Raw genomic sequence first — 72,089 nt, 5'->3', positions numbered from 1 at the left:
ATATTTTGCCATGTGTTGGTGTCGTATTCCGGTGTGTATTTATATGTGCGAGAATACGTATCCTTATTGTATTTATTAAGTATCCTCATACTTAATTTCATATTTATCATTCCGGAGTATTATCTTTAATAAATATTCAATATATATTTCCAAAATATATATATTTTAGGGAATATTACTTAGAAAAATTATTTATAATTTTTCTCTTGGCAAAATATTTGTAGTTCCAAAATGATATATTTTCAAGTCTAACTTTAGAAAATACATATAAACTTATTTTTATCCAAAAATAATGTATTTCAAGTTTTATATATTTTTCCAAAAATAATATATTTTCTAATAATTCCAAGGAAAATATATATGTGACACTCGAGGTTTTTCCGAACGATCACCTTGTAATATTTTGTGTATATAAATATTATTAAATGAAAACGCGACCTTTGTGCATTATATGTGATGTATGTATGTATTATATATATATATATATATATATGAGAGCCGAAACCACGACCCGAGACCATGACTCGCAACCGGGCGGTTGCGAGTGGGCCACTCGGTCTCGAGTGGGCCGTTGAGCCGAAACCGGTTTGGGCCGAAACCCCCAAGCCCAACCCGAAACATCCCCTTGTATATATATCCCACCTTTCCCCCACTTCTTCCATTTTACACACACAAACACTCCTCAAACTCTCTCAACTAGAAACCCTCAACAACACACCCCAATCCCTTCCTATTTTCGGTTCAAGCAAAGATCCCGGACAAGAAACTCGGTCAAGACTATCACTCGGACATTCCATCTTCTTGGTTCTCTTTTCTTTGTTTTCGGCTCCTCCTCTCATAACCGGTTAGTGCTATCTTGTGGGTTATCTTTTGTGTATAAGATGTATGTATGTTGTATGAACTAAGAAATGGTTGGTTAGTAGTTTATGCATGATTATTAGGATGTTTTGCAAAGTTTGTGAATATGTGTTAACATGACTAAAAATGACATGATATTGGTAGTTTACAAGTGTTCATAGCCAACTACACTATGCTTCTTTGTTTCTTGCAAGAATGATGATGTTTAGCATAAGATTTTCGGCTATAATGTATGTTTTCTTGTTTAGCATCAAGATCTTGTTAAATGTGTGATTTTCGGTTCATAAATATGTGTTTATATTGGCATGAAAACCCTAGAAAAATATGAAGATAGGATGAACTTGTTTGAATATGGCTTGAAGATGTAAAAATGGCAAAGTTTGATCTATCTTTACTAGTATTCAGCTTTGGCAAAGTGTTAGTGAAACCTTATTGGTAGTTTCCTAAAATGGGCCTGAATTCTTGGTACAAAAGGGACTGATGCGCCTGCATCATCACGTGTACATGAAAGTGACAGGTTACGACTCGCAACGACAGCCTTCCGACTCGAAACCGCACCGTTGCGACTCGCAACCAAAGCATGACAAGTCGAAACCACGTGATTGCGACTCGAGACTACGTCGGTTGCGACTCGCAACCACAGCATGATGACTCGAGACCACGGTTACGACTCGCAACCACAGCGCGACAAGTCGAAACCACCTGGTTGCGACTCGAGACCAGCTGGTTGCGAGTGGGCTGTTCATTTTGGTTACTGGGCCCATATGTGTTTAACTTGGACTATCTGTTGACTGGATTATGTGTTGCTGTTGACTGCTTAATTACTTAGGCCGGCCCAGTAACCCACTGTTTACTTATATGCTTGATACGTGTTAGTTACGTGCCTATATGTGTTTTACGTGGATGCTTGTACACCGAACCTGACCTATACCGGTAACCATGTTAGGACGTGGTGACCAACGTGATTGACAAGTAACCTAAACCTACCGAGCAACCCAAGGTGAGTTCACAACTTAAAAGCATGCGTCCCGGTGGTTTGGGACACGAGACTAACAACCCTATCCCCTGGTAAAAGGGGATACCATTTACATACCTTCCCTAGTTATTGGGAACAAAACCTACTTTTTCTTCCCGGGTATTGGGAAACCTTTTGGTTAATTACTGTTTATACGGATTGCAACTAACGGCACTAAACGAAACTCTATCACTCAAGTCCCTACTACAAATACCGATTAGTCGCCGGGTTAGGCGAACGGGTTATTAGTTGATAGCGCTATTTAGGTGTTTACCAGCCTCACACCGTGCCCTGGTTTGGGACGGGCGTGAACTAATGTACTCAGATATTCGTCAATGATGATAGAACATTGACATCGGGGCATCCTGCGGATACGCAACGGTTACCTAGTGTTCGGTATTGGAAAAACAGTTTAGTCGCTAACTTTTGGGGTAGCTCCCCAGGGCATGTATAAACGGATAAATTAACCGGTGAAACAATGTTTTTGGTAATTAAAACTGGACAACTAGTGGACTCACTCAGCATTATTGTTGACCCCTTACTGCATGCTTTGCAGGTAACCAGTGACGATGGAGCTTGCAGCTTGGGAACGTGTAGTGTCTGTTCACCCTTGTGTTGGGTGTTACCTTATTTTGAACCATGAACTTTGTTTTAAACTACCTTACTTATGCTTCCGCTACTTATTACTGTTTTGAACTTAAAACTTTAAACTCTGAACTTAATATTTGCTAAGCCTATGAATAGTAAGTATTACTTTTGTTAACAACTTAAGTATTCGGTATAATTGGTGGCTGGATCCTGGTCAGTCACGCCCCCGAAGCGGGTGTTATCCGCAGGTGGATTTTGGGGGTGTGACAGATTGGTATCAGAGCCATTGGTTATAGTGAACTTGGTTTTAAAAAGGGGAAAATCTTTTTGGAGAAAACCAGACTATAACCCGTGACTCGTAACGACACTACACTCCAAGTGCAAGGCTCGACACATTTGACCTCATAGCTCGGACCAGTGTTTACTTGTTTGCTTACTTTATGTTTCCTGATTTGCTATACGTACTAGTATGCTTAAACTAGATAGATACACCTCTCTCTTCTATCTCATTCTCGCTACACTACGACATCACACTCATACTGTGTTTTCTGGTTATGAAGACAATGAGTGGACGCGGAAGAGGAAACATTAACATGACGCAGGCTCAGTTCACTAACCTGCTCAACACAGTGGCTGCGGCTTTTGCAGCTCACCCTTTAGGTAAGCTCGTTGTTTTAGGATGTTTAGGTCCTACTGCCACATCGACTTTTCGCCTCTAAACCTATACGCTTCGCTTCTCACGAACAGGTCAGCATGCACCTGCGCAACCACCAGTGTGTACTTTCAAAACTTTCATGGATTGCAAGCCTCTCCCTTTCAACGGCACTGAGGGTGCCATAGGTCTTCTGCATTGGATTGAGAAAATTGAAGCTGTTTTTGCTGTTTGCGAGTGTCCGCCTGCAAATTGGGTGAAATTTGCTACTGCTACGCTTGAAGGAAGCGCGCTTTCTTGGTGGAAGGCGCAGATTCAGATGTTTGGTTTGGAAACTGCAAATGCTACGGCATGGGAGGATTTCAAGGATATGATTAAGGATGAATACTGTCACCGGGATGACATCCACAAGCTTGAGAACGAGTACTATGAACTCAAGATGGTTGGGTCGGAAATTGAAACTTACACCAAGTTGTCCAATGACTATGCTGCTCTTTGCCCGAACATGTCTCGACCAATGTACCGAAGGATCGAACTGTACATCAAGGGTTTGGCTCCAGAGATTCGAAGCCATGTAACTTCAGCCAACCACACTACCATTCAGCCGATTGTTCGACTTGCTCACAAACTTACAGATCAGGCCGTAGAAGAGGGCCGGTTGCCCAAAAGGATTAGTGCCACTGTTGGAACTTCTAGTGACAGCAAGCGTAAGTGGGAAGGAAGTCAAAGCAAGGATGCTAACCCCACTCAGGCCCCAGCACAGCAAAGGAAAACTGAAAACAGCAAAGGCACCCAGCAACAGGGTGGCTACCGGGGAAGCTACCCAAAGTGCAACAAGTGTAACAGACACCACCATGGGACGTGTAACAAGGGCCAGTGTCAGCGATGCCACAAGATGGGGCACGAAGCCAAGGATTGTAGAAGTCAGTTCCCAGCTAGACAGAATCAGCAACAACCCCAACAGCAACAGCAGCAGGGAAACAACCGGGCATGTTTTAAGTGTGGAGCTGAGGGACACTTTAAGAAGGATTGCCCTGAGCTGAATCAGAACCGCAACAATAATCAGGGAGCTGGGAACAACAATCAGAACAACAATGCTGGGAATGGTGCTAGAGGAAGAGCTTTCGTGATTGGAGCTGGTGAAGCAAGGAATGACCCCAATGTCGTGGCGGGTAAGTTCCTACTCGATGATCGTTATGTTTCTGTGTTATTTGATTCCGGTGCCGATGCTAGTTATGTATCCCTACGTATTAGTAAGAAGCTTAAGCGTCCGCTTTCGTTACTAAGTTCTCCTCATGTCGTCGAGTTAGCTAATGGTAGAAACATCGAGGCCTCACACGTTGTCAAGGGTTGCAAACTAGAGTTGTCTGGTCAGACATTTAGTATCGACCTTTTCCCTGTTACTCTTGGAAGCTTCGACGTCGTTATTGGTATGGATTGGTTATCCAAGCATCGCGCTGAGATCCTTTGTCAAGAGAAAGCAGTTCGTATTCCTCGCCGTTCTGGCAAACCCCTCATTGTACAAGGTGGCAAAGGCGGAGAAGTCTCAGGCGTTATCTCGTTCTTGAAGGCCCAGAAGTGTTTACGAAAAGGGCACACTGCTATCTTAGCACTCGTCACCAACACGCAGGAAAAGGAAAAGAGGATTGAAGATTTTCCAGTAGTGCGAGACTATCCCGAGGTATTCCCTGAGGAATTACCTGGACTCCCTCCCCATCGTCAGGTCGAATTCCAAATCGAGCTAGCTCCCGGAGCAGCGCCTATAGCTCGTGCGCCTTATCGACTAGCCCCCGCAGAATTAAAGGAACTCTCTACTCAACTACAAGAACTTTTGGATAAAGGATTTATCCGCCCTAGTTCGTCACCCTGGGGAGCACCGGTACTCTTTGTTAAGAAGAAAGATGGCACGTTCCGAATGTGCATTGACTATCGTGAGTTGAACAAGGTCACCATCAAGAATCGTTACCCTCTCCCTCGAATCGACGATTTGTTTGATCAACTGCAAGGATCGAGCTACTACTCTAAGATTGACCTGCGATCCGGCTACCATCAGTTAAGCGTCCGTAACGAAGACATCTCCAAAACTGCATTCAGAACTCGTTATGGTCATTATGAATTCCTCGTTATGCCCTTCGGAATGACCAACGCCCCCGCAGTGTTCATGGATCTTATGAACCGAGTATGCAAACCCTACCTCGACAAATTCGTGATTGTGTTTATAGACGACATCTTGATCTACTCGAAAAGTCAGGAAGAGCATGAACAACACCTACGCCTTATCCTCGAACTCCTTCGCAATGAGCAACTGTATGCCAAGTTCTCGAAATGCGACTTCTGGCTTCGAGAAGTCCATTTCCTTGGGCACGTGGTTAACAAGGACGGAATCCACGTCGACCCTGCAAAGATCGACTCTATAAAGAATTGGCCTACCCCTAAGACTCCCACTGAAGTTCGCCAATTCTTAGGATTGGCAGGTTACTACCGCAGATTTATTCAGGGATTCTCTAAGATTGCACAACCTCTCACGACACTCACTCAGAAAGGCATCACCTACAAGTGGAATGAAGCACAGGAATCTGCTTTTCAGAGGCTTAAGGATAACCTCTGCAGTGCTCCTATTCTCTCGTTACCTGAAGGAACGGACGACTTTGTGGTTTACTGCGATGCGTCTATTCATGGGCTCGGTTGCGTGTTGATGCAACGCGAGAAAGTTATTGCTTACGCCTCTCGACAACTTAAGACACATGAAAGGAACTACACAACGCATGATTTGGAACTGGGAGCGGTAATATTTGCGCTTAAGATATGGAGACATTACCTGTACGGTACCAAGTGCACCATTTACACCGATCACAGGAGTCTCGAGCATATCTTCAAGCAGAAGGAGTTAAACATGCGACAACGTCGATGGGTCGAACTTCTGAATGATTATGAATGCGCCATCAAGTACCATCCGGGCAAGGCCAATGTCGTGGCAGACGCCCTCAGCCGAAAGGACACTATACCACGGCGCGTGCGAGCATTACAACTTACCATCCAGTCTAGTCTCCCTACCCAGATTCGAAATGCTCAGATTGAAGCTCTGAAACCGGAAAACATCAGGGCTGAGTCCCTGCGAGGATCAAGACAACAGCTAGAACAGAAAGAGGACGGCGCCTACTATGTGGCAGGGCGCATTTGGGTCCCACTTTACGGAGACCTACGAGAGCTTGTGATGGACGAAGCCCATAAGTCCCGTTATTCCGTACATCCTGGTGCAGATAAGATGTACCACGACTTGAAAACCACATACTGGTGGCCTGGCATGAAAGCCCACATAGCAACCTATGTTGGCAAATGTTTGACCTGTGCAAGAGTCAAGATCGAGTATCAGAAACCAGCAGGCCTACTACAGCAACCCGAAATCCCGAAATGGAAATGGGAACAGATTTCCATGGATTTTGTTACAGGGCTACCTAGATCTCAACGCGGGAATGATACTATTTGGGTGATAGTAGATCGTTTGACTAAGTCTGCACACTTTCTGGCCATTAAGGAAACAGACAAGTTTTCTACCTTGGCAGAAATCTATTTAAAGGAAGTAGTCTCCAGGCACGGGGTGCCAACTTCTATTATTTCCGATCGAGACGCTCGTTTTACTTCCGAATTGTGGCAAGCTATGCACAAATCCTTTGGCTCACGTTTGGACATGAGCACCGCTTATCATCCGCAAACGGATGGGCAGTCTGAACGCACCATCCAAACCCTGGAAGACATGCTTAGAGCATGTGTGATCGATTTTGGCAAGAACTGGGAGAAGCATCTACCGTTGGTGGAATTCTCCTACAACAACAGCTACCACACTAGTATTCAGGCGGCACCTTTTGAGGCATTGTACGGTCGTAAATGCCGATCACCTCTTTGCTGGGCGGAAATAGGTGACAGTCAACTCACAGGCCCAGAACTAGTGGTAGACACAACAGAAAAGATTTCCCAGATCAGTCAACGCATGGCGGCAGCTCGTGACCGTCAGAAAAGCTACGCTGACAAGCGTAAGAGACCGTTAGAATTCCAGGTCGGGGACCGGGTTCTACTTAAAGTCTCACCCTGGAAGGGTGTGGTCCGTTTCGGTAAACGGGGCAAGCTGAATCCAAGATATGTTGGACCATTCGAAATTACCGAGAAGATCGGTAAGGTTGCTTATAGATTAAACCTGCCTGCAGAGCTGAGTGCAGTGCACAACGTTTTTCACGTATCTAACCTGAAGAAGTGTTTGTCGGATGAGACACTTGTAATTCCTTTTAAGGAACTGACGATTGATGAACAGCTACACTTTACTGAGGAACCGATTGAGATCACGGATCGAGAAATCAAAACCCTCAAACGTAGCCAGATACCCCTTGTGCGAGTTCGTTGGAACTCACGACGCGGCCCAGAGTTACCTGGGAGCGGGAGGACCAGATGAAGTCCAAGTATCCCCAGTTATTCCCAAACGAAAACCCCAGCACTGAAGCTACAGCCGAATTTCGGGACGAAATTCCAAACTAACGGGGGGATGATGTGACACCCCGTTGAAACACGCTAGCTTGGCAGTGGCTGCTTCAACTTTCGGGACGAAAGTTCTTAAAACTTGGGGATAATGTGACACTCGAGGTTTTTCCGAACGATCACCTTGTAATATTTTGTGTATATAAATATTATTAAATGAAAACGCGACCTTTGTGCATTATATGTGATGTATGTATGTATTATATATATATATATATATATGAGAGCCGAAACCACGACCCGAGACCATGACTCGCAACCGGGCGGTTGCGAGTGGGCCACTCGGTCTCGAGTGGGCCGTTGAGCCGAAACCGGTTTGGGCCGAAACCCCCAAGCCCAACCCGAAACATCCCCTTGTATATATATCCCACCTTTCCCCCACTTCTTCCATTTTACACACACAAACACTCCTCAAACTCTCTCAACTAGAAACCCTCAACAACACACCCCAATCCCTTCCTATTTTCGGTTCAAGCAAAGATCCCGGACAAGAAACTCGGTCAAGACTATCACTCGGACATTCCATCTTCTTGGTTCTCTTTTCTTTGTTTTCGGCTCCTCCTCTCATAACCGGTTAGTGCTATCTTGTGGGTTATCTTTTGTGTATAAGATGTATGTATGTTGTATGAACTAAGAAATGGTTGGTTAGTAGTTTATGCATGATTATTAGGATGTTTTGCAAAGTTTGTGAATATGTGTTAACATGACTAAAAATGACATGATATTGGTAGTTTACAAGTGTTCATAGCCAACTACACTATGCTTCTTTGTTTCTTGCAAGAATGATGATGTTTAGCATAAGATTTTCGGCTATAATGTATGTTTTCTTGTTTAGCATCAAGATCTTGTTAAATGTGTGATTTTCGGTTCATAAATATGTGTTTATATTGGCATGAAAACCCTAGAAAAATATGAAGATAGGATGAACTTGTTTGAATATGGCTTGAAGATGTAAAAATGGCAAAGTTTGATCTATCTTTACTAGTATTCAGCTTTGGCAAAGTGTTAGTGAAACCTTATTGGTAGTTTCCTAAAATGGGCCTGAATTCTTGGTACAAAAGGGACTGATGCGCCTGCATCATCACGTGTACATGAAAGTGACAGGTTACGACTCGCAACGACAGCCTTCCGACTCGAAACCGCACCGTTGCGACTCGCAACCAAAGCATGACAAGTCGAAACCACGTGATTGCGACTCGAGACTACGTCGGTTGCGACTCGCAACCACAGCATGATGACTCGAGACCACGGTTACGACTCGCAACCACAGCGCGACAAGTCGAAACCACCTGGTTGCGACTCGAGACCAGCTGGTTGCGAGTGGGCTGTTCATTTTGGTTACTGGGCCCATATGTGTTTAACTTGGACTATCTGTTGACTGGATTATGTGTTGCTGTTGACTGCTTAATTACTTAGGCCGGCCCAGTAACCCACTGTTTACTTATATGCTTGATACGTGTTAGTTACGTGCCTATATGTGTTTTACGTGGATGCTTGTACACCGAACCTGACCTATACCGGTAACCATGTTAGGACGTGGTGACCAACGTGATTGACAAGTAACCTAAACCTACCGAGCAACCCAAGGTGAGTTCACAACTTAAAAGCATGCGTCCCGGTGGTTTGGGACACGAGACTAACAACCCTATCCCCTGGTAAAAGGGGATACCATTTACATACCTTCCCTAGTTATTGGGAACAAAACCTACTTTTTCTTCCCGGGTATTGGGAAACCTTTTGGTTAATTACTGTTTATACGGATTGCAACTAACGGCACTAAACGAAACTCTATCACTCAAGTCCCTACTACAAATACCGATTAGTCGCCGGGTTAGGCGAACGGGTTATTAGTTGATAGCGCTATTTAGGTGTTTACCAGCCTCACACCGTGCCCTGGTTTGGGACGGGCGTGAACTAATGTACTCAGATATTCGTCAATGATGATAGAACATTGACATCGGGGCATCCTGCGGATACGCAACGGTTACCTAGTGTTCGGTATTGGAAAAACAGTTTAGTCGCTAACTTTTGGGGTAGCTCCCCAGGGCATGTATAAACGGATAAATTAACCGGTGAAACAATGTTTTTGGTAATTAAAACTGGACAACTAGTGGACTCACTCAGCATTATTGTTGACCCCTTACTGCATGCTTTGCAGGTAACCAGTGACGATGGAGCTTGCAGCTTGGGAACGTGTAGTGTCTGTTCACCCTTGTGTTGGGTGTTACCTTATTTTGAACCATGAACTTTGTTTTAAACTACCTTACTTATGCTTCCGCTACTTATTACTGTTTTGAACTTAAAACTTTAAACTCTGAACTTAATATTTGCTAAGCCTATGAATAGTAAGTATTACTTTTGTTAACAACTTAAGTATTCGGTATAATTGGTGGCTGGATCCTGGTCAGTCACGCCCCCGAAGCGGGTGTTATCCGCAGGTGGATTTTGGGGGTGTGACAATATATGTTTATATTTGTCAAAAATGTTGTATTTTTCCTTTGTCAAAATATGATATAACTTTGTGATAATCATAGAAATCATATTTTCGTTTCCTTGCGTCCAAAATATTATTTACCAAAATATACTTGTAAATTTAGTTTCAGAATATTTGTAAGTTACATTCCTTGTTCGATTTCGCTAATATTTTGTGTATAACTTGTATATTTATTCCTTGATATTTTGGTAATATTTTGGATTGTAATCCTTGGTATTTTGATGTGTTATATTATTTCAAGTCCTAAAATAATATAACTATCATACAAAGTATACAAACATTCACACATTTTTGTCTTCAATGTATATATATTTTAAATATATCTATTTAGCCACTTTTATTTATAAAAACCAACCTCCAATATTTGTATTTTTGGTAACAAAAAATTATGGCAAAGTTTATGAAACCATCTATTGTTGAAAATACACTTGTAAGTGTGTTTATAAATATTTTTCTAAGTGTTTATATTTTTAGAAAATTTTGCCACAGTTTCCCCTAAAAATGGAGGTTTCCATTCTTTCGAGCATATCATTTTCTTTTGTAAAATCATCACAATCAACACTAAACAACTTACACCTACCAATCTTGCCAAAATCATGCTTATTCCACTACTTCATGAACTTGAAAGTTTATGAAAACTTGTAGTAACTTGATAGGGTGTTTAGTGAGTTTAGTTACCCTTTAAAGTGTGGTTGTTTATATAAAAACATCATTCTTGAAAGACTTAGATGTTTACAACTTGTAATGATGTTTTACAAAAATGTTTCTTTGTGAAATTTTCTTGTTACCCAAGTGTTTCTACACTTGTTTATCCACCAAAAATAGTGTTTGTTCATGTAAGAACCAAGTTTTAACGAAACTTATATTTTTAACCCGGTTTCTTTAAAAATCATCCATAAAATTTCTAGATCTACAAGTATCACAACTTACTTTGGTCATCATTTTACAAGAAAAACAATTTGTATTTCAAGTTCATGACTACATAAGGATGATCTATTGATTTCTTAACATAATCATCCTATCATCCTATCATCTTGCCATATCATGTTTTTAATCATGATCTAGCAAGATCATATGATGGTCTACATCATTTACACAAGCTAACAACAATCATCAAGTATAACAACACATAAATAACATGATTTCTTCATGATTTCTTATAGTTTTAAGCTTATGTTCATGTTTCTTTCTTGTGATTCTTTAGTGTTCTTGTTATTTTTTATGATGATTCATTATTAACCACTAAAAATAGATGTAAAATAGAGTGTACAAGGATCTTATCACTAGCTCAAGGCTAGGGATGAATCAAGTGAAGAAATTGAGTGGATAAAAGCAAATAGAGAAGGTCCTTCAAGATCCAAAGCCACCAACCTTCCTTGTATGGACTCTAACACTCTTGTATGTATGTGAAATGAATGAAGATGAAGGAATGAAAGTGATGGTGGTGGTGCCTATGTTCGGCCGAGAGGGAGAAAGATGAGTGTGTGTTAGTGTGTGAGAATTATGAACTCTAGATCTTCCATACCATACTTATAACCATCATAATGTTAATCCCTTGTGTAATATGTTGCAAAAAGTAAAAAACAAGATCTAATTTAATAAAGAAATAAAATCTTGGAGGTATGGGGTGAGGCATGGTCGTCCATAGGTGGGGGGGGGGGGTATAGGTGTAGGTTTAACCCTTTAGTTGCAAATTAGTTCAAATCCAAGTTTTCGTTACATGTTTCAGTTATTAGATATTTTTAGGAGGTGTTATGATGTTCGGGGATCATAACTAGCTTGGAAATATTAAAACAGTGTTTCTAGTGTAAATTTGATGTTTCGGGTAGGGTCCGGTTGTTCGGTTAGATACTAATTCGTTAAAGTGCTAAACCTTGCACTTTAGTGTGCTTTATGTATCTTTTTGTGACACTTTTAATTCCCGACACTTAGGAAAGCATTCAGGGCCATTTAACCAAGTTTCAACCTCCGATTCAACCTCCTGTGGCTCTGATACCACTTGTTAGGCCATCTCGCAGGATCTGTTTGAGTAGAACGTGGCTGGATCGATCAGAATCAAGGTGCGGAATCCCTAGATAATGTATGAAAATCAACAACGACAAGTTCAACGTTTAACGTGTCTGAATTCTATTGAAAGATAGTGAAAATACAGAGGTTCTGGTAGAAGTTCAGACAGAGCTTCGCTACAATGATCAGCAAAAGGTTGTGGACAAATGACACAAATCCACTATTTATAGGCAAACTGGGATGAGAGGATGCCATCCGAACGGATTGCCATCTCGATCCCAGTTTGTCTTTACACAAAAATACATACATGTACATACATTTACAAAAACATACACAACACAAAATACATAAGACTCAATGCAAACGGAAGCTACATACATATGTACTAACAAAGACAATATTCCCATTGCAACTTTAAACATCCCGATTTTGTACTGTAGAAGACAATACTCCCATTGCATCTTTAAACATTTGTGACGAAAAACGATCAGTTATAGTAGTTCTGGCATATTCAGCCCATGTTACACTAGCTATTGCTCGTGTTTTTGCAAAATTATTGTGCAATTTCATCGCCCTGCCCTCCAAATTAATAACAGCATATCGTACCTTGTAATTCTCAGGAGTCTCATCAACATCAAAGAAATGTTCGCATTTACACACCCAATCTTCAACATCTTCTGATCCATTATACTTCGGAAACTCTATCTTCCCCAATCTAAACAATCTCCCAGTCCTGCTGTTGTTACTGAGTTCATGATTGTCATTATTTTTGTTATTAGAATTGGTTTGGTTATTATTGTTCACCAATTTCTCCAATAATTGTCTAAAATCAGAGAATTGTGTTATGTTTTTTCCATGAAAGCATCAAATTTGAGTAATGATGTTGCATGATCCTTCAACGTTTTTTTCAATTTCAGCTTGATTTCGAGTAGTCGCCATGTTGAATTTATCAATCGATTGATGAAGTGATAGAATCTGGAACTAGAATTGATCGAACGATGATCAATCCGGAATTGAAACGAACCAACATCAATCGAACAATTGATTGATTTCAATGAATTGAAACGAACAAAATCAACCGAACAATTGATTGATTTTAGTGAATTGAAACGCACAAAATCAATCGAACAATTGATTAATTTCAATGAATTGGAACGAACAATTCAATCAGTTATGGAGCTTCCGAAGATCAGAAAGCTCTGATACCAATTGATACGTGAATGTTAGAGAAAGAGTATGAGTTAGAGAGAGAAAGAGCAAGATATATCCAAACAACTAACTGATCATTCTGTTATTCAACTACCCTTAAGTACAATTGTCATTACAACTTTTTACAACTATCATTAACGACTAATCTAACTCTAAACATATAAGTCCCCATACTATGACAATATTACAATATTAGTCCCTGAACTATCTTTCCTGTATCAATGACCTTAACAAAAGGAGTCACATTGGGGATCCCTAAGGCAGGGCAAGAGTTTAATTAGGTCAACCACCCCAGAGGCCCGCCGCCCCGTCAACTCCCCAATAAAGCTAGGATCACGAGTAATAGCTCCACCAAGGATCTTAACCCTCCTCTCTGGTTTACCAATCCCTCCGGAAAGAGCCCGTTCTGAACTTTACGCCCGTCACATGTCGGCCAAAAAACCTATGTTTTCTTAATGTTGAGATAAAGGCCCAGAGATGGGCCCTCCTCGTAGATGATGTCTAAGGCCTTACCAACCTCAGACGTGTTGCTGATAATCGTCCCATCGTCCAAGTACCAAGCATGAAACGAGATGTTACAACGGTCCTGCACCCAGAGAATAAGGGGGTGTAAGGCAAAGGCAAAGAGAAGGGGCCCCAAGGGATCCCCTTGTTGCACTCCGGTAGTAGCCCCAATACACTCGTTACCAACATACAACCTAGCAGGCTGGGCGTAAAGGAATTGGACCAACCGATAGATTGACGACAACGTTGATGAACCTATTCGAGGAAGGCTATGCGGTCAACCGTGTTGAAAGCATTGGCGAAGTCCATAGCAAGCAAGGCCAAGGAACCATCTACAGGAAAGAAGTTGAGAAACATGTTCTGATGTGTGTAAAATGCAACATATAAATCACATCAATTAAGGCATAAAACTAACCCTTTTTAAGTACTAATGTTGGAAAAAGAGTGTTTTTGTCTTCCTTTTGTATTTTCAGGATGAAATGAGCTCAAAATCACAAAAGAAGCAAAAAGACAACTAATTCTACCATAAATACAAGAAAAGGAACAAAAGTGGACTGCCCGGACCCTCAACGGCACCTCCCAAGGCAAAGGAGAAGAAACAGAGTCTGAACACGCCCCGTGTCCAGCGAACACGGGGGCGTGCCCAGGAAGCAGCAGAAAAGACAAACCAGTAGAAGCTTCCATTGCCCACCACGGGGCCGTGTCCAGCGGGCACGGGGGCGTGGTGAAAGTACAGCAGGCGCATTAATTGTAATTCGCAATTACAATTAATGAGGTGAGAGAATGTCAGACGGGCACGGGGCCGTGTCCAGCGGACACGGGGCCGTGTCCAGCCTTCTGTTCAGCCTATAAATAGAGGAGCTTGGCTTCATTCTCTCTCATCCCTTGGCACACCACCTCTCTCACACTTCATCCACCACCCACCACCACCATAACACCATCATCCACCACCATCATCCATTGTCCATCATGGAGTGTGTGAGTCGTCTCGGGATCCAAGATTGATCGTAAGAGTTCTTGACAATCAAGGCCATGTTTGCCTAAGTCTCTTACATCACTTGGTGAAGACAAGTGTTTAGTATAATACTTTTTATTTTTAATCTTTTGCACTTTTTATTTGGTTTTGTATTAATGACTTTAATAACTAGTTACTTATGTTGAAGGTGATCTTTCCTTATCGTTTGTCCGTGGTGTCTTGGCATTATTTTACTGTCTATATAAAATAAAAGATTTTCACCATTCATATCTCCACGGTCTATATGGAGGTATGTTGGCTACCTGGTCGGGGGTTAAGGGAACGGTTTGGTAAGGGTCTTGCCCTTGTTCAGCGTTTAGAGGTCCTGCTTGGGACCTGGGTCAAATTTAGTAGGATCTCCTTCAATACCCATAGGTATTGGATGGCGGGGATCCAAACTCTTTGACCCCCTCATAAGTTAACTACTATTAATACTATAACCCGGCTATTTAGGACTGTATCCCTGCTGACTCAGACTACTTAGCCGAGGGTAACGTCACCGCCAAAAGCGGGGCCTGCCACAATTTGCATTAATAACTTAATTCATTATCTTTCAATAATCTGACCCTTTAGGATTGTATCCTTGCTGACTCAAACTACTGGGTTGAGGGTAACGTCGCCTTCAAAAGAGGGGCCTACTACAATAACTAAGATAATCTCTTAAACAAGTGCAAAAGTGCGAAAATAATCAAAGGTTATACTAATACACGTGTCGGATCCAAGTGATTCATCTTGTCTATCTGTTTTTATTTTATTTTTATTTTCAGCATTTAGTTAGTTTTTATTTTTCTTAGTTTAAAACATTTTTCTCACTTTTTGATTTGATTAGACGTTGAGGATAAACCGGTATTAAAAGCTCTTGTGTCCTTGGACGACCTCGGTATCTTACCAACACTATACTACGTCCACGATGGGTGCACTTGCCCATATGTGTGTTTAGTGTTAGTGAATATCGTGTTTTATAAATTTAAAACTTGGCTAAAAGTGTAAAAAGGGGCTTAAATACTCATCAAAAATATAACACACTTCACGCACATCAAGTTTTTGGCGCCGTTGCCGGGGACACAAGGATTTTAAGAAAGTTAGGAATCAACGGCCTAATCATATTTTTATTTTTCTTTAATTTTTTAGGATTTTTTCTTAGATTTTCAACTTCTGCAGAGCTCAGCACGGGGCCGTGCCTGATCGGACACGGGCCGTGCTCAGCATCGTTACTGGCAGTTTTTGTTTTTCAAGTTACAGAAGGCTGACCACGGGGCCGTGCCGGTGCAACACGGGGCCGTGTCCAACTTCCAGTAACTGGGATCTGAAAAACAATCACTGTAATTCCGACCACGGGGCCGTGTTCGCTCAACACGGGGCCGTGGTGAACCTTCTGACCAACATTCTTTTCTGTTTTTATTGCAGGACTTGGAACCCGACGCCATCCTCACGTAGTGTATGAGCTCCAGTTCCAATAAAGACATAAAGGAACCGCTAGAAGAACCCGAACGCTTTCTCAGAAAAAGGTTAAAAGCCAAAAACCAAGAGAAGGTTTCGGGTGATCCACCCCCAATGGCGGACCAACGTACCCTTATGGATTATCTACGGCCCACCGTAGGTAATCTAGGCGCCGCTATCAATGCTCCGAATGTCGAAGCCAATAACTTCGAACTTCGACCGCATTTGATACAAATGCTCCAAAACTCCGCAACCTTCCACGGGCTTGCGGACGAGGATCCTCATCTACATATAACTAATTTCTTAGAAATATGTGATACCTTTCGGATCAATGGAGCATCAAACGACGCCATCCGCCTCCGTATGTTTCCATTTTCACTAAAAGACCGAGCGAAAGCTTGGCTCAACACCCTCCCAGCTGGATCGGTAAACACCTGGGATGAACTAGCCCAAAAATTTCTATATAAGTATTTCCCTCCTGCTAAAACTGCTAAATTAATGGCTGAAATTAATACATACTCACAAGAGGACGGGGAATCCTTATATGAAACTTGGGAAAGGTTCAAGGAGCTATTACGCAAGTGTCCCCATCACGGCCTCGCAATATGGCAACAAGTATCCACTTTCTACAATGGATTGTTGCCACACACTAGGCAGACACTTGATTCTAGCTCCGGGGGACTTTTAGGTAATCGACGCCCACACGAAATATATAATCAGATTGAGGAAATTGCTCAAACCAATTTTCAATGGCACACTCCCCGGGGAAATAAGTCTATCGCCCCGGGCGCCCATAAGGTCGACGAAAGCACTTCTTTACAAGCCCAAATCGAGGCCCTTTTTTCAAAAATAAAAAAATTTGAAATGACAAAAACAGTCTCGGTTATGGCTTGTGAAGGGTGTGGTGGGTCACATGAAAATTGGAGTTGCATGAAAGAAACGGACGATCAACAAGAAATGGTAAACTACATTGATAATAGACCTAGGCCGTCGGGTCCTCCAACGGGAACTTACAACCAAGGATGGCGAAACCACCCAAACCTTGGTTGGAGGGAAACCGGCAATAGTAGTAACCAACAAACCCAACGAACAAACTTTCAGCAATCAAGAAATGAGTCACAAAATTTCACTCAACAACAAGGTGGACGAGAAAGGCTCGAAGATACTATATCTCGCCTCGTCTCTGACACTGATAAGAAAAACTCGGAAAGATTTCTACAATTAGAATCTAATTTTAGGAATCAACAAGCTAGCATTCAAAACATAGAAAAACAAATAAATCAACTAGCACAAAATTTTTCCGAGAGACCGCAAGGCGCATTACCTAGCAATACCGAAACAAACCCAAAGGCGCAAGTTCACCTCATCACACTACGAAACCGCACCGGCCTGCAGAAGTACCTCCACCTGCGGAAGAAACAATGCCAACACATCTGCAGGAAAAGAACTCTCCCCCATCACCAGAGCCTACTAAGGCTCCTCGAGTTCCGTACCCCGGTAGGTTAATTCGTCAAAAGACCAATGAGCAGTTCGCAAAATTCGAAAGTCTGTTAAAACAATTGCATGTCAATATTCCTTTTATCGAAGTCCTAACCCAAATGCCCAAATACTCTAAATTTATGAGGGACTTCCTTACACATAAAAAGAAAATTGAAAATTTGCAATTAGTTAATTTAGGCGAAGAATGCTCTGCCCTGACTCAAACTACTGGGTTGAGGGTAACGTCGCCTTCAAAAGAGGGGCCTACTACAATAACTAAGATAATCTCTTAAACAAGTGCAAAAGTGCGAAAATAATCAAAGGTTATACTAATACACGTGTCGGATCCAAGTGATTTATCTTGTCTATCTGTTTTTATTTTATTTTTATTTTCAGCATTTAGTTAGTTTTTATTTTTCTTAGTTTAAAACATTTTTCTCACTTTTTGATTTGATTAGACGTTGAGGATAAACCGGTATTAAAAGCTCTTGTGTCCTTGGACGACCTCGGTATCTTACCAACACTATACTACGTCCACGATGGGTGCACTTGCCCATATGTGTGTTTAGTGTTAGTGAATATCGTGTTTTATAAATTTAAAACTTGGCTAAAAGTGTAAAAATGGGCTTAAATACTCATAAAAAATATAACACACTTCACGCACATCATGTTCGCACTATGAAGCACTACCTCTGCCCCATTTGGCATCCCCACTCCAAATTGAAAGTCCCTCAAGTATTGGGCCATGTCTTTCCCGACCTTCTTAATCGCCACCTTGGAAACCAGCCTTCGCTAAATACCCCCACAACAATAGGCCGAATTCCTTTATCCGGGTTTCAATAAGGGGGTAAGGAGGGGCGAGGCAACAAACTCGGGAAGCACCTTAGAACAGGATCCCCCAAGCCATAAGTTGACAATTTCAGTAATGCTCGTAAGCAAACCCGAGGAAGTCACTGAGCCCTCACCCCCAATAGCATCTAACAGGTGTTGGGCCCCAACCCATCCCTACCACAAGATGTCCCTTTAGGAAAGGATCGGGTACATTTGAGCACACACTTCTCGTCAACAACAAGAGTGGGTTGCGCCAAAGGGTTGGAAGGCAGGACGGAGGCGACACCACTGGGTGTTTATCGATGAGAGCTTTCAAGGTCCAATCACCTAGAGGAGCAACTCCACTAGAACATAAGACCTTAACCGCAGCCGTGAAATGTCCGTCATGGTTTTAAAAAAACATTTGAGGCGTGCGCCTCAGGCGCGCCTCGAGGCGAAACGGCCAAAAAACGAGTTTGAGCCTCATGGTGTTTTTAATGTATAGGCGCCTCAGAGGGGCTGAGGCGCTAAGAAAGCTGCGCCTCAAGGGATTTTGATAGTTGTTTTTGATGTTTTCGATTTTTTGTGTCAATTTCAAACATTTCATGTCGTTTTTAAGTGTGTTTTTGATGATTTTGATGAATCTGATGATGAAATTAGTTAGTATTATTATTTTTATAATATATATAATTTTTATATTTATTTATTAATACCGCCTCGGCTTTACGCCTCGTTTCGCCTTGAGACTTACGCCGCGTGCGGCGAAGGGAAAACGCCTCAAAACTCGTTTCCGTTCTTTTAAACCTTGATATCCGTCCCTGACTTTCCGAAGACATTGCTTAATATTAACCCCTACCTGTCTTCCTTGACACTTGTTGAGTTACAAACATCAATCGTGAGTTTTAATATGGTAAAATTAGCATATTGAAAGGGATATTGTTTTGGAACGTAATAATAACGAAACTTAGGGTGAACGGAGTGGGGGCGGTAAACCCACTCGGTACCGACCCCCTCCACTGCCAACCATTTTTACCGATCAAGATTACCGAATTGGGGGGTGTTTTTGGTGAAGGTTTACCGATTCGGTGAAGGGAGGGAAAGGGGGGAGAGAGAGTATGTGGTGAGGTCCATTTCTTCTCAACCAATCACACATTTTTCCTTTTTTTAAGTAGTTTACCTAAACCCCATTAGGTAAACCACTGCCGACGTTTTTTAGCATTAGGTAAACAATTGACATGGCGCTATTGTGATTGGGTGAATTGGAAGTTTACCTATTCTATTAGGCAACCACTCCCTTCACCCTTATGGTCAGAAAGCCAATTTGAATCCTTAATTTGTTGTTTGGCAGTGCTCTATACCAAAGAACATGACAAACACTTAACGTAAAGAATGATTCGTGTAGTTAATGAAAATTAAGGACAGAAACTATAATTTCCTATACTACACCAAAAAGAAATAATCATTGTAGTTTTGTCAAGTGTAGTTGGGTCGTCCTATGTACAACCAGAAATGTTTTCTAAAAGCCAAATTAACTTGATAAGCATACAATGCCAAGGCCAGGCTTCTTCACAAAAACTGAAAAAAATTGTCATGCTAATAAACAATAAACAGGATAACCGAACACATTGCTGAAACTGGTGAAGTTTTTATAGGAACAATTTTTTTTTTTTTGAAAAATAATATGTTTGTTATAATCATTCCAATCATCAGGGCAAAATTACATAAGGATAGCAGGTAGACGAGCAACAAACTGTGCCGCCATCCCTTTCTGAATAGAAAACCCTAATCTACTAAAAACAAAGCCTCGCCCCTGAGGGGTCGAAAAGTTGTTGTGGACCACACGCTGAACTCTAGACAAGGAACAATGGTTTTGAATTTTGTTTTACAGTTGCAAACCAGCCCCCTGGGCCATTAGGTATGAATATTATGGTCTAGTTTCGTGAAATGATTTGAACTTAATATTTGCCAGTTTTGATCTGATGAATGAAGTAGCTAAGGTAACTCTTCACTCCAATCTATGCACCATGGTTTAAACTTTAAACAACTATCTCTATGCAAAGAAAGAATGTTTACTCATTTTTTACCTCAATGTTTAGTCAAACTGATAGCCACCTCTTGAGCCAACGCTCGTTAGCCATAGGATCGCTAACCGTCAAAGACGAGTCGATAGAAAAACGGATCCGTTGCACAGTAGCAACATGCGAAATGACACCAACATTGGTTAGCCGGATCGGGTCGAATATCCATGGTGGCGGTTCAAGGCTCCCATGCAAATCCACACAACAGTTATTTCTATTTATGCCCATGTTTTTAATTTAGTTTTAGTTCATGCTCTTTTTAGTTGTACTTTTTGCTTTTTAGTTGGTACTTTAGTCTTTCTTTTTCCTAAGATGTAGCAACGTGGGGTAGTTATTTTGTTGAGTTTTCTTTATGTAAACACTTTGTGAGGAATGAAACATAGTGAGTTTTAGAATGATTTTTTTCTTGTGTTACTTATCTCTTGTGTGTGTGGGTTAATTAATTCGTCTATGCTAGCTCAACCGTGGCGCGTTGGGTGGTGAACTTAGACACGATTCTCTAACCGTAGTGGTGTATCTGTATCTTCGGTTAGATGTCGCAGCCCTACCGTTTCGTTTGGTGGTGAATAGAACTATCTTTTATCTTACCGTTTGATTTGAACCGGTGATCCGGGTCTTACTCCTATCACAAACGTACTTCTCAAGTTACCGACAAGTGACTGAATGAAAAATAAGAAGCCTAGGTGTATAATAGGACAGTCGATTCTTAAACTGATTGTCGAGTTGCATATCCCAATCCTACGGGTGACCATTACTCGTCTTAATCAAGCTAATTGAATTCTACTAACCTAAAGCTACAGAAAAACCTTTTTTTTTTTCATTTTCAACTGGCAGGGCGGTTGGTTACACATAGGATTCCGGAAGAGAGATACTAACTGGTTGCCATCCTGATGGGTGATGTATGATCCACTTCTTTGCACTGCTTGCCAAGTGCAAAACGTGAAGTATCTCACCCAAAGCTGTATGTTTTAGGCATTTTCTCTTTATGATAATTGCTGCCTCGTATCTATGCAAAACAAAAATTACAACACATGTCATATAAATGCTCAAGGCAAGTTATATTTACTAAATGTGTATAGGTCTGTTAACAGGTCAAAAAGAATTTTTTTGTTACTTCAAAAGGGGTGTGGATTAAACTTTTGGTCTAAACTATCCTTTAAATAATTAGTCTCGCATATGAATGAACAATTTATACTATCCAACTAAGGGGCTGTTTGTTTACCTCTTAATGATGCTTTTAATGGTTCAAACCTCTTACCAGTTCAATACTTAATGGTTCAGACTGTTTGTTTCATGAGCAGATGTCTGAATGGTTCAGACATTTGCCTCTGAATAGTTAAGATTTATACAGTCTGAATGGTTAAGACCTCTAATCTGAATTGGTCATACATTTGCCTCTAAACGGTTAAGCATTATACATGTTCTTAATGGTTCAGACATCTTACTGGTTCAGCACTTAATGGTTCAGCCCTCTTACTGGTTCAGCATTTAATCATTCAGATGTTGCCAAACAGCCCCTAAGAACCTTAAAAAAATATACATAGTGATTTTGGAGGTTTTATGCATGAAAAAAAAAAAAACACTTTGGATAACTTTCAACCAGTTTGACCTGGGCCATTTTGTTTTTAAGCTAATTTTCTCTTTACCCAGCTTGATATAATATAACCCAAAGCAACCCACTCACATGAACAGAGGTGAAAAATGTCATCTGCGACTGTGATAAAATTAACTAGAAGCAGAAGCAAATGTTACCTGCACTGGGAAGCAGTTATAGCAGAACGACCAGCAGGAGTTGATAAAAACTTCTGGAGTTCATCCCATGTTGCTTTTGAGTGATCTTTAATATTATTACTTTTAAGGTTCACACACTTCCATATTTTTTCATCTTTACCAACAAAGAATGGCGGTAATGAGCCAAGAGTCTGTTTAACTACCAGTTGCTGCTTTAAGGCACTCTTTAGAGCCTTCTTAACATCAATATTAGGTTGATTACGTTTCCCATATCGAATGCAGTTCACTATGTTGGCTTCAGTAGGCATTATCTTTTCACATTTTAGTGTTGCCAAGGCGCTTACAATTACCTTTGTAAGATCTTGGTCATTTTCTGAAGGTTTTGGGCATCCAGGTGTCTCCAACTCTGAGGAAGATGGTGGTTGAAAATCAGGATTAGTAACCAACGGTGGATATTTGTGAAACTGAGCCTTGTTAGGCATACCATGTCCTTTTTGTGGATTGTTTATGTATTCGTGATTTGAAGAGTCAACAGAATTTTGTTTCAGCTGTCCTTCACTCATCAGAGGATTGTTTACTCTACCAGAATCAGAAACGTTAAGCTTACTAACATCGTGAACAAAATCAGGCATGGGAGGTGGCATATAAAGAGGAAAGAAATCTATAGGAGCAGGTGCAGGAGTTGTTGGTTGTGGATTACCTTGGGGCATTACCGACTGTGGATGATTATGATGGTGACCTTGGTAGGTAGTCACGTTACTTTCATCACTCCACGAATAATCAGGGGCAGGGCCTACAAGAATGTGACTAGAGTTCAATCCACTTGAAGAAACATTATAAATGTGACTAGGGTGGTGCATATATCCTGGTTGATGAGAGTTTGAATTAATCTTATTTTCCAGATTGCCATCAGGTTGACTGAAGTTATTCCTTATTGACTGTCCTTTTGGTTTCGAATCTTTTGCTCTTGAGGATTTCCCGTTATCTAGCATCTGAAGTGGTTCAGAAACTGGCGCATGTACTGAATTATCAGCTAATTCGCCTTTTGTTAATGGTGGTCCTCCAGCCAAAAGACTGGTCCATAGCCAGACACTCTTTGCAGCCGCAACGAGAGTCATAGATGCTTTCTGAGGTTGTGCCAAAAGAATATTATACTTCCTCATTCTTAACTGATGCAGTGCATTTGAGAAATCTCTATCACCAGAAATCAACAGATAAGTGGCGGGGGCTGGGTTATCAACAGCCCAAAATAACATATCCACCAATATTTTCTTGTCGCTTGCATCTTTGATCCCTATTCACAACAAAAACAAATACATTGAAACCATTAACAAATCATTTTACTAAAGAACTATGCAGTTAATATCGGTGATATATCGGTTATATCGGTCATATTGGTCCCTTAGTAAAATATCGGTGCCGATATTATCGGCGATATTGACCGATATATCACCGATATTTGACCGATATATCACTGAATTATTGGTATTAAATTGCTACATATATAAATTCTGCATTATATTAAAATTACCGATATCTCACCGAGATAACTTATATTTCAAATATCGGTCCTTGACCGATATCCGATATTTTGCCGCATTAACTGCATAGCTAAAGAAAGAAATCATACATCATACATAACCTAAGAAAATAAACACCGAAGTTTGTTGTATCATCGATTTTTCAACCAAACGTAACTGGCTTATATTTAAACCAAACAGTCGATAATTTACAAACATAATTTGTCAACTTAGGCATGCAAACACAAGATCATGAGTTTAAATAAGTTTTGCAACTAATTTACACCTAGAAGATTGTATTCCAAACTTTTCTTTACTTCAGTTGCTTAAAACTCAACTTTAATAACTTGTAATAATAAATTCAACATTTGACATTTTGACTTAGTATTATGGACTGCAAGCAGTTAACGTTGACCGGTCAACACAAAGTCAAACACAGTCAACAGGTGTATCTTGACCTTTTTCATACCCTAACACAAACTCACATCTACAAGATACACACAAACAATGAACAAATCATAAAGTATACGTAGATCCACGTAAACACCATGTTAGGGTTTATATACCAGCAGGAACATGATTCAAAGCGATTCCAGTACTGTTGAGGCCTTGCTGGACGGAAGCAGGGATGCCGTTAGTGTCGCCGTAAGCCGAAATCGAGACCGGTCCACAGTAGTTCATATTAACCAAGGCGGAACTGATATTCTGTGCGATTGAATGAGGCTCAAAGCCTTTTGGTACCTGACAGTTCTCTATGTCCCACCACACTGATATCTTCGCCGTCGTGTACTGCTGTTCGATTGCTCCTCCCGCCATCTTTGCTCCGCCTTCGTCCGCCTGGTAGAGTCGCCGGAAGTACGATAGCAGAACGGTTACAAAACCAATTAACGGGGGTGTATGAAATTCCTTTTTAACTTTTATAAGTTCTTAACTTTTTAGAGTTAAATGTCATTTCAGTATTTAGTCTTTATGGTTTAAGTTATTATGTCAGTTTAGTTCAAATATTTTATTTTTCGTCTCGAGTTCAAAAAGGTTTCACCGTTGTCATTTTAGTCTACTCGGTTAACTTCATCATTATTTATGTTAACGAGAAAGGCAGTTCGCTCATTTTATATGACCGAATTATCCTTCTAGTTCACAGAATTACATATAAAATGAACGAATTGTCATTCTCGTTAACATAAAAAATGGAAGAAGTTAACCCTGTGGACTAAAATAGCAACGATGAAACCTTTTTGAACCTACAGACGAAAAATGAAACATTTGAACTAAACTGTCAAAACGATCCAAACCACAAGGACTAAAATGACATTTAACTCGACTTTCTATAAGTTATAAGTCAGAAGTTAGAAAATCTAACTTCTCATTTTTTTTCCTTTTCAAGCCCTAAACTCCTTCTTAACCTTTATCCAAATACTATCAAAGTGACTTATTAACTTTTTATAAGTCAATAAGTTAAAAGTAGTTCCAAAATAAGCTAACCCAAACACCCACAATATCCGATTATATCGTCCGTTCAATTCGCAGGTTTTCTCGCACGGGTATATCCCCTTAATATTTTATATACTAGTAGGGAACTCGCACGGGTATTCAAATCTGTAAACGTTATAAAATCGTATATACGTTGTGTGTGTGTGTGTGTGTATGTATATATATATAAGCCCCCGCGAAGCGCGACTGCAGCGTACGGGAAACCTTATGATAAACATTATATAGTATACTGCAACATTTTTTATTTAGTGGGAAATCCGCGTTTACATATAAATTTTTAACTAACTTCTCTAAAATTGCAAAACACATTACATGTTAAATTTGATTTATTTTGGTACACTAATTAGCCCTTTAGTCCAAATACACAAATACAATAAAATGTAATTTTTAATATATATGTTCTTGATGAATGTGATGAGTTTATTATCCATAAGCTTATTTTTTATTAATTTTAGACGTAAATGTCATTGATCAAGGGAAGAGGGGGCATGAATGGAAAAAAATGATAAAAAGTTAGACATTTTAACTTGACCCTTTATATGTCATCTTAAAATTTGATGGGAATTTACCAATTTATACCAATTTTACGAGTCTAAAAGTGGTTAAAAAAGAAGCAATAAATTAAAAACAATATTTTCTAAATCTTCATTTAATATACAGGTTTATAATATAATATATTAATATTGAGAGTTAAATGTGTGGTGGGTCATTTTGCCAGTTTAGTCTAAAAGTTTGAAACGTTGTTATTTTAGTCAAAATAGTTTCATACGTTGTCATTTTAGTTCACTAGGTTAACTTCACCCACTTTTTTTTGTTAACGAGAATGTCAATTCGGTCATTTTTTATGTAATTTTGTTAACTAGAAAGGCAATTCAGCATACAAAATGACTGAATGTCCCTTCTCGTTCATAGAAAGATGAATGAAATTAGCCCAGTGGACTAAAATGGCAACGTTTGAAACTATTTGGACTAAAACGACAACATTTCAAACCTTTGGACTAAACTGGAAAAATGGACAAACCACATGAACTAAAATGACATTTAACTATAATAAATATTGTTTGTTTTGATGCTGGTATCAGGTATATGATAGGCATCGGGCATAATAGCATAGTCATTTCTCAGTTGATAACCCCCCCCCCCCCCCCGGAACTTTTGTCATCGTTAAACCTTGGAGATGCGGGTCCCGTTGTCGTATTATGTGTAAAATTACATGAATAACTAATAACTGGTTTGTTGTGTGAGAAACATGATTTTCGAAATATAGTAAAAGGGAGAACCTTGTCTTTTCACTTATGTTAGTAAACATTGAGCCAGAATCATCTATATAAGAAGAGGTTAGGATCTAAAGTTAAAGACCACAAGAAGTCACCTTTGCAAACTTCTTTGTTCGAGAAGCGTTGCTCTTATTTGCATCCAAATGTTGTGACGGCCAACATCAGACTCTCGTCAAACGCTTAGAATTGGAACCACTTTGATGTATCAAACCTTTCCAAAAACATGCAAAACAAACACCGTTAGCCTCGTCACGGAGAACCTGGTGTAATATAGTACTTTTCCATTCATTGTAACCTTGTATTTTCACTTTTAAATCTTGTAATTGTTGATGTTTGGATCAATAAAATCGTTTGGAATGTTTACATATATCATTTTAATCATTTTACATACTTACATATACTTAAGTAATAAAATCAAGTTTAAAAGAAAAATCAAACTAACATAATTAAATTTTGGTTGTATAAAACTTAATATAAAACTAACAAATAAATAATTTTGGTATTCAAATATTCATAAATAAAATTAGAAGATAAGATATTTAAGGGTTTATAAAACTTAAAATTTGAATTTCATCCAATTTTGGAAAATGGTTTAAATGTTATCGATTTAAATCTTTACAAAATTTAATTATTAATTTAAGTTTCTAAAAAAACGCTTAAATTATTTAAAAAAATAATTGATGTTAAATTAGGAAAGAGGTTCAAAAATTATTAATTTAAAACTTTACAAACTTAATTGTTAGCTTAAATTTAAAAAGAAAAAAAGTTTGGATTAATTATAAAAATAGTTAAGGTTAAAACCCTCATCCCTAATTAGGTTTCAAAGATGGCGGGAGGAGCAATCGAACAGCAGTACACGACGGCGAAGATATCCGTGTGGTGGGATATAGAGAACTGTCAGGTACCAAAAGGCTTTGAGCCTCATTCAATCGCACAGAATATCAGTTCTGCCTTGGTTAATATGAACTACTGTGGACCGGTCTCGATTTCGGCTTACGGCGACACTAACGGCATCCCTGCTTCCGTCCAGCAAGGCCTCAACAGTACCGGAATCGCTTTGAATCATGTTCCCGCCGGTATATATATATACTCGTCTTACGTATACCTATTACATTGCATGCGTGTGTTTGATTTGTAGATATATCAGACTATGATTGTGTTTTTCTTGCTTTGAGTGACCGGATTGTGGTTAAAATTGAGTTTATAAACCCTAAATTCAAGTCAAAATTCAGTCAAAGGCTATCAAACTTGAGTCAAAGTCGGTCAAAATTTTTAAAGTATTTGAAAATTTTTACTTTTTAATCTGATCATATTAATATATTTGAAAAATTATATATAGAGTAAATTACGATTTTGGCCCATGTGGTTATATCACTTTTACCCTTTTAGCCCAAAAGGGAATCTTTTAGCTTCTGAGCTGCCAACGTCTTTTTTTCTAACCCTTTTTGGCCTCCAACTTCTTTTTTTCTAACCCTTTTGGCCCCTAAAAGTAAATGGATGGGGTTAGTGTTAGGGGCCAAAAGAGTTAGAAAAAAAGACATTGGGGGCACAGATGTTAAAAGATTTTTTTGGGCTAAAAGTGTAAAAGTGATATAACCATAGGGGCCAAAATCGTAATTTACTCTTATATATAAAATGTTTTGTATATAGGTGTGAAAAAATTACATATAAAGTTCCAATCCGATTAATTGGTTGGCTGACTGTTAAGCTTCTAGCGGTTTTTACAACCATGACATGCCGTATAGTGGATCTGTATGTATATACACTTTATGATTTGTTCAATGTTTATCTTATATATGTGAGTTTGCAGGAAAATATTAGTTGAGTTTTACTTTTGTGATTGAAGTGTTGACTGAACAGATTATGGTGAGTTGAGGTTATGAACACTAGAGATTGATTATGTGTGTTAAATTATAAGGTTTGACCTCTGGATGCAGTGCGGCATAGGCTTATTTGTGGATGCATTATGTAGTTTGTACCTATGTTGTCAAAGGCGAGGGCCTCATATTAGCAAGGTGCATAGCATGATCATACCTTTTTTTGAGGTTTAAGGGATGTTTTAGGCTAGTTTGGTCAGGTTTCAGGCCATTTTTGGATGTTTCAGACCGGGCCGTCTGGAATTTGTAGAGTTCGCCCTAACTTTCAGGATTTGGTCGGAATTTGACGGCCGGATTCTCGCCTGATGGTCACCGAGTGCCTGGATGGCAGTAAGGTGTTTTTCCCTGCGCCTCGCCTCGTCCAAGAACCTACGTGCATGCCCAAGGGGCTTTTGACAACATAGATCTCTACAGAACTATAGATTGCTTGTTTAAGTGTTTTTCATCTAGCTTTATGTAGAACAAGAAGCTGCATTCTCTCCTCTTTTACATATGAACCTTTTTCTCTTCATCCCTTCGGTTGTTTTACACATATAGATTAATAATTGAATTGTACTACTTTTCTTTCAAGTGAATGGTGTCTGTTGTGCAGTTATCGGTTGCTTGTCAATGTATGATTTCTTTTTCTTTTTAGTAAAATGATTTCTTAACGGTTTCAATGTATCTTGTTTTTGTTGTGAATAGGGGTCAAAGACGCAAGCGACAAGAAAATATTGGTGGATATGTTATTTTGGGCTGTTGATAACCCAGCCCCCGCCACTTATCTATTGATTTCGGGTGATAGAGATTTCTCAAACGCGCTTCATCAACTAAGAATGCGGAAATATAATATTCTTTTGGCACAACCTCAGAAAGCGACTATGCCCCTCGTTTCGGCCGCAAAGAGTGTCTGGCTATGGACCAGTCTTTTGGCTGGAGGACCACCATTAACAAAAGGCGAATTAGCTGATAATTTAGTACATGCTCCAGTTTCTGAAAACTTTAGTCAACCTGTTCGGATTCCAAAAAGTCAGATTAATTCCAACTCTCATCAACCAGGATATACACACCACCCTAGTTATAGTTATAATGCATGTTCAAGTGGATCGGACTCTAGTCACATACCTGTTCGCCCCGCCCCTGTTTATTCGTGGAACAACGGCAATAACGTGACTACCCACCATCATAATCATCCACAGTCGGTAATGCCCCAAGGTCATCTGCAACCAACAACTCCTGCACGTGCCCCAATAGATTTCTTTCCGCCGTATATTCGTCCTTCTAATATTCCACCTCGCATTCCTGATTTTGTTTACAATGTTAGTAAGCTTAGTGTTTCCGATAGCTCTGGCAGAGAACACAATCCTCTAATGACTAAACCACATAATCACGAATACACAAACGGTCCACAAAAAGGACATGGTATGCTGAAAAAGTCTCAGTTTCACAAGGAAACTTCGAACAGTTATCCACCAACTGTTACTAATCCTGATTATCAAGCATCTTCTTCTTCTTCAGATTCGGACACCGCCACAAATGGTTCTGGTGTGTCGGAAAATGACCAAGGTACGAAGGTAATTTTACGTGCCTTGAGCACACTGAAATGTGAAAAGATAATGCCTACTGAAGAAAACATAATTAACTGCGTTCGTTACGTGAAACGTAAGCAACCCGATATTGATGTTAAGAAGGCTCTAAATAGTGCTTTCAATCAGAAACTAGTAGTTAAACATATTATTGGCCCGTTATCATTCTTTACTGGCAAAGATGAAAGATTATGGAACTGTATAAACCCTGAAGGTAATAACGATCACCCTAAAGCAACATGGGACGAACTCCAGACGTTTTTATCAACTCCTGCTGGTCGTTCTGCTATAACTGCTTCCCAGTGCAGGTAACATTTGCTTCTGCTTCTAGTAAATATAACTTGCTGTGCGCATTTATTTGACACGTGTTATAATTTGTGCTTTGCGTAGATACGAGGCAGCAACTATTATAAAGAAAAATTGCCTCAAAGGTACTGCTTTGGGTGAGATACTTCAGATTCTGCACTTGGCAATCACTGCAAAGAAGTGGATCATACATCGTCCATTAGGATGGCAACCCGTTTACATCTCTTTTCCGCAGCCCAACTCGGAATCCGATCGGTAACCAACCGCCCTGCCAGTTAAAAATGAAAACAAAGGGTTTTCTATGGTTTTAGGTTAGTAGAATTCAATTAGCTTAATATAGATTAGTAATGGTCACTCATAGGATCTGGATAAGCATCAATTTAAAAATTGACTGTCCTATTATAGATCACTAGGTGCACAGCAGCACAAGAATGCCAGCTGCCTGTTTATCGTCTTATTTTTATTTAGTCACTTGTCGGTAATTCGAGAAGTACGTTTGACGAAACATCAAGGTCAAACATGATTTAACATTTTTCTTTAGGCTGCATAGAGATAAACCATGGGACATAGATTATAGATAGCAAACAGTCACAACCCTTTGGGAGATGATCTAATCATGTTTCGTTCAATCCTGACAAGAGACTGCTTGTCATATGGATGATTACAATATTGTAGTCGAGGGTTGAACCTGTACGATTAAGCACATGATGACGGGTTTAGTCGAAATATGTTAGCCGACACACATTTTTTGCTCGCGATCGGAGGGAAGATTTACCTTCTGCTACACAAATCCAGCCTAGTTGTTGCGCAACAGGGTTATTTAAATATTTTATGTTCTGAAACGGGTGAAGTTATTACAGGAACAATGGTTTCGAGTATTTTTTTTTTTTTTATAGTTGCAAACCAGCCCCCGGGGCCTAAGGTATGAATACGATCGTCTAGTTTAGTGAAATGATTTGAACTTATTATTTGCCAGGTTTATTGTTTATTAGCATGACAATTTTTTTTTCAGTTTTTGTGAAGAAGCTTGGCCTTGGTATTGTATGCTTATCAAGTTAATTTGGCTTTTAGAAAACATTTCTGGTTTACATAGTTTACTTTTATTTGTATATAGGTGAAAAAATATACAGACAAAACTACAATGATTATTTCTTTTTTCCGTCCTTAATTTTCATTTACTACACGAATCATTCTTTACGTAAGTGTTTGTCATGTTCTTCGGATCAAGAGTATCTAAGTCTCTTTCTTGTAAAACTACTAAAATTGTAGTCGGGAAAGTAGTCGAAGTGAATGTAAAAGAATTTCTATCGACCCCAATTCCGCCATTGAAAATGCTTTAAAATGTAAAACAATATATGGAGAAGGGAAGAAGTTAACTCTTTAATAAAAGTGTTAGATTTTAGATATGAATAGGATCATATATTTAGCAACTTAAATGGAAACCATAAGTAACATCCCAAACTCCCCCATAACTATACACATCTAAACCCCCCACTACACACACCCTCACAAGAGTTCCTTTAATTTTGTTACTTACATAACAATCAACACTCCACCTAATGTTGATTCCCTCAAAATACATAAAAATACAAGACAAATCACCTTTTTGCTCACTTGAGAAGATTTAAAAAATCAAATTAGATAACATGAAAGATTACGGTTTCAAGTTCCTTCTGCTGTCTGATCGTGGGTCCAGATTATCACTCTTATCAGTGTCATAGTTGTCTCTCTGCGATTCAATCTCCACGCTGCTTGCGTGAGATCTACGTCTTCGATCCTGTATCATAATACAAACTTTAACTTATTTGATCTGGTAGTAGTAGTATCTGTTTTTCAGGAACAAACAAACCTCTCTTGGTAATGGGTATTCTTCAGATTCAAGCATACGCACGACTTGGCTCATTTTAGGTCTCTTGTCGGAGTCCGGGTCAACACACCTTAAAGCAGTCAAAAGTGCTCGTTTAAGGGCTCTTGTTGATGGCTTTGTTTCAATGGTTGGATCCACTACTTCCTCTGATCTCCTGTTTCCAACCATCATTTTCAGCCAATCCACAAGGTTTACCTGCAAAAATTTCGAATTATGTATAGAACAAAATCCATAACGATGCTTGCAATTATCATGAGGCTTTTATGTCAGATATAAGTATATGTCATGTATGTTGGTAGGATAAATAGAAGATGTGATAAGAACAAATCAGACCGGAATGATAATTATGCTATATATGGGATCGATTACCATATAATTAGAGTTTGATGAAGATCATAGTCATAGAATGAAAGAAAAGTAAATAAACATCACAATTTACGCATGAGTGTAAGTAGATCAGGTCATTGGTGACAGTGGCGAAGCTTCACAATGAAGACGGGGGTGTCGAAAACGTATATACCCAAAAATTTCTATAGAACCGGGGGGTCGAAAACGTATATACCCAAAAATTTCTATACGAAAACTCCGTATATAACACTACTGAGCGAAAAGTTCAGGGGTTCAGGCGCACTCCCCCCCCCCGCCCCTGATTGGTGAGGCCTACAAACAAAGAGTGCAAAATTTATTTGCAATAATACCTCTTGAGCAGGGCGACCATAGTCAACGGGGTCTCTACCGGTAATTGACTCCAAAAGTACTACTCCAAAGCTATAAACGTCACTCTTTTCATTCAATAGGCCAGTATTGGCGTATTCCGGGGCCACATAGCTGTATATAGAGGAAATAACAAACAATTATATATGAATCGGTGACATGTAATTTCAACAGACAGGAAAATGAAGAACTAGTCATGGTATACTAACCCAAAAGTGCCCATAACGCGAGTTGTGATGTGACTTTTTCCAGCACCAAGAAGCTTAGCCAACCCGAAATCAGAGACCTTTGCATTGAATTCATCATCTATCAAAATGTTGCTCGACTTTATGTCTCGATGCACAACTTTTGGCTCAATTGCTTCATGCAAGTAGGCGAGGCTGCATTTATATGATCAAATTGTAATATCCAAATATATTCAGTTTAGAGGTGGCAATTATGAACCGTGTAACTATAGATGGGTCTATCTGGGTTGTGTTTGTGTCCAACGGGTCTATGAGGATTGTCTTTTATGTCTAACGGGTTAAGCTAAAAGCTACTACTGGAAAAATGAAGCGGGTCAAAAGCCATCCAAAGTGTACTCAAATGCATAAAGCCTCTGAACATGTACTCTACTTAATATATTAAGAAAAATAACTGGATAAAAAGATGTTGTACAATTTGGATTAAAAAAAATTGTAGGACCGACAGATGAAGCATATTATATACTTACGCCTTAGCTGTCCCAAGAAGAACCTTTATCCGAGCCTCCCACGTAAGATATCCATGTTGGCGCATAGCTCCGTGAAGCCATTGTTCTAAATTACCATTGTTGACATACTCATACACTAATAGCCTGAATTTACAAGAGTTATATATCTTTAATGATGTATATCAATTAAATAAAAACACATATTACATTATGTGTATTTGAGCACTCTATCGCATCCAGAAAGAGGAAAGGAATACCTATGAGTTCCCTCAATACAATAACCCAATAAACGAACCAAATTCTTGTGGCGCACATGCCCGATTGCTTCAACCTCCACTCTGAATTCCTTCTCAGCTTGGCCCCTTGAAAAACAAACTACCATTTAAACAGTAATAACTTTTGTTTGGTAAGCATGAGAACCCGTTACCGGAAAACTCACGGAACCCCACCAATACCCTGCTAACCAATGGGATCATGTAAAACGCACCAATACAGTCATAAAATTTACAATAAATTTTAGATAACTAAAGTTACAAAAACTCACAAATTATTAAGAAGTTTCTTCACTGCCACCGGATTCCCATTAACCAATGTCCCACGATATACAACTCCATATCCACCCTCCCCAATAACATTCTCTTTTGAAAACCGATTCGTTGCAAGTTCAAGATCACGTAAAGTGAACCAATGACCCCAACCCAAATGCGAAAACTCAGGCAAACCCACAAGAGGGGACGGTGCACTAATCGGATGAGAAGCCGAAGACGACGGTTTATACAAATGGAAATTTCCAGAACTCCCATCTTCTCCAGATTCACAAACATCCCTATCCATATGATGAAACGAACCTTGACTGCTTGCATTATCTCCGTTTCTCGATTTCGACACACCAAGATGAACCAAAACTTTGTCGGATTCCTTCTCACTGTTCTTGTCATGAATCGTTAGAAGAATACCATCTTGTGGAGCAAAATTTGCAGTTGAAACTTGCTCCACTCTCACTTCCTTAATCTCTTTCGAAACCGTCGGTATTCGATTGTGAGGAACTGCGTGTCGCCCCCCTCGCACCCTCTTTCGAGAGGTGAGGTAACATGTTAATACACAAAGAATCCCTACAATAAGCAATCCAATAATAATCCCAATTAACTCCCATACTTTAATCCCTAACCCATCTACTTTTTCGGATAATCCATTGTTTAGATCCCCTGCCATTCTTGTTCTAGATGATCAAGTACCTGAAGGTAAAGTTGCAGATAAACAGTTACACTTATACAAACAAACAGTTAAAGAATCCCCTCTTCATTTCCAACCATAAAGGTTCTCAAAATCAATAATCTTGATATGGGTTTTTCAAATTAACAAATATTAAGTATAAACCAATGTGCTTGCAGATGAATTGTGCAGTTAAATAGAGTAAAGGTGTAAACTTTATAAGGAATTAAGGGGAAAGATGAAGGGAATGTGGTTTGTTTACCTTGTGATTGGGATGAATGCATTCAAAGACTGGATCTCAGATGAAACTCCATTAAAATTACAGATCTGAGAGGTGGAAGATGATGGGATCTAAGTTAAAATGAAGCTTTCTGAAACAATATACAGATTAGCAGAGATAAGGAAAGGTAGGAAAGATGGAGTAATCACCAGAGGTTGGTTGGTGATGGAGCCTGAAACAGAAAGAAAAGCAAAAGCTATGTTTTTTGGAAGTTTTTTTTTTTTTTTTTCTAAAAAAATTTGATATTCATATTCATAATAATTGAACTTTTAAGACATTTTTATCTTTACTTGCTGAAATAGTAAATAACACTTGAAACTATTTTTAGTAATAATTAAGCAATTTTTTAAATAACACTTGAAACTATTTTTGGTAATAATTAAGCAATTTTTTAAGTTTAATTAAATAAATTATTTTTAAATGTAAATTATTCTGTGTGTGGAACAGATATCAAAATGAAGATGATAGGGTTGTAGATGGTGAAATAGATTACAAGCTACAACACATGGCTTATATTTTAATGTTTTGCAGTTTTTGGCTATATATGGTTGTATAATGTGAAATGAATATATGATTTAAATGTTAAATATAATTATTTATATTTTTTGTATTTTATATTCTTCATTGATATTTAAATGATCAATCAATTTAGGAAATCAATTAAGAAAATTGGATAGAATCATCATAATCCACTATTAGGTGCGGGTAAAAACGCTGTTAAAAGCTAAATAAATAAGCAGGACCAACAGCGAAAGACCCACAGTCGATGCCACAAATCAACCATGGTACGTTAAGAGAATTCGATCAAGTCAAACTCCGACCTCTCAAGTCAATAAGACGTCCACACAATCTTTCGCATAAAAGAAGTATCAATGTAATGAAAAATGCCGAGTGTGTAAATTAGCTTTATATCACTTGAAGATGATCACATTTTAATTGGGCTCATTTAAAGTATTTTTTATAACTAAAACCAAAGTTATATATTAAAAATCAAGGTTTATAACAGATTAGGACAATGGAAACTGGTTTCACAATGCAAATGACCGCCGAAACAAGTTATATAATATCAACATAATTTCTTAAAAATATCGTTTTTTATATAAAAAAATCAAATATAGAGATTGTTTACAACTAACTTATTAAATTCTATATAAGATGAAACTACATAACAAAAATTGTTACAATAGTCTTCCATAAATAGGTGGTTTCCAACATGGTTTATGGTCTTGAAAAAATAAAAAGTGCATTTTGTATAAGGCTCATTATTTTGGGTATTTAACACTAATTTTATTTTAAAATTATACCAAATATATATATATATATATATATATATAGAATAAGGATCCGTTAGGAACCATATATATTTAAATTACTTCTAAAAAAGTGGACAAACTAAATGGTTTGAGAAATTTTTTTTTTTTTTAAAAAACTCAGTAAACGGCTAAAGACAAATTGTAGACAACATGGCATCATGAAAGGTATATCCACTGTTTGATACATATTTATTCATACTGTTTACTCTTTGGAAAGCTTGCTTTCCAAATTTGATTTACCCTTTTGCACACTTGAATTTCTTACTTTTGAGTAATGTCATAAGTGATCTCCTATTCTAAAACCACACTTATATTACGAGAGTAAAATTAACAAGAGAAGATGTTTATGAGGCTTATTGTAATATCAATACATTTATGTTCAATATTCGAGAGAGATGATCGCTACCAAGATTAGGAGAATATGTAGGAGCGATTATTGTCATTGTTGGTTAAAACATAGAATGGTGATAACATCCATTATTAAAAAAGGCCCTGAATCAGACGAGAATACCCGAGACATCTGGGACAAGTATTCGGATATGGAATTGATGAAAAAAATTGCAAGTTCGGGTACATGTATACTATTTGGTGAAACTCGATCCATTTACCCGAAACCATTGTACGATATTTTCCATTGACTCTCGTTTAGTAATATTTTATTCTAGTAGCTATATTATGTGGATTTGTAGTTTTCCTTTGGGATACGTAGTTGTTGATGATATAATTTATATTTTGTATGTTACAAAGTATCAACTTATTTTCTAGAATTTGTATGATCATGAAATTTACATGTAATTAGATATCTCAAACATTTGATGGTGATTATTATATGCATGTAATTTATTATACATTAATACGTTGTAGTTGTTGGAAACATCGAATTATATAAAAAATGACAAGGAAAAGAAATGTACATGAAAATCCCAAGGGATATTTCTAATAAACTAACGGATATATACGATACCCGATAGTAAATTACCCAACAAATACCACATAAGTATTGGGTCGGGCATGAGACTAAGATTACCAATACATGTCCAAATCCGTCTTATTGCCAACCCTATCCATTATTAATGAAAAGATATAGTGGTGATCACCATCAAGATTTTTGGGAAGAGTGAAGGTTATCATTACCTTGATTGTTGAGAAGTGACGAGATAGATTACTACCTTCTTAGTATGGGTGAGCATGAGCTATGGGCGAACTAGTCCGATTAAAATTGAACCGATACCGGTAAACACAAAAATCCTTGACCTAGAAGCAGACCCATAATTCTAGTTGGGTTTCGATTAGCCCGATTTTTGATCAATCACATTTTCGGGTAGCAGTTACATGAATCTTGTCTATAGGTTGGTATTGTTCTCACTTCTCAGTACACGAACAAGGGCACCTATTACAGTGATGTTGAAACATCCCTGCCAAACCACGGAAAAATGTACATGCTCCGTCATTATCTTCCCTATTTAACGACTTCCACTTGTCTCAATGAAGAAACACCAAGTTAATCCGGCGATTAGCTCGTGGTTAGTGTCTCGTCCAAAGATGGTTAATCTTCTTCTGAACTCGATAAACAACTATGTCGATCCTGCAAAACAATCAACACACCGTGAAGCTCGTTACAAGGAGGAGAATAGGAGGTTCTCCTTGTAACCACTATCCGGCATGAGGATAAGAACTTGCTTTGAGAATAAAAGTGTGTGTATAAAGTGAGAGAGCAAGAGAGTGATGATTAGACCCGGAGGTGAAGTTCTCTATTTATAGCTGAGGTGATTTGTGACGAAGATGGGCTGATGGGCCTTCGGCCTAAGGTCGACAACAAGGAATATCCATTATGCCTCCTCTGACACGACCGTTAGTGATTCCAGGCGAGAGGGTAGTTGGCGCATGTTGAACGGATCCACGTGTCCTGACAATTGTCCTTGTTGTCTAGTCTGTCAGTAGCAGTTAAGTGGAGATCATGGAGCAGTTGTCGTCGCAAGCTGATTGGTGCCACATATGTGTCCTTGTGTACTTCTTGTCCCATGCACGATTGTTCATCGTGCAACATGATCCGATACAGCATGTTGAGCGCCTATTGGCCCACTGCTCTGCCACTCGTACCTTTTATATTTGTTCGATGTTACCATACGCTTCTTGCCCCCGCGCGACTTGGATACATCCTGTGCAGTCGGCACAAGGTCAAGGAAGCCAAGCCTTTTATCAAAGGAACTAAGTGCATAATTGATTTTACCTAATATCGCGCGCAACTTGGGACACACCCTTGTAGTCGGCGCAAGGTCGTGAAAGTCACCATTTTGGCTTACTTTGAGTATGGTCTCGCGCGCGACCTGAGGCTAACTCGTGTGGGCGGTGCAGGATTTGGGACCATACCCCTTCTCTCAACCAACAGTTGACCAGCGTTTGATAGCCACCAATGTTACCATCGCGACCTTAAACAACACCATTTGGCACATAAATTTAAGATATCCTGAAATGAGATCCAAGATACAACTAAAAGGTGATCTAAATAGAGTACATAGAAACATGTACTGTTTTTCTACCCAATTAAATAACGCCTTCACATTTCCGTAGCATGTATATACAGGGTTTTTGCCGGAATTTGGCTGGAATCGCCGATTTTTGGCCGGCCGACTAGGTCTGACTAGTCGCGACTAGAGCCGACTAGCGATTAATGGACTGATTAACGAAAAAGTACTCAGTTACTGACAGACTAGCGATTAATCACCGACTAGTCACGATTTTTTAACACAATACTTATATATTAACAAACTTGGTTTTATATATTCAACTTGAGATTTAAAGAGTTCGACTAGAAAGAATTGACGAATAAAGAAGTGAGAATGAGCAACTTTGAGTAAGAATTGAGAATGAGTATTTTTTTCTTAATGGATAAAGTTATTGAAAATAAATAGTTGATCAATAATTTAATCAATATGTTTATTCAATCCATAAAAATAAATAGCTAAAGAGAAAATTAAAAACTAATGCATCAAAACTTTAAAATTTAAACCAACTCTAAAATCAAAATAGTAACTTAAAAAAAAACCCCTTAAATGGATTAAGATGTAAACACGATATTTAGGTTTATATCTCAAATTCAATTTACTAATCGTGCGAAGTCTACTGGCACAACATCAGTGAGACTTTGAGTCATGTTCAAATTAACCCGTTAATAAATCGTTATATTAGCCAACCAAGTCTTTTTATCAAATTTTTGGGAATTACCCCACCCCCTAATTTAATTGGGGAGCAAGAAGCTTTATTTAAAAATCAAAATCTACTTGATGTTTAAAGAAAATAGTAACCAAAAATACAAATATTAATTAAGATAAAAAAAAGTAACAAGAAGATAACTTATGACATATCTCTAAACAAAGAAATTCCAAAACAAAAGGTTAAAGAATGGAAACTCATCCACTAAAATTAATATTCAAAATAGAGTGTGTCCTGTTTCCAGCTCATGTTTTGGCTTGCTTCCTTTAATCATAGAAGTACCAAATATTCCCTATTCCATACAAACATCAGTACCCTATTCAAAAAGTTGATAACAAAAACTACCTTTTTTCCTTTGTAGAATTATCAGATTAAACTTGGGTAGCCAAGTCTAAATAAGCATTACCATGAATATCAAGAATTCAAGATCACTGATTAAAAATTTTATATTTATGATTAAAATAGTCAAAAAGGCATTCAGAAACATGTTCAACAAAAAGAACCAACTGTATCATACCACTGATAATTTCAGTTCATAAAGTCCATAATAGATTTCATAATGGATAAAAAAGAAAAAAAAAATACCCTTGGAAAATGGCAGAGTGGCCCTGCTGCAGCTAAAAACTTCAAATAACCAAAACCGGTCATATACGATCAGCAATGTACCGCCCAAGCATATCAATCGGCTTATGAGAATTCCCGGGTCCCGCTCCCTTACGCTTGATCTTAATTCTTGCAAGATAATCAGCAGCAATCCATGCAAAGCTCAAGTTTACTGTTTCGCCCTCCCGATCAGGTTCTTGCAACTTTAAAGATTTCTTGACCCAAATAGGATGATATGTGACTTGATACCACGCAGACGCTTTTTTCTCGAAAACCGCATTTCTCTCCTCCTCCTCCGAGATCTGGTCAAAGTCGACACCGAGTTGGTCAAACACCTTCCGGAACTCCTTCCTTAAAGCACTATAAGCATGTTTGATTCTATCTTTCATTTCACCTTGCTTCTTGCTACCATGCTTAGGCATTGACCAGATATGACCCGTGACAATTTCTTCTTCACGGGACACTTTATATTGCCCAAGAAGCCCGTTTAATTGTAGGTCGTATTTCAATTTGCAATCCCATGCATCGTTTAAAAAACTCGCAGAGTCAGGAACTTCAAGATCTTCATCGTACGGGATACCAGAAGGGAGGATTTCAAGCTCCGAACACGGTGTGTTGTTGTCGCTGTTGTAGAAATCTTTAATTTGTCGATATAATTTCCCGAGAATTTTTTCCGATTTGTAACTCTGAAAATTTTCTTTCCCCATGAAATCAGGATACTGCTTTGGCTTGAGCTGAGCTGGCATGTTGACGATCTTCCCGGTTTTTGGAAAATCGACAGCCGTCGCCGCCAGTTCAGCTAATTTTAAGCATTTTTCATCGAGGGCTCCGTCATCGCTCAAGTCAGCATGCACAACATGTGCGTTACATATTGTGCCAAGACTGTCATTCACCATGTTTTTTGTGAAAAAATCGACAATATCCTGTTGAAAATAAAAACATAATAATGTTGAGTTAGACTTGTAAAATAAAAAGTGGAGAACAAAATCCATCAAAATCTTGAAAGTTGCTTAAAACTTCAGAAGAAACAAAAAAACTCGAAATGTCGAGGACCGCTTTCGCTTGCATCAGAAAATCACAACAAAATGAAGGATGAACAAAATTATAGTCAACGAAGACAACAGTTGACCATTAAACCGAACTTAAAGAAAACTGACCATTTTGCCCTTAAAAAAATGTCCTCCACGCTCAATTCAGCTTATTAAAATCTATGCGCTAGAAGAAGTCATACGCAAGAAGTAGAAGGGGAGCATTTCAATTTTCAACCTATTTACTTAAAATTGGTTCCATTTTAGGTCATGAATTATCTCTAACAGGTCAAAAATAAAAGGCTAAAAACATGTCAAATGGGTTGAATGGATAAAACGGGTTGATAACTATGGTTAAAAGTTTCCTAGTAATGCATACAACAGGTTAACAGCCTAAATTCCATTTTATTCAACAAATAAGATTTTATGTATTGTAGTATTATTTGTAAATAAATTATGAAAATTTTATGACATGTTACTACATGTTTTTATTCTTTAAAAATATTTTTGTTATATTTTTCCAGCATGTAGAAAAATCATGAAAAATAATGGAACGCTGAAAGGTAGTAATAGCGATTTTCAGCGACAGATTATGCCAAAAATTATTAAAAATTTGATTTTTTCGTCGAAAAAATGCAAGACCAGCTGGACAATTTTAAGGACTCATAGGACTACGTTCTGTATAAATTTCATGTAATTTAGAGTTATATCGAGTGAGTTATAACCCTTGTAAGACAACTCAAATTTCTGTTTCGAAAACAGTTTTGACACTTGTTTTTATAAATTCCGAAAAAACTAACTCAGATGTATTAAAAAATTATGAATGTAGAATTAGGTATTTTACAAATGTGTTGAACTCAGAGGTAAAAAGAAGTTACCGCGGTTCTGACGTCACGTGTTAATTCTTTAGCTTCAGCGGCAGTATACTCCATAGGGGGCCAACTCCGTTTACTAGGCGGTATAAGATTTTCATCCCACGTAACAAAATATAGATCTCCATCCAGATCGCTTCCGGAAGCTTCATCAGTGTGGGGCCGGTCTCCCTTTTGAGGAAATATCAAACAATCAAACAAATGTTCGAGACCTGGTACATTTACCGCTTTCAAAACCCGAACATCACCAGGATGGAGACACGGGTTCTTTGCGATTATCACAGTACCCTCAATCACAGTCAAATTACTAGTCGTTTCACTAAACCTTGACCCGTGTTTCGCAAAACAATTCTCGACAGACGGGTTCGATACTTGTATAAAACACTGACCCTGTTCGAGAACACCCAATTCATCAAAACACCCCATCAACCACCTTCCGTCATTCACGAAAATTCTCGACTTTTCCCGTAAATCTTCGAGTTGGGCGACACGTATACTGCTTAACATACCCCGTAGGTGCGGTTCAGTTTTCGGGTCAAAACCTGAACCCAACATAATCGAAGCCGTGTTACCACTTTCAGCACATGAAGCAGTAATTACATCAAATGCCACTTCGGTATTTTCTAGCATTAAATTCAACTTTTCGACCATTTTCATCTGCATGTCCCAAAAGATTTCATCTTTAACATCTAAAGCAGAGAGTAACGTTATAATCTGCCGGTTCAAAAACCCGGGTTGTAACCGCGTCCAAGAACATATTTCAAGAACCGTATGATCAGATTCAAACTTATTCATACTTCGCCTTAACGAAAGCTTAAAGTTCTCGCCTTCTTTATTAGGCCAACAAGCAACAACACCCTTACAGCCCGCGTACCTAATCTGATACGCGCAGGGTTGGTTATCGGTTAATTGCAATTTTTCAGCAACTTCAAGTGCTAGTTCGGGTGAAATTCTCCCGATTCCATCGGAAAACGTGTAATTATTTCTCTTAATATCTTCAAGTTTCATATTAACTTCATGTCTCGGAACATCAACTGTCGCATATGTAGATGAAAAACATTGCCCCATTCTAGCAGCACATTTCGCGATATTTTTATTATTAAACCTTCCCATCCATGCAATGATATTTTTACACGAAATCTTTCCATTTTCAGCAAAAAACCATGCGGACCGATCCCGAAGTTGGTTTGCAGAAAAAGCCAAAAAACAATATTGACGTCCCGATAAATGAAACCCGTTACTCAAAATATCTTTTACCCGCCTAAACATGGTTGTTTTTTGTGCCATAAAAGTTGAAGTGACGTCTTTAACGATTGGGGCAGGGTAGAAATTAAGAACATTATTGTTTAAAGTTCTCATTCCTTCGTCCATGAATGTGACCCGTAGAAACCGATCGGATACTTGTCGATAATGGCGAAGAACACGGTTTGATAATTCAACTTCTGGTGGTAAAGCGTAAGCTTTTGTTGGAGTTATGATTAATCTCCCAACTTCAATCACGTCATTTTGCTCCAACGGTTTCTCGATACGCTTCGGGGTGTTTAACAACCATTCTTGAACGGTTTTCAAACGTTTAAATCCATCGTATAAAGGGTGTCGGTAAGCACAGATGTGCTTTAAAGCAGCCACGTTGACTTCTTCGGATTGATCTCTTAGTAAGTCAAAGACATTTTCTGTAAATTGATGCTGGTTGATGATGCATCTGTGTAACACTGAGTTGACCAAGAACATAACTTTAAAAGAGATGTCTGGTTTGTAATGAATAGAGAAAAACGGGTCGGGAATTGGGAATCCAAATTCGGGTTCGTTTTCCGCTTTGAGTTTTGTTTTACGATGCTCGACATGCACCCTTTGTTCTTTAAGAAATTCTAAAGCTTTTTTCACCTTCGACCCATCTCGAATCCGGATCATAACCCGATAAGTATTACATCTCCCGATGGCGCCACTTGGCGTGAAATCAGTGGTCCGGATCCATGGATCATCATCGTCCAACATTTCAAACGGATACGTGTTGATAATGTCATCATCAGCAGTTCTATAAGATATCAAAGGAGACGATGCTAACTGAAAAACTAACACCAAACACGACTCTGAGTAATCCGTATACTCTTTAATATCATTAACATCCCTCACCAAAAACTCAACTTTATAGTTACATCTTATAACCGCGTGATCCTTGGTCCCTTTGAAACAAAAAGCCGTGTCTTTCGTGAGCAGAAACTTGCAGCTACGGTCAAACGGGTCAATAAGAAAGTCAACGCCAGAATCAGGCCCACGCCAACCAACAACAAAGTCATCCCGGCTAGTCATCAGCCCGATTTCAAGAACCACATTTGACAGCTTAAATGACGTTTTCTTTCTTCTGCGTTGGTTCATTCTATAAGGATTTTCCGGGCCTAAACTAACTTTTAAAACATGTTTGTCAAGTACGAGCTCCTTTCTTCCTGCAGCCTCTAGAACCGAGGTGACCGAATTGGGATCTACAAAATGCACAAATGCATGCGGTTCAACCTTTTCGTAATCGGTGACGATCTTGATTTGGTCAAGGTCAGCATTGAATTCAGGATACGTTTCGGGTGGAGTCGAAGACTTTTTTAACCTACATCTATAGATCTGACCATGTGTGCTTTCAAGATAATCCAATAGCATCTTTGCGGTTACTTCGTTGCCGAACCCACCTATACTGACTTGTGAGACCACCAACTCTCTATCGTTTCCTTCTGAACCCATTTTGTATCGTTAAACTAGCTGCTTTCTTTGTGTGATCAAACAACTATTAGTTCAACATCAAACCTGCAACAGATTTAGACCAAACCCACAATTATTAATTCAACATATTTTTAAAGTAACTCGTTTACCCCAAACACTAAGTCGTTTAACTTTGTGTCGTGTTGATGAGTCGTGTCATAGATTACCAGCCCTAATGGGAAATTCTAAAGATTAAATGGAGAATCATACAATTACAACAATAATATCATCTGAACAGAAAAGTTGTTAATTATCTAGGCTAAATTTAGATGAAGAACAACCTAAAGTATATAACATTTGTTTAAAATCAAGATCATGGGTCATTAACATGTTCAAAATTCAAAACCCCTCTTCTTCTTCAACATTATGAAGAAAGCCCAGTTATAAATCAAAGTGAAAACAACCAAGAATCATGGAATAGTTGAAAGGGAAGCAGAATTAACCTTTAGTTGGTTTTGTACGGAACACACACTTCAGAGAACAACCCAACCGGTGAAATTAGAGAATTGAATGTTTGTTGTGAAGCGATCGAGTGATGAAGAACACAAAAGAAATATGATCGTACTTGTGCTTGATGCTCACGCAGAAACGGTGTCTTCTTCTTCTTCACCAAAACCGCAAAAGGGGTTTGGGGAAACAGAGAAAAGTATACTGCTTTGAATTATTATTTAAACTTTAAAGAGTAAATTACACAAATGTTCTTTATCAATTGTTCGTAATAATCACACACCCTAAAATATTGATTTCACACAGGGTGTACGGTCCATATAAAATAATTTAACACGACAAAGATTTGGCTCCTATAATGTTATATGGCTCGTATACATATAGAAAATATTAGGCCGTATAGCATTCTATACGTGTCGTATAACATTATATGAGGTTTGGGTCGTATAACATTCTATACGTGTCGGTAATGTTATACGGCTCGTATATATGGACAAATAAGCTCGCTGATCGTGCGTTACAACGGGTCGGGTTTAAACCATCATGTTCTATAAAATTTTGTAACGTCATTTTTAAAGCAGCTGGTTAGTTTAGACATGTTATAAAATGTTCGACGTACACTCATCTCAAGATACAACCTTACATTATTTTTTTTCAATGTTTAAGCCGATTATCGTAACACACTACCGACATGCTTATTTTTCTCTATATTTTGGTGTAGATTTCGTTCAAATAACATATAATAATTGTAAAAATGATAAAATAACTCGATCACGCCAACTATTTATGTAAAAACATAGTATATAAAACTACAATGTTTGTACAATAAAAGAGGTAAATAATTTAATCAAACAAAAAAATTGCTAAATAACGAATTAAGAAAATTGTAAAGTAATCAATAAAATAATAGTCATGCATTTAATTAAAAAAAGCAAAGAAATGAAATGAAAAAAAAAACTTAAGTAAATTACAGGTTATGTCCTTTATAAATAAAGTTCAAATTATGTCATTCGGGTATAATGGTCATTTTACTTTAAAAGTAACTAAAAAGCTAACATCAGTTAGCTTAAAGGACAAAGAACATACAAAACTTGGAAATAAAGGACATTTTTCGTGCCTTTTAGAAAAGAAAAAAAACAAATAGTACAATTTATTTAGTATATGAATATTTGACAATTTGTGTAATTTACTCAACATTGAACATTTTACAGTTATACAAAGAGAGATTGATTGAATTGGACAAAAATGGATTGTTATTTACAGTTTTGCCACTAACAGTCGATAGGCTGATTTTTTTTTTTTTTAATTTTTTAATTTAAATTTTTTTTTCTTTTTGAAGACCGCTGCAAAAAATTCAGGCCATGTCATGTGTATTAATTGTGAAGTAAATGTTAGAGTGAGTAAACTATAATTTTCATTAGTATTTTGGGGTGTTCATTTCCGAAACCTGAGCCCAATCTGATGCCATCTAACCCAAGAAACTATCATACTTAAATTACCTGAGCCTGATGTATAGCAAATCCAAACTCGATTAATCTTAAATGGTTTGGTTAATAGATATGATTTTGGTAAATCAGGTTAACCCGAACAAGTTTTAAGCTCATACTCAAATCCCGATGAATCCTATCTTGAAATACTTGATAGTGCAACCCTTAGACTTTTGTTTTTTAGGTTTGCTTTTTTTTTTTTTTTTTTTGTGTACTTTTAAGAAAATTTGTATGTTTTCATAGCAATTTACTTGATATAAACTACTAATTTATAATTAAAACTAAGTTATATATATAGAGTTGGAGTTGGCTAGCCTAAGTTTTTTAGAAAGTCTAGAAAGCAATAGGGAGGTGACATGTGACTTTTATTTTTTATTCAAAACTGCATGATGGTAATTTGATTATTAATTTAATTTTGGAATATTATATATCCTAACTAACTATCCAAATATTGATGGAAACATATATCTTTTTGACAATTTCAAATCATTACGATTTCAAAAGGGTAGTTACTTTAAATTACGAAGTTCAAATCATTAACAATTTCTTCACGTTGTGTTTTATCAGTTACTTGGTTCATCACAATGTGTTTTAGCAGTTACTGGTTTCAGTTACTGTTTCATCACAATGTGTTTTATCAGTTACTGGTTGATATGATTTTTGGCATTCTTAATGTTGTGTTTTATCAGTTACTGGTTCACATTGTGTTTTATCAATTACTGGTTTCAGTTACTGTTTCATCACAATGTGTTCTATTGATGTGCGTTAGGTGCGATATAATTTAGGTGTATATTTTAAGCCCTTTTTACACTTTTTAACCAAGTTTTAAATTTATAAACACGATATTCAGTAACACTAAACACACATATGGGCAAGTGCACCCATCGTGGACGTAGTATAGTGTTGGTAAGATACCGAGGTCGTCCAAGGACACAAGAGCTTTTAGTACCGGTTTATCCTAAACGTCTAATCAAATCAAAATGTTAGAAAAAGATTTTTAAACTAGAAAAATAAAGCTAACTAAAATGCTGAAAAAGAAAATAAAAGTAAAAACAGATAGACAAGATGAATCACTTGGATCCGACTCGTGTGTAATGTAACCTTTGATTATTTTCGCACTTTTGCACTTGTTTAAGAGATTATCTTAGTTATTGTAGTAGGGCCCTCTTTTGAAGGTGATGTTACCCTCAACCCAGTAGTTTGAGTCAGCAAGGATACAATCCTAAAGGGTCGGATTATTGAAAGATAATTAATTAACTTATTAATGCATAATGTGGTAGGCTCCTCTTTTGAAGGCGACGTTACCCTCGGCTAAGTAGTCTGAGTCAGCATGGATACAGTCCTAAGTAGCCGGGTTAAAGTTTTAATAGTAGTTTAACTTACGAGGGGATCAAAGAGTTTGGACCCCCCGCCATCCAATACCGTTGGGTATTGAAGGAGGTCCTACTAAATTTGATCCAGGTCCTTTGCAGGATCTATACACTGAACAATGGCAAGACTCTTACCAAACCGTTCCCTTAACCCCCGACCAGGTAGCCAACATACCTCCATATAGACCGTGGAGATATGAATGGTGAAAATCTTTTATTTTATATAGACAGTAAAATAATGCCAAGATACCACGGACAAACGATAAGGAAGAATCACCTTCAACATAAAAAACTAGTAATTAAAGTCATTAATACAAAACCAATTAAAAAGTGCAAAAGATTAAAAATAAAAAGTATTACACTAGACACTTGTCTTCACCAAGTGATGTAAGAGACTTAGCAAACATGGCCTTTGATTGTCAAGAACTCTTACGATCAATCTTGGATCCCGAGACGACTCATACACTCTATGATGGACAATGGATGATGGTGGTGGATGATGGTGTTGTGATGGTGGTGGGTGGTGGGTGAAGTGTGAGAGAGGTGGTGTGCCAAGGGATGAGTTGCAAGAGCTCCAAGCACTCCTATTTATAGGCTGAACAGAAGCCTGGGCACGGCCCCGTGTCCATCCGAGTCTCTCTCTTCATTAATTGCAATTCGCAATTTCATTAAATGCGTATGCAACAGTTGACCATACCCCCGTGTCCGCTGAGCACGGCCCCGTGGTGGGCAGTAGAAGCTTCTATCACTTTGTCTTTTCTGCTGACACTTGGGCACGCCCCCGTGCTCACTGAGCACGGGGCGTGTTCAGCCTTCTGTCTTCTTGTTTTGCTTTGGGAAGATGCTGTCGGGAGGTCGGGCATGCCACGTTTGTTTCTTTTCTTGTATTTATGTTAGATTTAGTTGTATTTTTGCTTCTTTTGTTCATTTGAGCTCATTTAATCCTGAAAATACAAAAGGAAGACAAAAGCACACTTTTTCCAACATTAGTACTAAAAAGGGTTAGTTTTATGCCACAATTGATGTAATTTATATGTTGCATCTTGTGCACATCATCTATCATTTACTGGTTGATGTGATTTTGGCATTCTTGATGTTGTGTTTTATCAATTACCGGTTTCATCACAGTGTGTTTTAGCAGTTACTGGTTTCAGTTACCGTTTCATCACAATGTGTGTTATCAGTTACTGGTTGATATGGTTTTTGGCATTCTTGATGTTGTATTTTATCATTTATTGGTTTCATCACAATGTGTTATACCAGTTACGATTCTTGAATGGCATGTTCTTTTGTATTTTATCTACTGTTTCATCACAATCTGTTTTATCAGTTACTGGTTGATGTGATTTTGGCATTCTTGATATTGTGTTTTATCAGTTACTGGTTTCATCACAATTTGTTTTATCAGTTACTGGTTCCAATTACTGTTTCATCAGAATGTGTTTTATCAGTTACTGGTTGATATGATTTTGGCATTCTTGATGTTGTGTTTTAGCAGTCAGTCACTAGTTCGTCATATTGTGTTTTATCGCTAAAACACACTACTATGAACACATCTAGGTCTGATTTATGGTAATTTTTTTGTATGATTTGGTGTTTTCAAATGTGAGGGTCAGAGAGAGAGAAAAAAATTGCGACGTTTTTGGAGGTGGTTTTATGATTGATAGTTATTTCTTTATTTAAAACAACTTAAATGACACATTTACCCTCAATCAATTAAATTAGCCTATTTTAAGACACATATATTACCAAAATGTCACCAAAATGATCTCAACCATTAAACACACTCATCTGATGGCGCAGATCGCTTCCTACACTTTCTAGGAAAAACACATTTTCCGCAGGATCCTCACTATATATATAGTCATTTACTCAATACATCATATCATCTCTCTCTTAAATTAAAGTCTGTCTAATTGACATACATATTTCAGTCTCCCCAACAATTTGAAATCACTTTATTTCTCTCTCTCTCTCAAATTCGTTCAAAACCATATTTCACTCTCATTGACAGACATATTTCACTCTCAAATGCAATGGTAGGAGGTGGTTGGTCGGTGGTTGGTCGATGGTTGGTAGGTGGTGGAAGACGGTGGTGGGAAGTGGTTGGTCGGAAGACAGGGGGTGGTGGGTGACGATGGGGATGGGGGTGGAGGTAATCGGAGGTAATGGTGGTTGGTCGGTGGTGGGAGATTCACTCGAGGCGATGATGATGACGACGATGACGGTGGACGGATCTATGTTGTTGGTGTCCTACATCCCCTAATCTCTCTCTCAAGATCGGCGACGGTGGACGGCTGGGTGGTGGGCCGGCGGCAGCGGCGCCGTGAGCGGCGAAGGTCCCGGTCTCCTCCTGTGTTGTTCATTTCTCTGGTATTTTTTTGCCATGTGTTCTTGGGTTTTGTTGGCCGGAACAACCACCGCGGGCATCGACTCTGGTGAGTCTTTGGTTTTGTTGGCTTGATTACATGTCTTCGGTAGTCGTTGCTGGTGCAGGTGGCTGGTGGGGGGCCAAAGGTTTGATTTTTGTTTCTGTTGGATTTGTTTACATGTGCATCTTGTTTGTTTTGATTATATTTGTTGGATTTATTATTTGATTTGTGTACAGCGGTGCCCGGTGGTGCTGTGTTCTTGGACTACGTGAGTCTGATGAACACTGTGGACTTTTGTTTTGATTATATTTATTAGATTTGTTCTTTGATCAGTGGGACTTTTGTGGGTTTGATATGTTGGATGCGGGCGGCGATGATGAAAAATAAAAACGTCGATTTTGATAACGATGGCGCGGCAAGGACGGCGGATGGTAGGTTTTTTAAACCTGCAACCCCTCTTTTGCAGCCTTTTGATTATCAGTTAATAGGAGCCAAACCCCGTTTTTTTCGAGATAGACTTTGTTTTGATGTCGTTGTTTTTTTAATTTCCCCCCCCCCAGTCGATGATGATAACGATATATCTGAGACATCTCCCGAGTTTGCGATTTCTGGGTGCATTCATTTTTGCGTAAAAAGTTTTACGTAAAACGTAAAAAGTTTCACGTAAAACGTGAAATTTTTTTCGTAAAACGTAATAAAAAGTATTCCGTAAAACATAAAATGTAAAATTTTTTTACGTAAAACGTAAAGTGTAAAAAGTTTTTCGTAAACGTAAAACGTAAAAAGTTTTTCGTAAAACGTAAAACGTAAAAAATTATACGTAAAACGTAAAAAGTCTTACGTAAAACTTAAAACGTAAAAAGTTTAAAAAGTTTAACGTAAAACAAAAAACGTAAAAAAGAGTAAAAATCCGCGTGTTAAAAAACCGACGCGTAAAACGTAAAAAAACGTTAACGAAAAAAACGACGCGTAAAACGTAAATAACGTTAACGTAAAAACGACGTTAAAAGTTTTACGTAAAATGTAAAATGTTTTACGTAAAACGTAAAGAGTTTTACGTAAAACATAAAAACGTAAAACGTAAAAATTTTAACGTAAAACGTAAAAAATCGACGCGTAAAACGTAGAAAAACGTTAATGTAAGAAACCGGCGCGTAAAACGTAAAAAAACGTTAACGTAAAAGCGGCGCGTTGAAAAAACGACACGTGAAAAAGTCAGGCGTAAAACGGGTCGTAAAAAACGGGCCGTAAAAACGGCGTTAAAAGACGGGTCGTAAAAAATGGGAACTAATAAACGGGTCGTAAAACGGCGTGAAAAAACGGAGCGTAAAACGGGTCGTAAAAAACGCGCGTAAAAAATGGGTCATAAAAAAACGCACATAAATTTTTTTTATCAAAAAATCTGATTTTCAATGTGTTTGTTTTAATAAAAAAAAATCTGAATTTAGGAAAAAAAGAAACATTTAATGCAATAAGACAAAAGTCTATTAAAAAACAATAAAACTAATAAGACAAAAAAAACAAAATTACTTAAATACCCTTTTTGATTAAAATATTAAAGACATAATAAGACAAAAAGCTTTTAATATTAATATTAACTACTTTTAATCTCACCCATCCATCTAGTTGATCTGAAGGCTAAAAAGTGGTTCCCATGGTTCTTACAACTAGAGGTGGTTTTCATTTTAGCGATCCCCTATATATATATATATATATATAGATATAGAGAAACGGGATCAGGAGAAAACGCTCAAAAGTGTGAGAATGGTGAGAACACTTCCTGGCCCAACACGTGTCACGCCGCTTAGAAAAGGGCGGAGGGGCTTTTTTGTCCTTTCATCTTTTGCTTTTCCAGTTCCGCTTTTCCCAATATTGTTTTAATTTTTGGTTTTTAAGATTTTGCCGTTAACCAAATTCAATAATTAATGGCGTTTTAGTGGTTTCATTGTATTAACATTTTGGCGTTTATGGCGTTTATTCAAATCGTATGCCATTGAACCAAGAGGGTCAGGAAATCTATTTGAATGGCGTTTTTCAAGGCGTTTTAAACAAGATGGCCCATTGTTCTATTATTTTTATAAACATTTTGGCGTTTGTGGTATCTTGGCGTTTTACTTTATATTTCAACCACAGGAAAAAAAAATACAAGCGAAGAAAATAAATTAAAAATCCTAATCGGATCTCTCTTCATAGTCTTCACTGTCATCAGTCTCTCTCTTCTTTAATAGTACAAGAACTGTCACCAAATATATGGTGTTTTATGTAAAACTTAATAAACCTATCCGTTTGATTATTTTTGCCTGCTCGTCTGTTGAACTGGCTTTTTTGTGGATGTTTGGGGACATAGATCTATGACGTGTGAGTGGGTTTTTCGCTTTTTCTTTATCTTGATCTTCATCTTTATAATCAACCCACTCTTCAGTGTCATTGATCTCTTCTCCTCATCCAAACCTTCTTCAAGAACAAAAAATACAAAATGCCATATGACTGGCATCAGTATCTTTTTCTTGAATTTTTGTCCATCTCATGCAGCAAAATCTTTTTGAGTTACTCCCCTCTGATAACAATTCATTCAGTGAAACTTCACGAAGAACAATTGTGAATATCCAAGAAAGCATATTAGTCATCTTTGATTTTTTTTTTATTTTTTTGGCGTTTTACAGTGAGTGGTTTTTAGTAGTATTGGCATTTGTTTTTTTGGTTTGATCAAATGGAAGTTGCTGAGACGTATCATTTTATAGGTTGTCTTTTTGGCGCCTAAGCTAGGCGGTGCATTATTATAATAAAGTATTCGTCTTTTCAGTTACTGTTTGTAATTATTGTTTTTGATAAGCTTTATCTCTAAAGTCTGTAACACGTCCCATCTTTCAAGTTTGGCGTTTTAGACTCTAATATAATAAATTTTCCCTATCTTCAGTATTATTGATTTGTATTTACTGTTTCTAGTTACATTTTCAAGTTTGCTTTTTATTTATTTATTTATTTTTGGTTTTTTATAATACTTTTTCTAAGTAATTTTATTATAGTTTGGGAGTTTTTAGGGGCGTTTTACGGGATGATAGCATTTAAACAAGCATTTTGGCTGTTTTGGCGTTTTTATTACATATGGCGTTTTTATTATATAACAATCAACTGAAAAGGAAATTAAAAAACAAGAATACATAAACAATTGATCTTCCAAATGTTCACTGTCACCAGTCTCTTTCTTCTTTTTTGAATCTTGTTAACTGGCTGGTTCGACTTTCGTATGATTCATTTTGTTTTTTTTGTTTTTCAAGTAGTTTTTTGTGTGGCTGTTTGGAAGCACACAGTCTGACATTAGCATCTTTTTCTTGAAGATTTGTCTATCTCAGCATCTTTTTCTTGAATTTTACAATGAACGATGTTTGATTTTTTAACCTTTTTGGCGTTTTACCGATAAAAAAACGCCACGAAATAAGAGCACCTTAAACCTCAAAATTTGATCATGCTAAAATCAATGATGTTTTGCTGTATGAGATGGACCACATTGTTAATTCTCGGTTAAGAAAGATAACTGACAATGTTGTCCACCTCATACAGCTAAATTTTATTGACAACAAAACTCAATAATGTTTTTGTATGTTTTGGCGTTATAAATTGGATGGAAGTTGAGGATTAGTCAATAAGATTTTACTCAATGAAATGGACAACATCCTCACTTAAGGATTTTGTCCATTTCATTGAGCGAAATCTTACAGACAACCAAATTGAATTTCAAAAAACGTTTTTTAGGTTAGAAGATATTTGATGTTTGGGTTGTTTGGCATTTCTAAGACGAATGGGTTATATCAAATATGGCGTTTGGGTTTTTGTGTGTGTTTTTAATTGAAGGTCTGAGATATTGTATATATAGGATTTTTTTGACGGTTTTTTTAGGCGGGATTTTACTATAATTAAGTTTGGCGTTTTATATCTAATGACGTTTTTACTTAGAATGGTCTGTGATTTTTGTTTTTGGCGTTTTATTTCATGAGATGGCGTTTTGTGTGGAGAAATCAAAAGACGCTTTTACCCTTAATGAAGCGCGTCCACGTAATAAAATTGATGTTATTTACGAAAACGCCACCGTGCCAATCTAGTCCATAGATTGTTTTGATCGGACGATCGATAAGCGTTCTCACCGTTCGCACACTTTTTACCGTTTTCTCTAAATCCCGACCATATATATATATATATATATCCATAATATTCATATCCCACCCAATTATTTTATGGATATGCCTTCATATTTAAATCATATTTTTTTTAGAACAAAATATTTTTCATTCATATTTGCCAAGTTACATCAAAACAAAAGGTAGACGGGCAACAAGCTGCGCCGTCACCCCTTTCTGAATGACAAACCCTAATCATAATTAAATCCCAACTCATATATTTATATAATCGGTATCTTTCATATAATATACATTGACGTTGATCATATATTATATTAGTGGAGAGTTCAAATGAGAAGAATTTTTTTGTAAAAAGAAAAAAGAAGAAATTTCAACCAATAAGAATGTTTTATTTTAGTTTATTTACTATAAGTATTTAATGTTACTATAAGGGTACATTGGTAAATCTACATAGGTCATTAATTCGTAGTCTTCCTCTTTAATAGCTAACTACGTTTAAATAATTTGTAACTTATCTTCAAAATATATATTTTTTTCAAAAAAATAAAATAAAATAATTTAAAGTGTATGATAAATTACAAGTTGTGTATGATAAATTTCAACGTGTAGAATGAATTTCGAAATATATAGGATAACTTTTGATGTGTGTAAGCAAAAAAAGTTAGTGTGGAAGATAATAGTGTTTATGACTAATTAATTAGTCAAAAATAATAATAAATGAGATAAGTGAAAAAACTATTTAATGATCAAAGTACTAGACCCAAATTTCTAACCTTACAATCAAGTTTTCTTGAGAAGTTGAAATCTGGAGCTGATAAACTATACTAACCTGAAACCCGACCCGATAGAACCCGAACCTAGAATGGTTTAGTCATCGAATAATATTTTGAAATTTGAAAACCCGAATAACCCGACTTGAAAACCCAAAACCCAACTTTCAAGATTCTTGTATGATTTATCTTACGTGAAATACCATTATCTCATATAAATTATTTCCCAATACACAAATGAATTACTTTTATCAATAATTAATTCTAACCATTGTTATCATGTATTCTCTAATTGTGATATATAACTCCTAGCTCCATTATATTGCATCGTTACATCCTATTTAACCTTTTTAGTATATTTTACAACTTAACCTATAAGATTTAAAAACATATTAAAGTAATATATTTTACACTAGTATCGATGCATTTTTATTCTAATTCATATTCACTAAGGCGTATGTAAAATGCACCGATCACCCGTTGATGGGTCATTCTTATATATACTTTTTTCAATATTTTCATGGTATACAATGCGAACACAACAAGATAATGTAATGTTTACACATTCCGAATACAACATATTGACTTAATTTAGGTTAAATTATAAATAGCTTGTGAAAGAAAACAAGGTAAGCTACTTAACTATATTAATAGCGAGCGTGGTATACTTAGCAAAATGCAACAATATAAAATAATAGAAATGCACACAACCTCAAACTGTTGGAAACTATCAGTATAAAAACGAAACCAAGAACACAACGATTTTGTCGGTGCACAATCGCACAATAGCCTTTTCTGGTTTATATTAACTCAACATAAACTCTTTGCTTGGAAGTCAAGCATACCACTATGACTAAATTCGAATTCAAAGAGACTGTTGTTTATTGATAACTTAAAATTCAAACTATTAAAGAATTTTTTGGCCAATGACCTCTAGCTCAACCCTGGTAGGAGGATTTGACTTCTTGTGCGAAGACTCAAGTTGGATTCCCATTTGGTGTAAAAAAGAGTGAGGCACTGGTGGATAATGATAGGACCAGGGAAACCTGGGTTCAATCCTTGAGCCAAACAGGTTTTATCGGTAATTTTATCGTCGTGCCTACGTGAGGGTGGGTTACCGGGTTTCCCCCGGAAGTGGTGATGGACAACTCGTGTTACTCTCAGAGTACTCCGTTTGTCCGCTGAGTGCCCTGAGAGTACTCATGATTAATTTGTTGGCCGTTCATAAAAAATTAAAGAATTTTTTTTGGTTTATCTCCTGTCGGCCTACCAGCTTCACTGTCCAACTGTTCTTGTTTGGGCTTTCGCTAGCCCATATCGAGATTATATCCGTACAAACAAAACAACTATCACCACTTGGATCCAAGCTATGCTCATCGAGAATTACGCATTCCCAACTTTAGGGAGATGCCACTAATTGTGTTAAAGTGTGTGGGTTGACCATCTTGAGTAAATATTTTTTTAACGGCCAACAAATAAATCTCGAGTATTTTTGGAGCACCCACTGGACAAACGGAGTACTCCGAGAGTAACCTGAGTCGTTCACCATCACTTATGAGGAAAACCCGGTAACCCACCCGCCCGTAGGCACGACGGTGAAATTACCGGTAAAACTCGTTTGACTCAAGGATCGAACAAAGGTTTTCCTAGGTCTCCTATCATTTCCCACCAGTGCCTTACTTCTTTTTTTGAGTAAATATTATTCTCTAGACTTTTGTCAAGCAATTGGAGTCCAATTTGAAAATAAAACTCAATACACTCGGAATCCCATTTTGAGTTGATGTTATTCTATAGGTTTCTATAAATCATGTAAATTTTTGGGACTATGGATGCATGCATTACATGCGTTCGTGGAATCGTGGGTCACAATATAAAAGTCGAGAAAGATTTTTACTAACCATCAAGTCTCAAACTCGCAATGACAATTGGATTTTAATAATCCAAACTATTATCCATTGGTCGATAATAATCTATACTGACGATATGACCAACAACACTTCTAACTTTCACTTTTATTGTAACGGGCAACCTTAGCCTAACAAATAATTCAATTTGTTGGCTTCTAACTTTCATTCATGTTGTTGCAAAACAGTTAACTAATATCTGATTAGGGTAAAAATCAGTCAAGTGTTCGTTAGCGATAAACAAAGTTGCTTTTCTATTAGGTTGGGATTGCCCCTTGCAACAAAATTGAAGTTAGGAGTGTCATTGGTAACATTGCTAATATATACAATAGATTATAATATGCCAGTAAGTAATAGTTTGGATTTTAAGGATTATTAAAATCTAGTTTACTAATTCGTAATTTACTTGGTGTCTTTTTCCTTTCATAAAGAGGATTTCCATTTGGTTTGATGTTCATAAAGATGTACATACACATATATAGAGGCATAGTGACATATTCATGTAATTCCTGTCTATGTGGAAATGAGCCTCTTTAGATCATGTTTTATCTAAAACTAGTGCTTTAGACTCCGCGCGTTGCGCGTTAGATATTTTTGTTTTTTTTTAAATATGATCAAGCCCTCGCGTAACGAAAAGTGGGAAATCTAAAAGAGAAGAGAGAGTACAAAGAAAGTTGTTTACACTAAACGAAAGTCTAGGCATTTACTAACTATTAGATTTGTTTACATACTACCAATGTTGTAGAAGGCGCTGGTCGGGCGGTGAGGTACCGCCTAGGGATTAATCGGGATTAATAGGGATTAATCGGGATTAATAGGGATTAATCAGGATTAATAGGGATTAATCGGATTGGACTTTTTAAGTATAATTTTACAATTTTTTTTATATATATAGATAACTTTATACTTTTTATTAATAAATTTACAAGTTTAGGAGATAACTTTATACTTTTTATTAATAAATTTAAAAGTTTAGGAACCATATGTAAACTAGTGAAAGATAGAGGGGGTTAAATGTTAAAATGCATAAAATTAAATGTTAAAATAGGTTTATAAGTAATATTTGGGCTGTAAAACAATGGGCCAGATTCAAAAATGGGTCAAATTTTGTGTTTAATGGGCTGTAAAACATGGACCGATTAGTCCGATTTTGACCGCCTGGGACCGATTTTGACCGCCTAAGACCGATTTTGACCATATCCGCCTAATTGGACCGACTAGCTAAAAATTAGTCAGTAACTCACCGCCTAGCGCCTAGGCACCGATTAATCGGCCGCCTAGGCCGATTTCTGCAACATTGCATACTACACAAAACGGTAAACGGCCTACATATCAGACTTGTGTACATACTAAGGCTTTTTATGCAAAATGCAAAACGGGTTCATCTGCTTTGTTCGACCCCCCATGCTTTCATTGGTGACTTAGTACTTCAGTTGGTTGTGTCATCACCTCGTGTTTTCTTCGACGGCATAACTTCAGGACCTGTAGTTAATAATATGATTTAGACATGATGTTTAATGAGAGTATAAGCATGTTTTTATAAGTTAATTTGTCGTATTGTATTGTATGGTGCTATGTGAAGATATAACTGAATCAATACGACAATGACTACAGTTTTGCGAATTCTACCAGCATTGCATTATATGTGGGTGTACCCATAGGGCTGTTTATTTTAAGCTAAAACCCGAAACTCGACTCAAATTTAAGGTCGTCCGAACCCGAATTAGCGAATCCCCGAAAAACCCGAACTCGACTAATGCGAACTTTAACGAAACTCGGACAGAAGTCGAACATTTATTGTTTTTTTTATTATAAAATTGTTTAGATTTGAAGGTTTTAACAGATGGAACACAAGTTTTGAGACTTTTAAATACTTTGATGATGTTTTTAAAGTAATAATAACACTTTTGGTGATATTTTGGGAAAAAAACATTTATTTAATTTTACATCTAAACCTGGAAACCGAATAACTCGACATGAACTAATCCGAACCTGAATTACCCAAACCCGACAAACTCGAACTTTAAAAAGGGTTGGTTACCTGACCCGAAAAACCCGAAACTTGAAGAAATAACCCGATGAACACCCTTAATGGTTCACGGGTAGATCTATTGAATTATAGTTTACCAAGTCAACTGGCATTGCATTATATTATGAAAAAAGCTGATGAAATTTGTGTACCTTCGAGCATGTTCAGCGAACGCTTTACAGAGGATGTGTTTTGTATTTTTCGTGGCGGTGTTACTGGTTTTGGGGTTGGTATAGGACAGTGGCGGAACTAGAAGAAAAATTCAGGGGCATCCCAAAAATCATTTTTGGACCTCAGGGTTTCTTAATCAGTGGCGAAACCCAGAAAGTTTTAAGTGGATGGTTCGAATGAAAATTTGTTTTTATACACACATTCATACGTCGCGGATAAAGTTTTTAACAATTAATCTACGATAAACACATGAACTATTGTCGACTTCTTTTTAACATTACTTGAATTGATAGTTAAAGGATTTGATAAATATTATTTTAGTTTTTATTAAAAAAAGTTAGAAAAATGGACACTGTTATTTATATATTTTGGAGAAAACCAAAAGAAACTATATAAAACGATATACACATTAATAAAAAACAATACGAATTAAAAAAGCCAACTTCTTTTATATTAAGTTAAAATAGATTAATAAAGAAATAAATGGTAAAAACTAGTTTAAAGTTTTACTACTGAATAATATTTTATGGTATGGTGAAAACACTGGGCCATTGCATACTTTTATAAACGGGCCCATCATATCCTAGATAGATATTAACATTTAGGTCATCTTCTTCATCCTTTGTTGTTACCACTTCACAGCCGCTCCATGTCGACTGCCGGAAAAAGCCAACTATCTTAGTTTTACTCTTCTTCTTTTTTTCATCTCGCACACACTCTGTGTCTCTGACTACAATAGTTTGGGAGGGTCATAACAAAAAACGGCGACCAAGTTATATAGCGATACTAATTTTATACTCCGCCAAGAAAGTTGAGGGGTAGCCCGTGCACCTCCTCAACCCTCTTAAATCCGCCCCTGGTATAGGAGGTGTGCTGGTAGAGGTGTAGTTTGTTTGTGGCTGAAGGTAGTTTGCGCTGTTGACAGTGCAGCGTATTGAACGTTTTTTTAGATCTTGTTCGGCCTGAATCTGGAACTGTGCTTCCCTGTTTTTCATTGACTGGAGTAGCTGGGTTTGGTTCTCTTTGGTTAGTGTCTCTTCACATGTTTGTTGCAGAAGTTGATTGGCTGGCTGATCAAAGATGGTGCCGTTGATAGTTCCTGTGTTGTCTGAGATTTTGACCAGTATTCGGTACCTGCATTTCGTTTGTGTTAGTGTCTTGTGATTTACTTACAGAACTGAGTTTAATAGAAACCCACATGTAAACCGCCTTGTCATAAGTTCCATCATCTACACAGAACCATTTGGAACCTGTTTGTATTAGTGTTTGACAGCATTTAGGGCAAGCATTGTAGTGCCAACTCTTGTCTGACATGACTTCTGTTATTTTTCCCTTTATTGTGAAACGCTTGCCCTGTATTTTATAAATACAGTATTTATATCTAAACTTGTATATCGATATGGTTTTTGTAAGGTGCCTACAATTATCCCGACATTGCTTTGAAGTAGGTGTGAAATTGGAACCTCTAGGTCTGTTGTCGTAGTGATTGCGCAGTTTTGCATGTCCGTTTTTTCGTACTTGTTTAGCATGGAAATAGGGTGTTGTGTGTTATTAATAAGCATTGATTTTATTCCTGAATTGTTACAGATATTCTTACATTTCTTTTAAAAGCTCAGTTTCTACTGTTTGTGGATTTAGGTAGACATGTGTAGCACTTGTTGAAGATAGTTGTAGTGTTCCTGTGCTTCCACGACCATAATATGTCTTTGTTTTTAATCCTGTCATCGCTAGTATTATAGGTGCTGATGCAGCCTCTATTTCAGCCCTGTTGAACCGAGTTTTGTCTGTGGCTATTTCTTCCCAGAGTGCAACCGTAATGTCTTGATTGCTGTTAAATGCATCCCGATATAAGTGTTTTGGTGACAACGTTTATAAAGCAATAGATAGGTTGTTTGTAGCTTACCTGCAGTCTTTGAATGCTAAAACAACATATGGTTTATTGTTGTTGGCTTTTTTGACCTCAATACGCCGTACCAGCAGCCCGATGTAATCTGTTATCAAGGTGTTTGTATAAATGGTTACATAAATTGTGGTACTTGTTTATTAATATGTTGTTAACAGATTGTTTAACGCGTACCTACAATCCCTTCGGTTTTTGCTTGGAATTCTGCTCTTCTGCGTGTGGCTAGGTCGAAGAATTGCTTTGGTATGTTTTCATTGTTTGGAACTGAGGTGATGACAGTGGCGTTCCCAAGGTTCATTATAGCCGGGTGGGTCAATGTGTTTGTAAAGTTGTCTGGTTCTGTGCATCCATAACCTTTTATTTCATAGCATGTTTGTAGGCATAGTTTTGAGTCTAGAGTTTTGCAGTATTTTCCTTTCACAAAAGCCTGGATCCCCATTCCCTGCCAATTTTTTGTAGGGGAACATAATAAATTTTAGAATCTACATATCTAATTCTGTTGCGGGTGTATACACATAAGTAAATAATATTGAAATAGGTAAGTATGCAAGACACAGTTGTTTTCATTATTTTTTGCAAGCGTATAGATATGATTAAATAATATACTGATGAATGTTCGATTGAGAGTGACCTAACAGCGATTTAAATCCATGATTTAGTAGACATGATAATTTTTTTAGAATCTATTTTATAAATTTGTTGCTGATCTATAGACATAATAAGCAGCGAATATAGAGTTCTATTAAGACATTTTTTCAGAATTTGGAAAAGCATTTATACCTCTTCATCAACGAAGACAAAATGTAATTCGTTTTCGCGATACTTAGGCACCCACTTCCGAATGACACGCACTTCTAACGCTGGTGTTAAGCCGTTGGGTCGCAATCCCGATATTCTGTTGCTGTCCATTTTCAGAAACCTGTTTAAAGGGGAAAAACATTTATTCAATAATTTTTTAAGTTATATTAATTTTCAAAGTGGCAATAATTATCATAGTTGAAAAATGGTTTATGTACGTTTGATGAGTACAACAATTTTTTATGATCAACAATTAGAAACTTAGAAAATAACCTGTTGTGAATTAATGGCATTTAGCAAGTCTGTGTAAACAATATTTAATGTTGTATTGTTTTCTTCGCCTGCCTTATTTGATGTGAGTATTTTTAGTGAATTTGGTGAAGTAGCTCGTGATAAGGCGACATATAGTTGACCATGACTAAAAACAAGCTCCGGTAAGTAGAGCCTAACTTTTTTGAGTGACTGGCCTTGACTCTTATTTATAGTCATTGCATAATAGATTTTAACCGAGAATTGACGACGTGTAAACACAAATAGTATATCTTTAGTGTCATGTACAAAATTGATTCTCGTTATGTATACTTTTTTACCAACTGATGTTCCAGTTATGATGCGGGCTTCAATCACTCGTGGAAGCAGTTGTGTAACCAAAAGTCGAGTGCCATTACATAAGCCGTTTTTTTTATCCATGTTACGCATTAACATGATACGGCTATTTTTTTAAGGCGTAAACAATGACTGGGTATACCATTGAAATTAAGCACATTTAAGTATTCAGGTGGGTACATAGCGTCTATCTCGCCCCCATCCTTTGAATGTGGAACCATTGAATCAGTGCTGAAATGTGAGGTGCATTCCCCATGTGACATTGCATGAACCAAGTCATTTATCTCGTCAACTGTGTCGTTCTTTGGGTATATAATAGCACGTTCTGATATTGCAGCTGGTGATGGGTTTGCTAGTAGTTGAGCATCATAAATGAAAGAAATCAGTTTTTGAAGGCCATCATTCGGTTCCTTCAATATGAACTAGGGTGGTATTTCAATCTTTCTGATGTTAGGTTCTGCAAAATCCACGACGACACCTTCCTTCTCGTCCCCTATTCTTACAAGCCATTCTGAAAAATTTTGCAACTATGCTCTTGTAGCTGAGGTTGTTGAAAGAGATTCTATGCGCATGTTTTCAGTGAGCCTATACATAGTAAGATGTTTCCATAAGTATGAATTGGGTAGGCAAGCTGCAATAACCTCAGCTTTTGTGCTTTTTTACTGGTAATGTTTGCCTGAAGTCGCCTCCTAGTAAAACTGATTTTCCGCCAAAATATTGCGAAGTGTTTGATGTTAAATCCTTAAGTGTCTTATCCAAGGATTCTAAACATCTGCGATCACTCATCGGAGCCTCGTCCCATATTATTAGAGTGGTTTGCAAAAGCAAATTACATAGGTTTGACTTCTTCTTTATATAACAAATGGATTCTTCAGTTAGCTCCAATGGGATTTTAAATCTGGAGTGTCCAGTCCTACCAGATGGAAGCAATAGTGATGCGATACCTGATGCTGCAACAGCAAGTACAACCTCATCTCTTGATCTAAGACGTGCAATGATCGTTTTCCATAAGTATGTCTTTCATGTTCCACCATGACCGTAGACAAAAAGCAAACGTTGAGTTCCATTTTTAAATGAAGACATGACTGCGTTGTATACAGCTAGCTGACCTGGTCGAAGGCCCTCGTGAAGACTCATGTGTTCAATGCGTAAGGCGTCTCTGTCATAGTTTTTCTCTTCTAAAAGAAGGCTGTTCCCAAGCGCTGAAACCACAGAAGCATCTGGCATCGGTAGACCGTAGTCAACCAATGAACGTGAAGTTGAGTTCGTATTAAGAAGAGTTTCCAATTCCCGTAGTACATACTGTTGCAGGTCTTGATCGGCTATGACCGTTGAATGAGTGGTAATTGCAAGGCCTATACTACGGTTTATGTCATCTGACATACATTTCCAATTTATCTCCCACAACCTTCGAGGATTTGAAACATCACAGTGAAGGAGTATGCAAGTAAAGAGAGATCTTAGTTCAGCAGCTGTAGCCCACTCAGCAGCCTCTTCAATAGTGGTGGCCCATTCTTTATCGTCTCCGATTAAACCAAGCCTTTCACACGCTTCTCTAAATGTTGGCATTACAGTCCCTGATACTGTACGTACATCTGCGAAAGAACAACATCCTCTTTGAAAATTAAGCAGAAGCCTTAAATAAAAGAGTTCTCCGCATGTTGGATGCACATATGTAAGCCTACCAATTGTTGGCTCCCTTTTACTTCTTCTCCGTATCCATCTTTTTTATGACATATCCCAACGGTACATCGATAAGTAATCAATGTACCGAAGGTTAACTCCTGACAAACCAGAGTTATTTTCGTTGGATATCTCATTGGTATTATTCACAAACCATACTGTTAAGGTTGTTTTACCAATATTTGAATTGCTAGTAATATCCGAAAGCCGTTGCGACTGTTTAAAAGTAAGGTTCTGCTTTCCTTCCAAGTGAACAGCTAAAACTTGAACTGGGGGATTCCTATGATGTATTGGAAAACTGAATATCCTCCACACTACTTCATGTGGACATATGAATCGGCCATCTGTATAATTTTTTATCTCGTCTATGACCTCCGGGATGTCAGCTGGCTCTCCAGCTTGTCTATCACGTGTTAACGCAAACTGAATACGATCAGCACCTTTGGAGATGTATTTTAATAAGTATTTGATCAACATAGTCCAACCGCAGTATTCTACGTTTATATGTGCTTCAAAGTGCATTAACAAATTTGCGTTGTATGGAACAACGTACCCATTGTCTAAAGGAACACCATTTTTTAGAAACGGTGCAGATGTTGACGATCTCTTTGTAATGTACATAACCCGCATTATCAAAACGTGTAAAATCCTCATATGGCTTAGAAAAATTCTTTTTGCAAACTCCATCTTTCATGCAGGGAGAACCCACGCGTGCTAAACCGCATGGACCGTGCAACATACAATCCGTCACAATCCTGTGGAGAACAGGTTTGCGAACAGGATCAGGTAGTTCAGCCGATATATAGTGATCCACCTCTTCAGCATTGCGTATACTATATGCATCAGACACCCATAAAAGCGTGTGACAATGTGGTAGACCTCTTTTTTGAAATTCAATTGTGTATAAATCTGCGCAAAGAGGGAATACCATAGAATGTAAGCCACATAACAGGTCTAAACTATAAACAAGCTTTATATTTATAGTTACCTGCAGTGACATCTCCAAATGGTTTCCTATTTCGCAAGTGCTTGATAAATGCACGCACCTTCATCTGGAAGACCCTAGCGATGATGTCAGGCCTATCTTGCGCATTAGCAACACCCACGTGACTAATTTCCCTTGTTATCTCAGGCCAACGAACATTGCATGTAAACGTGATGAAATACTGAGGATTACCATGTACACGACATATTACAAGCGCATCTTGATAATGCTTATACATATACCTTGGCCCACCCGTAAATGAAGAAGGTAATATGACACGCTTTCCTATGGTGCTCGCGTCAGTATCCCCTCTAGAAACTGCGTCCTGAACACCTTGGGAAAACTCACATCGGAATTCATCCTGGTTCGCCCTAAAGTATTCCAAACGACAATGTTCAACACAAATATAGGCATCAACCAAATACTGTTGTAACAACTTGGATGCCCTCAGTATATGAGTGTACACATTCTCGCGATCATGCATTTGATAACCATATAGGTGTTAAATTTCGGTCATCAGGCACTTCTTCACCAACCGTTCAGTTCTAGTCAGTTTAAGATCTGGCGACCAACCTTGTTCGGCACGCGGAAAAAGGAGTGGGTATTGCAAAGGCATATAAGCTGAGTGAAGCTTGCTTACCCTATGAGGAGTGTTATCTTTACTTTTAATGACGACATCAAAATCTGCCGATAATTGGCTGTTGTCACAGACTATGGCACCAAGATTGTGCGAAGCAGGGGTAGAATAACGATTGTCACAAACACGATTGTGAAGTCTAATTTCAAAATCTGGGATGTCGGCATGAGAACACAATTCCCTAGCAGATCTAAACAACCGTACATATGGGTTTACATCATCTAACATGCGAGCGAGGGCAGCAACAGTTTCTACTGCAGTATGATCCGAGTCAATAGTTGGGAAAAAACGTAGCCTGTTTGCAATCTCATGTTCACTATCGTAAACATACATTTGAAAAAACCGGGGACTATCACCAGAAGAAGGGCATAAAGAACCCAACCAGTGTGAAACCTGGCCGGCAACCTTGAACACATAGGGGCCACCACCCTGGTTTATTGCATCATCTACAACAACCCTGAACGATGTCATGCAAAACATAGCGTTGTATGCACGAATGTTTAGCATAATTTGAGAATCCGAAAACAAAGATTTCAATAAATCTGGTGGTTCAGATGGGTATTGCAATTTAATTTTGCCACCTCGACAACAACGATTATAACGTGGACGAGCACTTATTGGAAACGATGTTAGTCGTTCCTGGAACCAAAAAAGAGCTCCACAATACTCGCACACTTCTGTACACAATCCCATGTCAATGTAATCTGGGGACTGTAAAGCAGAAGCTGGGAAACCAGAAGATTCAACAGCTGCCATTGCAGCCCTAGAACGCAGCATTGCGCTTCGATGAGATGTCTGTCGACGCGACGCCGAGGAAGCATCAAAACATGCATCAGAAGAAGATGCAATATCTGCTGAAGACGACACAAGGCGTGGTCGTTTGGAACGTGGATGCTGGGACGATAAATAGATGTCAAAAGTGACCATACAATACCTCAAAACATAGGAACACCCCTAATAAACATTCAAAAATGTATGTATTTTTTTTCTACAAGGTAAAAACGAACAATGTATCTTACTTAACATACCTGCATCAAACGACTTATAAGAACCTCTAGTGTATCAACAAAATGCGTACAGAACCTGTATAAGATAATAACAAATTTTCAGTTTATATAGCGATATTTGTAAATATTAACGCATTTATTTAGCTATGCCAGTTAAAGAAGGAATTAAAAAGCATATGAAGAAAAATAAAATTAAATTAAACAAACTATATATAAAATAGCCGTACCGAAAATCGCCAAATATCGGCACCGGCACCCGTACCGAACCGAAAACACCGGTATCGAAAACGTAAGGGTTGGATAACTTTAGAAATTAATTTATACTATAGGCCAACAAAAGCTATATACAATTATATATAAAAATAATAAGTAAATATGTATCATTTTAATTCGAATTTCAAATCGAATATAAAATTATAAATTTGTATTTTACTCTCGTAAAATAATTTCATCCGCCCCATGTTTTTCTTTTCGAGGCTGTGTCGCTGAAATATTTATATCTTCATTTGTTTGCTACGCTATTAACCAAATGGGGCTACATTTCAACATACATAATCGTAACTTCTACCACCTAAAGATTCTAACATAACATCATAATTTACTCCATTATTAATAAACTAATAATCCTAAGAGAACCAATTTTGCATTAGAGTTCTTCGAGTTCAAACGATGTATTTTAGAAGCTGTATATGATGGTATGTTTTTTTTCGGTTCCGATATATGATTATTATTCAAGTAATAATTATAACTACTCAATGTATCTTACTTTACATACCTGCATCAAACGACTTAAAATAACCTCTGGTGTATCAAGGAAATACGTATAGACCCTGCACAAGACAATGGCAAACTATCAGTTTATATAGAGATATTCTTATCACGTACATGAGGCGCGCGTCTATGTGCAACCAAATAATCTTTATTAATAACCAATATTTGCGTCACTCTCATTTCTCATACACATTAACCTATTTATGAGGTAAACCTTTTGCAATTTATTTATTCCTATGGTTGCTTTTACCTATAAAACTCCTACTGACCCTAATTTTGGCCCAAATTGTTTTAGGTTAAATATCTAAAATTTTGTTTTTACTCTTCTTCTCAGATAACAACAGAAGTGGCTATGGTGCTTTTGTTCGGTTCCACTATCCTCCTCACAGTACCGTTAAAAAAGTTGTGATAATGGAAAAGCAAGTTGATGAGGAAACAATCTTCATTTATCAGTTGTACTTAAAACATGCATTTTTTTTTTTGTACAGCAAATAGCTCACCTGGCTAGGACCGCAGCCTGCGACATAGCCCCCCCCGAATTCGAATCCACGCGCATGTAGGGGTGGATCTACATAGCTTGTTACGGGTTCATGTGAACCCGTTGACTTTCAAAATTTTAGTAGATGTTGTATACAAAAGTCTGAAGTGACCTATAAATAAAGTTACAGACGAAGCATAGGCAAAAGCAAGCTTGGTTCCAGCGGATAAGACTTTTGTTTCCATCCAAAGGACTTTGGGTTCGACTCCTTTATGTACTGTTTTTTGTATTTTTTCCCTCCCAAATCAAATTAAACTCAATTCTTTTCCTGGTATTTTTTCTTCCCAAAGTAATATAAACCCTGGGTACTCTTAATCAGCTGAACTGTTAATCATAAGTGACACAAAGCTGAGTAATAGTGTGAAGTTTCATTTCTTTAATAATGTTATTGTAGTATGCCTAACCATTAACCCCAACCAACAGAAAACAACGCACATCTAATGCTAATTTGTTGAAAGTTATTTGAATTGTTTAGGCTTTCCATATTTGTTCAACATTTTTTATACTTCGCTTTGAGCGTCTAAAATGGTTTGAGTTGCCCAGGGTGACTATGAATTGGTAAAACGACAACTTTAGTTTGACCATGAAATGTTGGGTCCAATCCGACCCGAACCGATAATTCCAATGTTCGGTTGTGAGAAATCTGACTACTGAAAAAAAGTGAACCCAAAGACAAAATATCCTGGGTCCGCCACTGCGCGTATGCGGGCTGTTTTGACCCTTTGCACGGAGGCTTTGCATAAATTTGCATGCCCCGCGTTTCAAACCGGCGTCACCCGGGCGGGAACCTCGAAGGGAAAACCTTCCCACCTCTCCACAAACCAATTGGTTTGTGGGCCATTGGCACTTATAGCATTTTATTTTGTGATAATGAAAATGCAAGTTGATGAGAAAACAATCCTCATTTATCAGCCGAACTTATAGCATGGATTTTTTTTGGACGACCAACATCTCAGCTAACTACGACCGCAACCTGCGACCTAACCCCCCCCCCCCCCCCCAAGTTCGAATCCACGCGCATGCGGGCTGTTTCGACCCTTCGCCCGAAGGCTGTGCATAAATTTGGATATCCCGCGTTTCGAACCGGCGTCACCCGGACAGGAACCCCGAAGGGAAAACCTTCCCACCTCTCCGCAAACCAATTGGTTTGTGGGTCATTGGCATATATATATATATATATATATATATATTGGTGTGCAACCTTTCACAAACCCAAAAATCAACCAGAATTACCAAATGACACACCACAAACATGCAATATCCAAATATCAAAAGAAAACCAAAACATAAGACAATGACAAAATGAAGAAATCTTGCCGGTTAAATCAGCGAAGGAGGGGATGATGCGGCTGAAGGTCCGCCAGAGTCATGACTGCTATCGTTGGAGGTTGGACGAGGTACGGTGGAGGTTGAACTCAGAGATCGTACGAGGTGGAAGCGGTGGATAGAAACGTTTGAAGCTGGGGAAAAGAGGAGGGGAGGTGGTGGATAGAAATATTTGCATCTTTGAAGCTGGGTAAAGAGGAGGGAGAAATTAGTGAGGTTTTAATCAACGTGGCAACTCTAAAACAAATAAAGTGATGAATCATCATAATAGTACTGTTCATTTCCTTCGTTAATTATCATATATTAATAATGAAAAGGAAATTGGATGAAAGTTAGTAAAACAAGATTCTTGTCGCATGGAACCATCTCAATTAATTCATTTGGAATGTTAACTTTTTATAGTACTATTATATTGTAATCATATTAAACAAACAAATTATATATTGATAGAACAAAAAGTGTTTTGAGTCAATCTAGCTTAATTTCGCCCATACCAAAAGGTTATTAGAGTTAAAGTGTTATCTAACATTATCGTTTTGTCAGCTAACGATCTAGTGACCCTAGTTTGTTCTTACTACTGATCTAACACGTATTCGGAACAATGTTGCTATGGCATAAGTTGTTTTCGAGGTGCAGCACACAGATTTGCACTGGTTTTGTAGATCTCATTATCTGTTTTCAGTTATACTTTTATGGATGGTTGTCCATAATTTTTGAGTAAAATGTCATTTCGTCTCTGAGATTTGACCAGATTTGCGACTTTTGTCCAAAGGTTTGTTTTTTTCGCACGTGGATCCAAAAGGCTTGAAATATTGCCATTTTCATTAGGCTCGTTAACTCCATCCGTTTTTCTCCGTTAAGTCAGGGGTATTTTCATCTTTTTTGTTAACTCAAGGGCAATTTGGTCTTTGAAATACTTGTACATTATGCTAAATGCTTGTACATAAAGTAAAAAAGACCGAATTGCCCTTTAAGTTAACAAAAAAACATAAATACCCCTAACTTAACTGAGGAAAATGGATGAAGTTAATGAGCCGGATGAAAATGACAAGATTTCAAACCTTTTGAATCCAGATACCGAAAAACAAACCTTTGATAAAAGTCACAAAACTGGCCAAACCTCAGGTAAAATGACATTATACTCTAATTTTCTTTTTATCAAATGTTTACTACATTTTTTTGATATTTGCTTGCAATTTAGTCCTAAAGTTTCAATTCTCTCGTAATCATATTAAACATGCAAAATATCTTTATTTTCTTTAACAAGATTTCACGACCCTGATGTAGTGTAACACCTCGAAAATTCATGTCCAATAAAATAAAGACACGTGTCATGTGAGACAAACGTGTCAGGAACCCGGATCAAATGAAGATGTATGGTAGGATTTATAAGGGGCGACATGTTATTAAATTACCTCTGAGCGACCCAAGGGCGACATGTTATTAAAATACCTCTGATCGACCCAAATTATAAATCCCAAGATCCTTGAATCGTTTTGATAAACATCTGATATATTAGCCGGTTGTTTTGAATAAATAAATTTTCCATTTTTATATGGAAAATTGGATTTTTAAAATATTGCTACAATATCCGAAAGTTGGATTCTTGATTTAAAAGAATTAAACTTGAATAAATTCATGTTCCTCATATTTCCGACACCTCCAAAGCTTGGCACTAGGAGCCAAAATGATGTAAGGGCATGCAAAGCATGCAAGGGCTGAGATAATGGTCCCTCAACTGCAGTAAAAACCTAAGAATTCGACACTACACTTTTGCATGGTCAAAGTTTGGAAGTTTGCATGATTTTTGGCTTCTGACCATCGGTTACGGACCGTATGGCTTTAAGCTTACGGTCCGCAAGGAGCATATCTGGGCGTATCAGACCAGGGTCGGTTACGGACCGTAACCATATAAGCATACGGTCTGCAAGAGAAGCATACGGACCACAAGGGTTTTGGCTTACGGTCCGTAAGCCTGTCGCTGGCAGCAGAAAATGGACAGCTGCCAGTTCAGTCAGTTCCACCGCCTTATTAAGGTGGTATTCGAATTCAGGGACTTGGTAGGCAGTATATAGCCACATAGGGGCACCTGGGATCATCTCACAACATTTGTAGACTTCCTTGGCAACGTCTTGTGCTCCTTAGTTCACTATATAAGAAGAAGA

The 72,089-nt window shown here is 37.8% G+C and overlaps 4 protein-coding genes and 2 non-coding genes across 8 annotated transcripts; 1 reads left to right on the top strand and 5 right to left on the bottom strand.

The window, feature by feature from the left end:
- Positions 1-16,801: 16,801 nt before the first annotated feature.
- On the bottom strand, positions 16,802-16,908 carry LOC118480045. The gene has a single exon (XR_004861685.1). It is a non-coding gene; the product is annotated as a small nucleolar RNA R71 (small nucleolar RNA).
- Positions 16,909-21,336: 4,428 nt separating this feature from the next.
- LOC110930661 lies at positions 21,337-24,841 on the bottom strand. Of its 2 annotated transcripts, XM_022174009.2 has the most exons (4): positions 24,494-24,841; positions 22,892-23,701; positions 22,429-22,813; positions 21,337-21,682 (listed from the first exon to the last, which is right to left on the bottom strand). In XM_022174009.2, the coding sequence occupies exons 1-4, from the start codon at positions 24,741-24,743 to the stop codon at positions 21,520-21,522; spliced, it is 1,608 nt and encodes a 535-aa protein (XP_022029701.1). In that variant the 5' UTR covers positions 24,744-24,841; the 3' UTR covers positions 21,337-21,519. The 2 variants fall into 2 exon arrangements, with proteins under 2 accessions (XP_022029701.1, XP_022029700.1); XM_022174008.2 differs by having other exon boundaries at positions 22,429-23,701; positions 24,494-24,840.
- Positions 24,842-27,521: 2,680 nt separating this feature from the next.
- Positions 27,522-31,590, top strand: LOC110930660. Its single transcript, XM_022174007.2, has 3 exons — positions 27,522-27,771; positions 29,257-30,445; positions 30,528-31,590. The coding sequence occupies exons 1-3, from the start codon at positions 27,522-27,524 to the stop codon at positions 30,700-30,702; spliced, it is 1,614 nt and encodes a 537-aa protein (XP_022029699.1). The 3' UTR covers positions 30,703-31,590.
- Positions 31,591-31,840: 250 nt separating this feature from the next.
- Positions 31,841-35,406, bottom strand: LOC110930658 (probable receptor-like protein kinase At5g18500). The gene is made up of 8 exons (XM_035974672.1): positions 35,190-35,406; positions 34,260-34,950; positions 33,973-34,077; positions 33,737-33,859; positions 33,234-33,404; positions 33,009-33,138; positions 32,293-32,505; positions 31,841-32,220 (listed from the first exon to the last, which is right to left on the bottom strand). Exons 2-8 carry the CDS (start codon positions 34,925-34,927, stop codon positions 32,098-32,100), a joined length of 1,533 nt encoding a protein of 510 aa, XP_035830565.1. The 5' UTR covers positions 34,928-34,950; positions 35,190-35,406; the 3' UTR covers positions 31,841-32,097.
- A 4,414-nt stretch (positions 35,407-39,820) lies between these two features.
- On the bottom strand, positions 39,821-45,660 carry LOC110930657 (RNA-dependent RNA polymerase 6). 2 transcript variants are annotated; one of them, XR_002588039.2, is made up of 4 exons: positions 45,428-45,660; positions 42,243-45,029; positions 40,319-41,259; positions 39,821-40,025 (listed from the first exon to the last, which is right to left on the bottom strand). XR_002588039.2 is itself a non-coding variant. In XM_022174005.2 (3 exons), the coding sequence occupies exons 2-3, from the start codon at positions 44,964-44,966 to the stop codon at positions 40,378-40,380; spliced, it is 3,606 nt and encodes a 1,201-aa protein (XP_022029697.1). In that variant the 5' UTR covers positions 44,967-45,029; positions 45,428-45,659; the 3' UTR covers positions 40,166-40,377. The 2 variants fall into 2 exon arrangements, 1 of the variants encoding a protein (XP_022029697.1); XM_022174005.2 differs by lacking the exon at positions 39,821-40,025 and having other exon boundaries at positions 40,166-41,259; positions 45,428-45,659.
- Positions 45,661-62,442: 16,782 nt separating this feature from the next.
- On the bottom strand, positions 62,443-68,120 carry LOC110932539. Its single transcript, XR_004861088.1, has 3 exons — positions 68,065-68,120; positions 67,311-67,365; positions 62,443-62,492 (listed from the first exon to the last, which is right to left on the bottom strand). It is a non-coding gene; the product is annotated as an uncharacterized LOC110932539 (transcript).
- Between the last annotated feature and the right edge of the window lie 3,969 nt (positions 68,121-72,089).

This window comes from Helianthus annuus, chromosome 6 (assembly GCF_002127325.2).
Source record: "Helianthus annuus cultivar XRQ/B chromosome 6, HanXRQr2.0-SUNRISE, whole genome shotgun sequence".
NCBI lineage: Eukaryota > Viridiplantae > Streptophyta > Magnoliopsida > Asterales > Asteraceae > Helianthus > Helianthus annuus.
Note: the sequence above shows the minus strand (reverse complement) of the source record. Positions and strands in the feature narration are given on the sequence as shown.

Excerpts from the sequence above, each read along its gene's own strand:
- LOC110930661 (XM_022174008.2), bottom strand. The coding sequence starts at position 24,743 with ATGGCGGGAGGAGCAATCGAACAGCAGTACACGACGGCGAAGATATCA. Across the intron at positions 23,702-24,493 it reads TTTGAATCATGTTCCTGCTG|GGATCAAAGATGCAAGCGAC; the intron begins GTATATAAACCC and ends TGTTGTGAATAG. Across the intron at positions 21,683-22,428 it reads ATAACTGCTTCCCAGTGCAG|ATACGAGGCAGCAATTATCA; the intron begins GTAACATTTGCT and ends TGTTTTGCATAG.
- LOC110930660 (XM_022174007.2), top strand. The coding sequence starts at position 27,522 with ATGGCGGGAGGAGCAATCGAACAGCAGTACACGACGGCGAAGATATCC. Across the intron at positions 27,772-29,256 it reads TTTGAATCATGTTCCCGCCG|GGGTCAAAGACGCAAGCGAC; the intron begins GTATATATATAT and ends TGTTGTGAATAG. Across the intron at positions 30,446-30,527 it reads ATAACTGCTTCCCAGTGCAG|ATACGAGGCAGCAACTATTA; the intron begins GTAACATTTGCT and ends TGCTTTGCGTAG.
- LOC110930658 (XM_035974672.1), bottom strand. The coding sequence starts at position 34,927 with ATGGCAGGGGATCTAAACAATGGATTATCCGAAAAAGTAGATGGGTTA. Across the intron at positions 34,078-34,259 it reads AAGAAACTTCTTAATAATTT|GGGCCAAGCTGAGAAGGAAT; the intron begins GTGAGTTTTTGT and ends TTGTTTTTCAAG. Across the intron at positions 33,139-33,233 it reads CGCGTTATGGGCACTTTTGG|CTATGTGGCCCCGGAATACG; the intron begins GTTAGTATACCA and ends CTCTATATACAG.
- LOC110930657 (XM_022174005.2), bottom strand. The coding sequence starts at position 44,966 with ATGGGTTCAGAAGGAAACGATAGAGAGTTGGTGGTCTCACAAGTCAGT. Across the intron at positions 41,260-42,242 it reads CACGTGACGTCAGAACCGCG|GATATTGTCGATTTTTTCAC; the intron begins GTAACTTCTTTT and ends TATTTTCAACAG.